Here is a 62,116-nt window from a genome sequence, read left to right on the forward strand (position 1 = left end):
AAGGAAATAGAAATGGTCAAAGCGGAACTAGCACCTCCTCGACAGCCGCCTTCATCTCTCCTCCCTCCCTCCCTCGCTCACTATCTCTCTCTCTCTCTCTCTCTCTCTCTCTCTCTTTCTGTATATGCAGACCGCCCACTGTATCTTTTCAAACGATTTTTGCAGTCTATTTTTATTAAACACTTTTTTTCCAGTGCACACAGATGCATTTAATGACCGACGACAGCAAAGGACACGAAGTCCATCCCAACGGAGTTGCAACAAATGCTCGAAATGGTCCAACGAAAGAGCCGTTTCAAATGCCCTACTAAAAAAATACTGATAGAACCAACTATAATTATTTATGGACTGCATTCTGCTGGGCTTAAAATGTCTAAGCCGTTGGCTTATTCAATTGTTATAGCGACTTAACAAGTACTTTATTAATGCACATTTTGTTATACATGCTTTGATACATTTGTCAACAGCTGCACAATCCAATATGTTTATGCATCATTTTTCATTTTTCTGTATCTGAAAATATTTATCACTATTTTTAAAGCTCTTTCCCTGATGAAACTCGTATCAAGAAAAAAAAAATTTTAATGAACAAAATAAAAATAAATAATATAAATTTAAGAAAATGTATATTAAAATAACAGCAAAAAAGAAAATATCAATATAATAATAGAATTTTATTTTAAGTGCTCCATTAGAAATAATAATAATTTAAATGAAAATTTCAAATAAAATATATAATTATCAATTTCTTATATTTTGTGCAGATATATAATATTTTACTGAGCTATATAAAAATAATATATAGTTAAAAAATATAATATAAAAATTGAAAAATAAACTGCTCGATGAAAGTAGAGCAACGAAATAAAAATAAATAAAATATTTTTAAATAAGACGCCTTTAAACCTCACAAACATCAAACATTAAAAAATATACAAATAATAAAATATAATAAATATAAAAAAATAAATAAAAAATAAAGTATTAAAAACAGAAAAGATTGCTATATTTCCTGTCTTTTATTTTTCAAGAGAAATAATTATTGAGATAACAACTTCATTTTGTTCTATAAATTTTCATGCAGATTAAAATCAAATTGATTCGCTTAAAAGAATTAATATACTTACATAAATATCGATATATACATATATACACTTATAGGGCATACACTCTTCGACATTGCAGCGTAACATTTTTAACTGTTAAATAATTAATTGCTGTTTATATATTTTTTTTCAGCCATGTTATTGTTGTTATATTTCGTGCTTTAAATATTTTTTTACGCGTTTTTAAATGAAGTTATTGTTGTTGTTGTCGTCGTTGTTTGGTCGCTATAAATCAGGGCATTTTAATGCAAATGCTGTTGCAATTTTATGGCTTAAATTAGCAATTGGCGGAGCGCGGCTATTGGCCATTAATATTTATTAACAGGCGGCGCATGATTAATGTGCCATAATAAAATTAGTCATAGAAAAAAAATGGAGGAAATAATGCATACGAAAATACAAATAAAAACAGAGACAGAAAGCGCGCCATTTGACTTTCACAATTAAATTATTTAAAGTTCGCAATGCAAAGTTTAATTAATGTCAAATGTCAGCAATTATTCTAAGCCAACGGAAACGCAAGGGAAAAATGGTAGATGTCAGTGGGCGGGGGGTGAAAAAAAGGGGGAGAAGTACTCCGTATAACTAGCAGTGTGTGGTATAGCCGCAACATTAAAATCAATTAAATTATGAATGTAATTAAAATAATTTAATGGCAATGCTCTTACGGCCACTCGATGACAGCTGTAATATTCAATTTGATTACGCAATTGCAGTTAATTAATAATTCAATAAATAACGCAAAAGCCACTTAAAATTAGCTGTAAACAATTGTCAACGTTCATCGTTCACACTCCAAATAGAATGAGAGATCACATAAATTATAGAACCTGACAGCGGGGAATTGGTGTCTGCACTCTATATGTAGGTGTGGGCAGACACAACTAATTGAAAGGTTGACGTAAATAAAAGAATAAGTAGTTCATAAAGTGATTGACCTTGAATGTCGTGGGTGAAAGTCAGCTTAGAAATTAGAAATTAGAATTAGAAGCAAGATCTTAAAATATCGATGAGCTGCATAAATGATAGATATGAACTCTACAGTAAAATATCAATAAGTGAAGTATACGACTCTACTGCAATGAAGTCCCTTGAAGCTTAAACCAGATTAGCTCTAACACATCATGCTCTAATTTTATTTTTATTATAAAAGCTGTCAGACTAAAAACATTTTAAATCCAGATTTGATACCAGAAAAGTCCTATTACATAACCCAGTAGCAGACTTTTGTCAAGTAAATAAATATTTAAAATATTCCAAAACTCTTAGCCCCAGTCTGAGATCAGAATTCCTATCATAATAATGAATGTAAATGTTTAAACTGAACACGAAAAATACGGTGCAGAAATAAGATATTTTGAAAATGAAAGCATAAATTAGTTCATAAATTTAATAAATTTATAAATGGATGACTTACGTTTTCTACATCCTTTTTATATGTTTATTGATATGCAATATAAATTAAATTAAAATAATCGCAATTTAAGCTGTATTTGAATAGGCATTGACAAAGTAAATTAGACGTTTATGCGTAAATATATTATATATACAATAGTGGTAAAATTACATATAATTAAATTTTTATTTATGTTTCAATAGTGAAATAATTTGATTACACTTTAAATATTACCTGAATAGATAATATTCGCATTAATATTATTCCATATCTAATGCTCAGCTATCGCCCTACAATAAACAAAAAGTAATATCCGTAAACTCTTCCCATAAAGTTGATTTTCCAACTATTTACAGTGCCATCAACATATCAACGACAGATAGATCTAGATAGATATCTATTTTATTTAGATTAGCTATCGTGTCTCTTCAATAGATTTAAGTACACCTCACCAATTGAAGCTCAATCAGAGCCCAACTTGCTGACTACTATAAATGCTTGAAGTACGAGTATTTTGCTGGCTGGCAACTAAAGTATGAGGTAAATCATCATTTGGTCTAAATGAATTCTCAAATGCGCCCATAAACTTCGTGTCGGTCCTCAAAAGTTCTAAACAAGATGCGTGGCTCGTTTTACGATTCGGAGTTTTATTTGCCACACGGTGCGCCATCCTTTTCTCAATCTCATTCTCATTCACATTCACATTGACATTCGCATTTTCATTCACATTCTTATTCGCATTTGCCCATTGACTATGGCAATTCACATCGCAGTTCGGGCTGACAACTCACATTGAGTGCGAGCGAGAGAGAGAGAGAGAGAGACTGCTTGAAAGATGCTCAAAAACTTTGATGGATTTGTATGCTTCATGCCGCTTCGCGCTGCTATACGGAGAGTACAGTGTTTTTTGGGTTGGGATTATGTTAATAGCCGAGTTGGAATTAGCCTGCAAAGGATTTCGCTGCGTGTGCTGCATTAAAATTTATCGACTGAGTGTCTATATATGACTGCGGAGTATGTAAATTGATTGTGGCTGCCGGGTAAGCCGCAAGGCTTCAGCTCTCTCTCCCTCTCTCTTTCTCTCTCTTTCTCTCTCTCTCTCTCTTTCACTCTCTTTCTTTCATGCACTCGTTAAGTTTCCGTCTTGGCACAATTATGACTTTTAGCAGGCAGCTGTGAGTGGCCTCATCTGGCCAGCGGGGCTTTTAGGGTTTTACGACAGCGACATAAACCCCACAAGTGGCCACAATGCAATCGTAAATTTTTGCGACTGCAAATCAAATTAGTGCAGCTTTCTCTCTCGGGCCATATATACAACACACTTACACACAAACATACAAACGTACATTTATGAAGCTAATACACACGAAATATATGCACAACATTTTCGTATTCGCATGTGACTGAATGCATTTGTTAGCCAAACCACAGTTGGGCAAGATTTGAGATAAGTAAAAATATAAAAGAATGAATAAAAAATATTTAACGAATTCATAAAACTATATATCTATAATTATTAGGAAAGTAAACTAGGTAAAAATGGATATGCTAATTAGTTGCTAAATAAGCTCATATGTAAATTCAATTATTAATTGTTTACTTACAACTTTATTTAATTTTCATCAACTTAGTTCACTTAGAAAGCAATGTATATTATTATTATAAATTTTATTTTTATTTTTGTTTATTATATGTAAAAAAAGTTGAGCACAGCAATAAAACAAATATCAGTGTCGATTTCATTAGGATAAATAAATAATTAAATAATTAAAATAAATAAATAATAATTATTAAAAAATATTATTAATAATTATTAAATAATAACAAAAATAATATTTTAAAAATGCGTATCATCAATATTATTTTAGGCACTCACAATGTAATTTTTATTTATTTATATTAATTTTATAAGCTTTTATACAAAAATCAATGTGTGCGATTTTATTATTTTAATGACCTTTATCACTTATAATAATTGAAATCTTTTGACTTTGCAGAATTGTTTAACCGCTTTATGCATTTGTCTGCTTAAATAATATTTAATAAATATCCAATTAGTTCGCATGCTATATAGCTAACCTATCCGCATATTTAGCTGCTAGACAGGCCAATAAAAACGCCTAATGAGGAAATATTTAGATCATTGATTAGGTGTTTTCTGGTCCAATCAAGTTATCTACTGCTCTTTGAAATTTTGTAATATTTTTAGTAAAATTCAATTGAAATACTGCCTTGAATTATATTGAAACAGTTTCGTTTTGTATTTGTTAGCTGAACTGCATTTGCATTTGCTGATATTTGCTTTCCTCCTGCCTCTCTCTCACCGTGTTTCTTTCTCTCTAACTCACCTATCTCCATATCTCTCTCTCTCTCTCTCTCTCTCTCTCTCTCTCTTTCCCTATCTGTGCTACCTATTAAAATGCCATTTCATGTGCACATTGAGATATTAATGCAATTAAGTGCCTGCGGTAGCAACGCCTGCGGCTTATTGTAGCATACTTTTCAGCTCCTGCAAATGGACTGCGTGGCTGTGTGTGAGTGTGTGTGTGTGTGTGTGTGTGAGTGTGTATGAGTTACGTTGAATTTTGCATATTTGATCGATAGACGGGAAAAACTTGACTTGGCATTGTGTTGGTGCTATGTTTTATAGAGTAGCTGCTGCTGCAGCTGTTGTTGTTGTTGTTGTTGCTGCTGCTGTTGCTGTTGATGCTGCATAGAAATGCGAGCGATGCGTATTGCCCAGGCCACGATGCCAGCGGCAGTCAATTTTCTTGTTTACAATGGCTGCCACACACACATACACACACACACACACACGAACGAGAACACACATACGTGCGCACATACACTATGACAAATAACAAACAATTACAACGGCGCGGCGCTTGTCTCTCAGTCGTTGTGGTTGTTGCTTTTCGCCGCAATAAATACAATTTGCATGACAAAATAGCAAACAACGGCAACTTTTGCATACGTGCATGTGCGTGTGTGTGTGTGAGTGAGTGTGTGTAAGCGTCTGCAGGTTCACTCAGCCAAACAAAACTACACACAAAAACAATCAACTGCCAGGCCGTCCAAACAGCAACAGCAACAGCAGCCACAGCAACAACAACAACTTCAGCTAGGCTTTATCCTTAGCTGCTGCTGCTGCTTCTGCTGCTACTGCTCCTGCCTGCTGTTGCCACACCTACCTTTTGCCTCCTCCCGCCTGCTGCTGTTGTGCGGAGCAACTTATGAATATTCAATTTTACATAAAAGATTTTTGTTGTTGTCGTAGTTGTTTGTTGTTTTGATTTCTTTTCAGCTTGCAACTCTATATCTCTTTCACTCTTTCTCTCTCTCTCTCTCTCTCTTTCTCTCTCTCTCCAGCAGCCTCACATTCTCCTTCTCGCCTTCTCTGCCTTGCTCAGCCACACACTTCACTGGGCCAAAAAGACTTCACTATGAAATGTGAAAAATATTGGATAGGCTAGAAGACCAACTGGCCAGTGAAACAACAGTAACAGCAGCAGCTCTATACACTGAGAATAATTTTAAGAATATTTTTGTAAATTAAAGTTAATATAATAATCTAGAGAGTGAAATATTGAAAGTGAAACTAAACATAAAACTAGGTTAGTGAGTGAGAAGCATCAATTAAACAGCGACAGAAATAAAATCTTAGCATATTTATTTAGAATGCATACAATTAATTAAAAATTTTAAAGTATATATGAAATATATTTGTGTTTGTCCTATAAGACTTATACCTAAAAAGTTCAAAGCATTCAAAAAAATTAATAATATTAATATGGATAAAACAAAAATTAATAATATGGATAAATAATATATTATTATATAAAAGACGAATAATTAGTGACAAAAAAATCAAATTAAATAAAAAAAAAAAATATACAAAATAAATGTTCATGTCTAAATACTATTGAAAATAGATCTATTAAACTCAATTTATGTCAAATAAATATTTTTTAATTATTTGTTACGTAAAATTATAATAGTTATTATAATCAACAGTTATTATATAATTAATATATAATTAAACTTAATAATTATTATAATTAATTCAAAGTCTCTACGTTTATATTTCATTATATTCACCTATACAGATGTATTGTATTTCTTTCAAGAAAAGACCCGCTGTTCCACGGAATATATAAAATGCGCTTAATATACAACTAATTTATTTTCTAATATTCATACAGCTAAGTTCACTTTTCAAGCACAATAATTTTGCCCAGCTTATTTATCAAACATTGTACAGACTCCTCAGGGAATACCTCAACGTAAAATTTCGCTCATCAAGTCAAATGATTTCTTAAAATAAGGATTACATTTCTTACCAAATTGTTGTCATAATTAAGCTGACTTCTATATACACATATATATACATCTATATATAAATATATACGTTTGTCCCCACAGCTATGCAGATATAGAAATATATATATATATATATATACAGTTATGCTAGTCCAGATCGATATTCTTCGCCAAATAGGTGCTGCCCGTTTGCAGCTTGGACATGTTCATGTTGACCAGGGATTTTAATAGATCGTCCATGCTAATGACCAGCTCGTTTTCGTCCACCGCACTCGCATCGATGACGCAGCTGCCCTCCTTGATCATCAGCTCCCGCATATATTGCCGCATGCGATAGATGCTGGCGTGGCGGCACAACTCCCGCAAATCCGAGCCCGAATAGCCGGGCGTCAGGTTGGCCAGACGCTTCAAGTCGACGTTGGGATGCAGCTGCTCCTGGTGCAATATCACCTGGAGTATGGCCAGGCGCTGACGCTCCAGCGGTGGCCCAATGTGAAATTGTGTGGCCATGCGTCGCAGAATCGCCTTATCCAGGTCCTGCGGCCGATTCGTCGCCCCGAGCACCAGGACCGAACAGTTAGAGCTGCTCAGCAGGCCGTCCCACAGCATCATAAACTGGGTCTTCATCATGGCCGTCGCCTCGTGATCGGCGGCGGCGCGCATGCGCAAAAATGATTCAATCTCATCGATGAATATAATGCAGGGCTGCAGCTTGTGGGCCAGCGTAAAGACGGCGGCAGCCAACTTCTGCGACTCACCATACCATTTGTCGGTGAGCAGCGCCACGTCCAGATTGATGAAACGCATGCCCGCCTCCTTGGCCATGGCCTTGGCAATCAAGGTCTTGCCACAACCGGGCGGTCCATAGAGCAAAACACCTTTGGGAGGTCGCCACAGCTGGGAGCGCTGGAACAGATCTCTGTGCCGCACGGGCAGCACCACGGATTCGCGCAGCTCCTGGATAACCGAGTCCAAGCCGGCTATATCCGACCAACTGACATCGATATCGGCGGGAGCAATCAGATGTGAAGCTATCATCAGTTCATAGCTATTGAAATCGCTCAGCTTCAGCTTGTTGCTCTGTCCGGTCATCTCGTTCAGTTTCTTCAGCTGGATCTGGGCCAGCCGCTTGGCCTTCTTTTTGGCCTTGCTGGTCGGATCCACCGAGCTGATTATCCACGTGGCGCAATAATAAGTGACGATGGCTACGATGCCGATGCGCACCAGCTGCGTTACTAGTTGATAGCCTGTTCTACTGGGTCCCTCCATTGTCAATTTACAACTATTATAAAAACACATATTCACAAGTAGCACTCGAAGACAGGAATGCGACGCAGCTTGACAGCTGCTACAACACAACAAATATTACCAAAATTTCCAAACTAAGATTTACAAAAAAAAAAAAATTATAAACAAACTTTTAAATTGAGAACTGACAAAACGTTTTTAATATTGACAAACAAGGAAAAGATATGTGTTGATGTGAAAAAAATAAAAGTGAAACACTTTCTTAGAATTAATTAAATATTGTTTAAGTAGCTATCTCTTATCTACAATAAATAAATAAATAATATTTAATTAATATTATATATTATCATTCTATGAAATGATATGTGAGTGTGAAAGAAATGTAAAACAGTTTCTTAAAATTCCTTAAATAATGCTACTCGTAACTACAATAAATAGATAAATAAATAATACTAAAAATATATTTAAAAAAAAAAATAAATGTAAAATAAAAATACAAAAATTAATACGAAAAATTTGGCACTGGCAATGATGGGAAGTCCTTTGTCTTTTCTTTCATTATTTTCCTCCCAATTGCGCTGATTTATGCTGCTTAATTGCATTTCTCTCAGTGTATATACGCTCTTTTCTTTTTCAGCAGCAGCGCTTTGGCTCGACTTCGCTTAATTTCTGTTTAACTTTTCCTGCTTGCTCTGGCCCTGACCAAGCAAAAAATGTTTTCTAGTTTAGCATCTTTTAGCGGAAGTCAATGTAACAAAAGATAAACTTGTCCAGCCAGCTGCTACTGTTACAGCTCCTGCTGCCGCAGCTCCTCCTGCTGCTGTTGCTGCTGCCACTGTTTCTGTTTCTTCTTCGACTTGTTTGTATTGAATTGTATCGGGTTGGGGCAAGCTGCAAACCGTTCAGCAGCACAAGTATTAACTAAACACTGCAGCAATTTATCTTGCTCGAACCACAGTCCAGGTCCAGGTCCAGGTCCAGGCGCTTCACTCTCGTGCCTCTAAGCCAAACTTCGCAGCTTTGTCCAGCTATGGGGCGCACGCGTAGGTCAGTTTTGTTTTAAAGTTTTCTTAAGTCGCAACTTACATGACTTCAGGGCCTTTAGTACCATTCCCCCGCCCTATCCCCATTCCCATCCCCATCACCATCCACAGCCCCTAGTGGCAGCTCCAGCCGCCTCAGCGGAAGTCGCATCGCGCTGTTGTTTTTTGCACTTCCTTCCGCATTACAAAAGAATTACTCAACACAAAATGTCTGGCCGAAGTTGGCCAAGATGAGATGCTGAATATTCGCGAGCGCCAGGTGCCAGACAGCCTTTATTAGCGTGCCACAACAAATAACACAAAAATACCGAGAACTAGACAAGCATAAATAAAACAAATCTCTAGTTGCTCGTTTATTACAAAAATATTTTCTAGATTGTTTTGCTTTTAAATTACGAAAGAGTAGGTCGTAGAAGTGGGGAATGTACCGAAGAATTTTTATTACTTTTGTAGTAAATTAAAAATTTTAAGGTCCGACCAATGTAACTTAATTTTAAATATTTTAATAATTGTAAATTATAAAATTTTTATAAATTGGATAATTGTAATTTTGTTGACAATAATATTTTCAAATATAATGCAAGTTAACTTCAAATTTATTAAATCATAGTAATTAAAATTAAGAAAATTTTAATGATTTTCCAGCTGATTTTTTACTGTAAATGTTCTGGGTTATACAAAATTCAAAAAAAAAAAAAAATCAAAATGAAAAATAAAATTTAATTAGCTCAAAAATAAAATTTAAAAGTTTAAAATCTAGCCTAACTTAGTTTTAGATGTATTATTAAGGTTTGCCAACTAAAGCATAAATAAAATCTTTTGATTACTCACCTAAAATTAATTCAAATAAAAATTTGTTAAATTAAATTAAATAAATACTAACAAAATTTTATATAAATGTAAATACTAATTTACAGTCCAAATAATGTAATTTAATAAATAAATAAAAATTTACAAACCAATTTATATTACAAATAATGTAATATAACAAATAAATATTAATATGTTATCATTGTATTAACAAATTCAAATATTAAATTACAGCACAATTATTAATTATGTTTAATAGTTTGAGAGAAAAAAATTAAATACATAAAAATAAAATACAACTTAAAATTTATAAAGTTGTATGTATTATTTAATAAAATAGAAATATTTATGTAAAAGTTGTAATACTATATTAATATATTTTTTATCAGTTCCTATGAATATTAAAACTATATTTTCAAATTGTACTCACAATGTTTGCTAATTTTGTTCCATTTAAATTTTATTTTAATAATACTATCAAAAAGGTTTCTCCATTTCCTCAATGTCTTTCTCGCCTAAGGATTAGGATCAGCTCAGTGTCCAAAGCCTTTGCTTTGCTCCTATGAGCAGCCACAGCAGCAGTCCAGTCTGATATCTTCCTGGTTTTGTGCGGACGTATTTGAGGCAATTTCTATGCGCTTTTGGGGCTCAGGCATCTTATGCTTAAGCTCGTTAGCGCTCGTCTCCTTATTCTTCTGCTAGTCTCGCAGCTACTCTTCAAGAGTTCATAAAAATCACTTCAACTGTGCAATATTTCATGATTTTGCGTCAATCTCTTCAGCGCCGCTCAACGGCATTCAAAATGTGGGCGTGAGCGTGGGTGTGGGCATGGTCTAGGTGCTGCTGCTGCTGCTGCTGCTTTTACTTGAACCTCTCTTTCGTTTCCTGTTCCAAACTCTTCTGCCTTTGTGAGCGTCAAGTTCGCTCGTTCGTTCTACTGAGCACACGAAAATTTAATTATGTAGCTTGTTGTAGTTGTTGTTGCTTTTTGTTGTTGTTGCTGCTCCTGCTGTTGTTCGCAGCAACTGCAGCCACTATCACTCTTTGGCTTTTGTCGCAGTTAGAATAGAATCTTGTAACAGAAAAAAGGCTAAAGAGTGAATTTTATAATATAATATATAATATATATATTAAATATAAAATTCGTTTTCGTTGAAATTGTGATTCACTTGAATTGTTGTGCTGCAGTTGCAGCTATTGAAAATTCTGTTGAAGTGAATTATATATTTAAAATATAGTGAAATTAATTTACAAATAAAAATTAAGCCGATGAGACTATGCTCTAATGCATAACTTGTTTCAAATATTCACAGCTTTTAGAATGGAATTTTATTTATTTTATTTTTTATTTATTTCACTTTTTATAATACATCAATTTATTGCAAATGGACTTATAATGTGTATAAGTAGTAATTTAAAATTAAAGGCTTTTGCGGCGAAAATAAAGAAGAAGAAAAATCTCTATGAAAAATAATAGTATTATCTAAAGTTATTTAAAATTCTAAGTGTAATAAAAATGATCAAAATCAATGATAAAAAAATCATCCATCAATTATCAAAATATGACTTATAAAATAAAATTGTAAATGCAATCAAAATTACCAGAATAATCATTCATTTATTATAATTTGCTTATTAACACTAGAGCATAATTATTAAACTTTTCCTTAAAAATGATTAATATAATTATTACAATTCTGCTTAATATGTAATTAACATTATTTAATGTCTAATTATTACCTCGATCAGGAGAATCACTGCACGACTGAACTCCAAACGATCCGAGCAACGACTGAAGCTGCCCTGCAGTCAACGGTCATTTATATAGGGTGCAACTCCCACTCAGACTCAGACTCATACTCAAACTCAAACTCAGCTCTCGGCGCCTTTCTCAGAGTTCCTTTACACACGATCATTGAACGAGAAGCAAGAGTGCTTTCCGGACCAAACACTATTGCTACACACAAATACACAGCTCTTCTACTGTATATTGTAATATTTATATTGAGACTAGACAAAGAGAAACACAAGTTCAGCTTTTCGTTCTCATCATATCTATAATATATATTATATGCATATAGTAAATACTAACTAATATATATTTACATTCATTCATTCAAACAATACATACAAATATGTATATACAATATAAAATTTAATTTTAATATAATTTAATTTTATATAAAATATATTCATAATTCATTCATTCGCAAGATCTGCCTTTTTCTCCTCTCATATCTACCTTTTTACATCGGCTGCAAATGAAAGAGCAACAATTTAAGAGAAAATCTTTTCTATTGCTTTGCCATTTATTATGCGGAATTCGAACGAAATTTGGAACGGAATCCGAAGAGTAAACAAGTAATTTCCCTAAAGTACAACTCGTTAGTCCATAAAGTCAACGCACATCAACTTCACCTCTCCCTCCCGCAATATCCTATCAGAGCTATCATTGTTTGCTCTTCACAAATCGTCTTTGAAATAGATGCTTGTTTCTTTTTGCGTAACTCTCGTCTCTAGCAATGATGTGGCTGAGCTCTCCGTTGAGGGTGCAACGTAGGTGTGTCTTCTGTCCTGAATGCGTGCCTGGATCTTGCTATAGAGGGCATCCACGTGCGGTGCCACGTAAATGTCCAATCGCACACGACTCTCGAGCTCATGCAGCAGCCGCTCGCAGTGATCGAACTGGTTGTTGAAGAACTTGGCCAATATGTCCCACATGATGGGCGACAGAGAAAAGAAGGGCTTGAATTTCTCGGAGTTGAGGCAGGCCAGCCGTAGCATCTCCGGCTCCAGGGTGGCCAGACCGCACAGACCCGCATAGAATGCCACATCCTGGGGCGCCACGATCTTATTGTAATCGTACTGATCGTAGGGCGTCAGCAGGAAGCAGTGCGCGGCCGTCTTGTAGATCTTGAGGCCCATGTTGGCCAGGCCAGCGGCACAGCTGAGCTGGGCGGGCACGGAGCGTGCTAGGTTGGGATAGCCCAGCGCGTACTGCTTGGCCTCGTCAATGTAGCTGAGCACATGCCACCAGTTGGCCATGAAAATGGAGACACGTATCAGATTGCGAAACATTTCGATCACATTGTCGCTGCTGGTGCAATAGGGCCGGGCCCGGGCGTAGAACTTCACGGCCATTTGCAGATTACCGCTCTTCACGTGGTAGTCGCCAATCTCCTCCAGAACGCGACGCACATAGGCGCTGCCCGAATTCGATTTCTTAAAGTTCAGCTCAGCATCGAGCTCCTGCAGCAGCAGCGTCGCCTCCATTGTGTTGTCCTCCACCCAGTAGGCGTCGTATTCGTGCGCCTCTCCGCTCTCCCTCTTGGCCTTGCCAGCTTGCCCGGAGGCAGAGCCCGAACTGGACGAGGCCTCGTCAACGGCTGCAGCTTCGGCCTCGGCCACGCTCATGCTGCGCTCCCGCTCAGTGCAGAGCGTGCGGTACAGCTCCTCGTACATCTTGACATTGTACGTCTTCTTGACGTGAATGATGGCCAGCTCCAGGGCTTCCATGCGCAGCTTGGGACACACCTGCGCTATAAACCGCAATCGTATCAGACGGGCAATATCCATATAGCGCTTCGCATAGCTAACCAACTCAATTTGCGGATCTTCAACTATGGGACACTGAGAGACTGTCGTTGCCCGCACCAAGCTCCTCTCGTTCTCGCTGCACATCAGCGATACCGACCCGGAAATCATACCTATGTAGGTACGACAAATGCTCTGTGGGAATATTTCAAACAATTTTTGTTGAGTATAGAGTATAAAAAAAATTACAGATGCTTAGGACGATGTTTACCAGATCGCTGTAAAGTTCTTTAAGCCGAAATCCGTAGATGGATGAATTGAGTAACGAAATGAGAAAATTAAGTTTTTAGGTTAGGGTAGAGTATTTTCTGTCGTTTGTTAATGTGGTAGCCATAACCTGATAGTTTACTTTAGAAAAGAAAAAATACATATCACAGTATGCAATCGAGATATAGTACAGTAGAATGCGATTATAACGACGCTCAAGGCACCGTAGTTATATCCGGAAGACGCTAAAACCATATTAGTTAGCTCATATAAGTTAAGCGGAGTCGTTATAGTCAGACTCTACTGTATTTCCACATTACTGAGTTACATCAAAATAAATCATATCTAACTTTTTCTGGAAATTTTCTATGCAGTCCTTAGAATGTCATCAAATTGGCTACACGCTCAGCTCCTTTTCTATTTCTCTCTTCTCTCAAACTATTCTCAATATATATATACATAATATATATGCTTTTTCATTTCAGATTCTCTTTTTGTGTTGAAGACGATGGCGTACAAGTGTTGCCAGCTACAAGAAATTTGTACGCTCGAATAATCTGCTATTTAACAGCAAATCAAACAGGCGTGCTAGCCAATCTGACCGCCAGGTGGCGTGACAAGCTGCACTTGTGCACGTGTGCGGCACACAGAGACACAAGATTTCAGAAACTTGAGCTGTGCTGCAAATGCTCATGTATCTCTGCAGATGGGCAGCCGCTAACAATTGTGCACAAGCAAATTCCATTACGAAGATACAAATCAAATTGGCAAATCGAATTCAATGCCGCAGGCGGGGCAGGTGTCGATGGGTCGCTGGGAGCTGGTTGCCTTTCCTAGCTAGTTGGCCAATAGGGGCTAACAACCAAAAAAAAGAAATGTATGCAAAAATCAAATTACCCGAGCTTGAAAAATCGCAGACATCAGAGACACATAAATCAGGGGAGCGCCAAAAACTTCAAAAGCCAAAAAAAAGGAAAGTGGAAAAGTAAAAAAGAAAAATCGAAACCAAAGAAATTGTTACCGCTATTTAACGGTTTATTGATGCGTCGCTTTAGCTGAATTTATTGGCCTGCTCGTTGGCCATTTACCAGCCTCCCTCCCGCACCCCCGCACTACCAACCTCCCGCACTACCAACCTCCCGCACCCCTTGTCCCTAACTCTTGACTGAAATGGAAATGCAAAATGTGAAACTTAAAAAACGTGCAAAATGCTTAAAATTGATTTGACTTTTTGGTACTCCTGGAAGCCCATTTCTCAGTTGCGGCCAGACCGGGGTGTTAATGCCGTTTCCAGTCAGAGACCCATAGAAAAAAAAAACATGCCAAAAGATAAAAGCAAACGAATCAAACAATATAGCTTTTGCATACCTGAATTTCCTTATTAACCTTTGCTTTGATTGTGCGACTGATAGAAAGGAAAGGGAGACTGTTGTTAATATTGTTGAGATAGAAAGAAGCATAAATATTGATTGAAGGAACTTGAACCGGACTAATATTTTAGTGAAATATTCGGTTTCTAGGCTGAAAATTTGTGATCTGCTGGCTTATGCCAAATGGTTAAAATTTGTTAGTTAAAAATTTTGCTTATATATATTTTTTTTAATTTTTTTTTTTTTATTTATTTCTTTTTGGGTTTTGTTTCCACAAGCAGTTTTAAAACCTCATTAATAAATCAAATTTTCAATGATGTTGTGAGTGTTATTAAAGTTATTTTTACAATAAATATTATATATGTATATATACTATATTTTGTCTAAATTATATATACTAGTAAAAAGAAATAAATTAATAATACGAAAAAGAACTGTAGATCAAATCAAGAAAATATATATATATATTTTTTTTTTATTTTTTTTTTTTTTTTAGAAAAATCAGTTGCTATCTTTTGCTAACTTTTTTGATGCTACTGAATGCTTATTATAAAAAATAAATATATTCTAATATTAACCAAAGTCATTGAGAATATAACAGGATTATTCAAGTAACTAAATTTTAACACAACTTAACCAACGGTCTCTGCCCTCTGATCTAGCACTAACAAAAAATTAAACTTAACCTTATTCAATATTTAATAAAACACAGAATGAGAGTGAGTTGACATGCCTAGACTTACAACTTTACTAACTGTTTTATTATCATTGCAAATATTTAGCATTGTATATAAGGGAAGTGACCCTCTTTTCAGCTTGTATAAAACAAAGTAAAATACCTATCAGGTCATGCCAAAAAAAGAAAGAGCCTGCTCTATTCACACTCCAGGAAGCCTTTTGACTCTTATATAGTCGAGCCTATCAATTATCTTCTGATAATTACATTTCAGTTCAAACGAACTTCACGCTAAACTGTAGCCGGACGGAACGTGGCAGGGGTAGGGGCGGGAAGAGTTTTTGATTAAGAGATTGCAGCCGCAGCGACGATGGGAGGCCGAAAGACAGCCGACAGCAATCAAAGTCGCAAAATGTTTGCAATTGGCATGTAATGTACGTGGCGGGGATGAGAGCGGGGAGCAGAGCCAGAGGTCAAACGGCAGACGGCTGACGGGAGACGGGAGACGGCAGAGGCGGCATCGCTTTCAGTTTGACGCTTTCGACGCGTGCAAATTTCTAATTTCATTAAAATTTGTTCGTTCCGCCGAACAGGAGTGAATGCGTGGCTGTAACGCTGCTCAGACGTTGACAGACACAAATTGACAATAGACGTCAACACATGAGCAGCGAGTGGGCGAGAGAGAGAGAGAGAGAGAGAGAGAGAGGGGTGATGGGCGTGTTCTCTTCTGGCTGGACGACAGCTTTGGCAATCAAAATGCGCCGATCAAAGTACAAAATCGATTTTAATTGCAATCTAGCGACGCTTAGCGCTCGATTGTCGGTCCAGTTCGGGGGCGTGCAGTGGGCGTGGCCTGTGCAGGCCACTGCAGTGGCATGCACGTGTGTGTGTGTGTGTGTGTGTGGCAATTGCTTTTTGCAACGGCGACGCGACAGCAGCCACGCAAAAACAAAAAAAAAAAAAGCCCAGCGAAATATTGAATCAAATTTTTGAATAGCCCAGCGAGATTCGCTTTTGCACGATGTCCACGTCAGACATTGTGCCCATGTTTTGACTAATGTGACGCCATTTGTAGTGCTGTCTACTCCACACCCACACGCACTCACACACACATGCACAGAGAGTATATTCAAAACCATTAAATACTGCAGCACTGCAGCGCATTGTGGTGCGTGGCCAACTCAATCTGTCTGTCAAATTTACAAGAGCCCAATTAGGCCACGCCTACCCTTACCAAAAAAAAGCCAAGCACAAATAATTTGTCTGCGCAAACGAGACATTAATTAACGACGCAAGAACAAGGACAATAAAAATGAAATGAGTAGACTCGATGCAGCCGGCACGAAAAGCACAGCATATCGATTTCGCCTACTTTAAAGAGCATTAAAGCACTCAAATGATAATAATAAAAAATATATAAAATTTAAATATATAAGTTAAGATATCGACATCTACTTAGGCTAGAGAATCCAGTCAGACATTCAAGGGTAGAGCCCAACTATTCGAGCTGATATAGCTCAGTTCATATTAAGACGAAAGAGAGTTTAGAGAGTTTATTAATAATATAAAGTATATTACCCACAGTTATTTATGTTCATGAGAACCTAACTCAGCGCTTAACTCATATATACATCATATATCTATATATAATATAATTATTGCAAAAGTTCTCTTTAATATTCAGTTTCATAATACATTTTTATTAAAATTTAACTCGCTTTCATTTTTAAATAGCTACCCTTTGCTGTTGAGCCCTGCAATTGTTTGCAGTGTAGCTGCAGAGCTATGCATTTATTTTTCAAGCACTTATTTCGCATTTTTGCATAGTCCTTTATTGTCCCTGCACTTGACTTGATGCACAAGGACAACGCGAAGCACTTTGCTTGTGCAGCACTTGAACCACATTGTGCCGTTGTGTTCGTCTGTCATTCATTCTCATAATTACGATCAACAAAATGCGCAACAGTTTGCTTGCCACACTTTTGCGGCTATGTGTGAAATTTAATTATATTTCAATTTCATTTGCCACTCACCACCCCACTCAGCACCCACCAAGCACCACCCACCGGGCCCCAACCACTGGCCTCATTTTTCGCACAGGAAATTAAGAGCAATAGACGAGCTGACGCCTCTGCGGTCTCTAGAGCTGCTCTAGCTGGACATGGGGACCTAGACTTAGTGCTTTCTGCTGTTGCTGCAATGCGTCACAGTGTCACGCCTCCAGCACAAACGCCCATTTGACCTGTGCCCTTTGTGCGTGCTGCTGTTGTTGTTGTGCTAATTAAGTTTGGTCTGTGCGTTTTATGTCTGTTGGCCTGAACATCATCTTCCCCGCCCAGCCGTCGAGGTGGGCGTGTGCGAGTTTCACATTTTCTATCATTTTCTTTATGCATTTCTTTTCCGCTTTGACAAGTTTTTCTCATAATGTTGGCATTAAAATAAAGTTTTTCTACAGATCTTTTCAGCCTCAAGTTACTGAGAGAGCTTGTCCAGTTAACTTCTGTCCTTTGTGAACAGCATGAAAGCGTTTTCCATTTTTTTTCTAATTTAAAATCATAATATTTTTTGTTTCTTCTGTTTTGTTAATTTATATTCATGTTTATGCACAGCCAATCTAAATGGAATTAAATTGCGTGGATAAAGCTAAAAGGGTTAACATAGAATAACATTATTTTTAATGACAACAGAATGCTTGGAGAAAGAATCGGAATGCGGAAAAAACTTATATAGGTATAAAATTATTATTATACATTTAGTTTAAATATAGAAAACTTAATATTCTAAAAATTGTAGTGCTATAAAATTATAAATATATATATAAATAAGAATTGGAGTGCGGGAAAATAAATATAAATACATTAAATTATTTTTATAACTTTAATTTAAATATAGAAAAAATAAATATCCTAAAAATATGAGCGATGTAAAACAATAAATATTAAATATGTACATGAAAAATATATATTTATAATAAATAAATTTATTCAAGCAAAACCAATCAAATAAATCAAGTAAATAAACAAATTGCTTTGGGCGATATCATGATTCTACTAACTGCAAATTATTATTATTCATAAAATTTTATTATTTGCATTTAGTTCATTATTTATAATTATTGTAATCTTAATGACTCTTTATGCAAGAAAAAAAAGAAAACATTAATAATTTCACTAGAGGTAATTTAAATAAAAGTTTACAAGCAATAAAATTAATGGAAATTTAAAAACAAACAAAAATGTGCAATTTTTAAAATAATATTTGCACATTTTTCTTGTATTAATATTTTCATTTAAATTTAATTTAATTGAAATAATGGGGAAAATATATAGAACTCAATATCTAGTTTTGATACATATTATTGTTAATAAATATTATTTAATATAATATAATTAATTAATCAAAACAAATTCAAAAAAGGGGTTTTTTAAAATTTACTTTAGAAAATAAAAGTTCGTTTTAAGGCCTAAAATAACGCAACTTTTAGGCTAAATTTGAAGAAATATAAATAAATATATCAAATGGCATAAATACATATAATATATAAATACATGCAAATAATTATGAAATGAAAGTGAGTAAATGCCTCGAGGGCAATTGCCCCAAAACAGAGAGCGAGGCAAGCGAAATGTCTAGATGGATAATTGTTTATTTTCAGCACAATTTATTGCTGAATACACCTGCGGCTTGGCCAGACAGACATTCAGGCTAAAGACAGTTCAGAAATATATATACATATATACCTACATATATACATTTATATATATATTGCCAATTGCCCCTGGGGTTTGTATTGGATCAAATTGCATGCACATTTCATGCCTTTGAAAATGCCATTGGCTTCGGTCCTGAAAATATGCCAACTGTGGGCGAGGTTGTTGCTTGTGGGCCATATGCGAGTGTAAACTGGCTATAATTTGTATGGCAAACAGAGCAACTGTGTGAGAGAGTGAGAGGAGGAGAGAGAGAGAGAGAGAGAGAGAATGCGAACTAGTGACGTTTCAGTTTGATTTTGGGCACCGATTCGGTTTGTTTTTGGAGCCGTTGTGTTGACCGTTTGGATCATGTAAATAAAACATTTAAACCGATTGGCAAATATTTGGCAACTGCAGCGCTTTAAGCCTGCCAGCGTCAATGCTCGCACTTTAAGGACGCTCGCCCGAAGCCCATGGAGCAGGCAATAGCCCAAAACTCGACTAACAACAAGAACTATGGGCAACCTCGAGCGGCAAAGTTCAAATTCAATTACCTTTCAAATATTTGCATTTTGCGACACAAAGTTCCATCATAATGTGCACAATGGCTGCCACTCGAATGCCACTTGAAAGCCAAGCGAATGGACGGCGGGTGAGTGGCTGGGCGGCTGGGCGGCTGAGTGGGTGTAGACGAACGGGTAGTCGACTATAAAGAACGAACCGACAACGGAAGGAGCACTCAAAACAGTTGCCGCTAATGTCGTTCTGCACGTCCAGGACGTCGTCCTTCTGCTGCGGCTGCAGCCTTGTCGGGATCGCAGTAGCAGCAGCAGCAGCAACAACAATAACAACAACAACAACAGCAGCAACCGTAGCAGCAGCAGCTACAACAATGACGTTAACTTTTGCCGCCTACTGCCGTCCCCTTTCAAAACAATTACAAAACAAAGGCCAACAACGCCAGCGCGGGGCATGTGGTTGTGTGTGTGTGAGTGTGCGTATGTGTGTGAGTCGGGCGCATAAAAATACCAAATAAGCCAATTTCGAAACAGAACTTGCTGCAACATTGCCAGGCACCCAGTGATTCCCCTCCCCAGCAAGGAAGGGCGCAGCAGCCAGAGGTTTGGCAGTTTTTTCAATGCCAGCTCAGAGCAGTCGAGTGAGATAGTACTTAAAAAGCCTATTAGCTATGAGAGTGAATTGGAAATGGAATAAGTCAAAGACAGTTGTTCTTTATTTAATATTTTGCCCTTCTAAATAAAAATAAAGTCTGCTAAAATAACAAGACAAGTTGGGATAGGGAAAGTGTGAGAGAGTGAAGCAAGATTTTGATATAATCAGAGAGATAGATTAATAGACAGAGCTAAGAGATATTCATTTAATATAGAAAGAGATAGACAGAGCCAAGCTTAGGATATAATTAAAGAGATAGGGAAATATTTAATGGGAATACAATAGAGGAAAAAATATATATTTTAAATAGAAATCAAAGATATAGAGAAATATTCATTCAATAAAAATTAATGAAAATATATATTTAAAATAGAAAGGCAAAGATGGAAGGCATATTGGAAAGATAGAGATATAACCAAAGGTATTGAAGGAATTGATATAAATGAAAGATAATATGAGAGAGAACAAAATTTCTACCAATCAAAGTGGATATTGAAACCATGAGAAGGAGAGCAAAATAGAGAACGAAAAGAGTAAAGAAAATAAGGGGTGGGAATAAGTAAGAAGGTGAATGGATGAGAGTTAATGAAAGACTGACTGAGAGTTTAAAATTGATAAAATTAAAGAAATTATTATTATTTCCTATTTCATTATGTTGGTCAAACGAAATGTAATTTATTTACCTTATTTTAATTTTGTAGAGTATGCGAGATGTCGACTACGTAAACCCAAAATCTTGATAGTTTTATTTTGTTTTACAGTGGTATATTTTATATTGTTTTTTATTTTAACTCCTTTTTTTTGTGTTTGGCATTTCTCGTGCTGGGGTGAGAGCCACGCAAAGTTGAACGTGGACTGGGTGGCTGTCGCACGTAACTTTTGCTGCCAACTATGTGAAACGTTGTTGGAGGACCAATTTTTGGTATTGCTTTCTCTAACGCTGGCCCTGCCGCCCTGCGCCCGCTTTCTCTGTCTCTGTCTCTGTTTGTCTCTCCGGCTGTAAGAGCAATGCGGGCGCATGTGTCTCGCTGCTGCTGCTGCTGCTGCTGTTGCAACAAAGTGCATTGAAAATTATTTCTTTTGTTTATTAAAATTGTTTTGCGAGCTTTATTGAAAATGAGACGGAAATGGCAACAGCTAACAGTTGGGTCCTTGGCTGCCATGAATCCCCAGGTCCTGCCCTTGGCCAGTTATGTGCTGTGTGTCTGAACGGCACGCACCTTGCCCTGGCGACTGACAAATTTTATGCTAGCTCCCTCTCTCTCTCTCTCTTTCTCTATCTGTGTGTGTGTGTGTGGGTCGAGCTGATACATGTGGCATGTTTTATGCATGTAGACCACGCCGTATCAAAAAGAAAGACAGTTCCTAGTTGCCAGCTTATATTTACATGCAGAATTTTTCCTTCTCATACTGCCACGCATCAAATGAACGCGTGCTGAGTGCGCATTCTGGATTAGGGAGCAGGGGCAGAGCAGAGTATCGGCGACGAGTGACGAGTGCTATGCGAGCAAACGAGGGGGCTGAGCATGTTCAAAGATGCCTCCGAATGCATTTGGCGTCCAATGCAAAGGCAGATCTGCATGCGAGCATAATAAATATATGCTCCACACACACACATACACATGTACATATCCACATCTATGCATACATGTATAGCGATACAGATATATGTGTGGCTGCATGGCCACTGGCAATGGCATTATATAAAATGCATAGAATTTTCGCTATATTCCATGCATTTAAAGGCGAAATTTATGTTATGCATGTTCCCGTCCAAAGCCAAATTGCAACAAAAGGGCAAACGCGAAAGGTAAGCAACAACTTGCAACGGTCCCTTTGAATGCAGCTACTTTTGATTGAAAATATTATGGCAAGCAACCTAACGGCTCAAAGATGGGTGAGGATGTGCCAAAGTTAATCAACTTTTTACAACAGATAAATCTATATATATAAAAGAAAGTTGTGTAAAAGTGAAGACCGCTTATAACTTGATTTGGGCTGAACCAATTTTCATGGTTTTTGATTTGTTAGATTTGTCTCCGCAACGAGTTTAGTATAGGGTCTTAAAAATACTGAAAAAATTTGCCGAATACTTGAAAAACGCGGTTTTTTCCCCAAATGTTCAAATTTTTTTTATACCCAGTAGGCTTGGTAACAGTGACAGTTTTGACAATAGTGTAGAAGTAAATAAACAAATGTAGTCAGTCAGTCTACGGTCTCCTGACCTCGAGCAGACCTGACTATTCAAAAAAAAAAAAAAAAAAACAAAAAATTTTTCAAATCAAAAGGAAAAATATTTCAAATCAAAAATCTGCAAAAAATCAAAAGATTAAAACCTGACTGTTCAAAAAATAAATAAAAAATTAAAAATTCGAAATTAAAAAAAAAAAAAGGTAATTATTAAAAAGTGTATTTTTGGCTTTTTATATTTTCGGACTTTTAAACTTTATAAATATTTCAAATCAAAAATCTGCAAAAATTAAAAAAAAAAATCAAAAGATTAAAACCTAACAATCAAAAATAAATAAAAAATTCAAAATTCAAAATTCGAAATTAAAAAAAAAAAGTTAATTATTAAAAATTGTATTTTTGGACTTTTACAAAAGCTAAATATCTCGAAAGTTCAGGTATTTGTTTGTCTCAAACATAAATTTGTGTAAATTATTTATATTTATATTTCTCGATTGTTTTATATGGTTTTGTGCGAGGGCAGTATTACTATTAATAAAAATGCCGCGTCCTAGAAGATCTAATCTTTCCCGGCGGACCCATAATGCAATTAGGCAACGGAATAGCGCGAGTCAATTATCTGACGAAGAGCGAGAAATCGCCCGAGAAAGGCTCCGCGTTAGTACCCAGGGAAGAAGGGCCTTAATTCGTGCTTCTCAAAGAGAGGCAGCCCGTGAAATGGCAATAAGAAATGGTTCAAGGATTGATTTGAATCGAGCAGCGTTTCGATATGATTGCACCATTGATTACAGCTTGAATCGTTTAGTTTGCATTGGTCCAATGGACGTTGTTTGCTAGCATTGTGGCGCATTGAAGTTTGCTGGTGAAACGCCCGGTTTGTGCTGCCTTAGTGGTAAAGTGACATTGCCATTAGCGGTCACCATAGCCATTGCGTTCCCTGCTTTATGGCGAAACACTAGAATCACGACATTTTCTAGCGAACACTCAAAAATACAATGCCTGTTTCCAAATGACATAATTTGGGGCGGAAAATATTGGAGACGGATATTTAAGGTAATTTACGTTAAAAATTTTATTTTCTATGACTGCCAAAAAAAAATTTTGAATAATGTAGTTTGTTAGATTTCTGTAAATAGTGTTTGTAAATATAACTATAACTATGGCTTTGAATTTAAAGATTCAAGGCCAGATTTGCCATCGCATTGGATCATTGCAACCTATTGAAGATGCACAGCAAAAATTCTTGCAAATATACTTCATGGGCAATATGGAAGAACAACTTGACCGGCGTCAAGAAATGAACACAGCTATGAAAAGAGCAATTCTCCATGATTTGCATGCTTAGAAATTTAAACCAACCAAAACTGTGCAATGGAACGCGTTTGGTGATAAGAAAACTGATGAGCAATGTGATTCACGCGTTGATACTCAAAGGAAAATTTAAAGATGAGGAAGTTCTTATTCCTAGGATTCCGATGAGCTCAACAGATATGCCCTTTGAATTTAAACGAATTCAATTCCCGCTTCGTCTTGCCTTCGCCATGACGATCAACAAGTCACAGGGCCAATCTTTGACTATTTGTGGCCTCAATCTAGAAAATGCGTGTTTTTCTCATGGTCAATTGTACGTGGCATGCTCACGTGTTGGCAAACGATCCGCATTATTTGTTCTTGCACCCGACCAAAAAACGAAGAATGTCGTTTACAACAAGGTGCTTGAATGAAAATCCGATTAATAAATTTATCAGTGTATCCCAGCCTGAACAACATAGCTTTCAACAATTTTTTACCTAGAAATAATATAGAGGGCAATGCAACGTTTGCCGGGCCAGCTAGTATTGAATAAATAACAAATGTACAAAATGAAACTCTAAAGCTTTGTACCCTCTGTATGTATTTCACTTTAAGGCAAAATCTTAAATACAGGGTATCTAAATGTTGATCGAATCCAATTTATCAAGTTAATTATCTAAATTGATTACTGTGACATTTTTAGCTATTTGGTTTACTGTATATGGTTGTTTTTTGTTTACAGGGTCTCTTTAGTCGAGCATATCCCAAAAATTTAGTCTGGAAGATATTTATAATTTTTTAAAAATATTTTATAAATTTTTAACTTTACTTCCCTTAGCTTAAAAATAGACTAGTGTAATACAAAATTTGCTTATTGTTGAATTTTATAAATAAATAAATATATTAACTATTTACTTTTAGGGTAGCAAGTTGTCCTGAATATATAAGAAATCACTCTTGGTAATGGTACTACAGTTATTTGATTGATTCTCGTGTTAATATATATAGTTTGTAGATTATTACAGGGTATCTAATATAATATAATAAATATGTTTTCACAAGAGAAACAAGAAATACAAAACAGAGTATGCTGAGCAAACTAACAAAGGTCAGCTATCTATAGAGCAAAGAAACTGTTTAAGTACATGCATACAATATAAATGTATACATACATAAAAAAGAGTTGAGATTAAAGTAAAATTTGTATTGGAGGGCAAGTGATAGTACTGTCGCTTATTTAAACGGAATATTTGAACTGAACTGAGCGAGCACAAATGAAATTGTTGCGCTCGGAAAATCCATTAATTTCAATATTTAATGCATTCATCTAAGTCCCCAAAAGCAAATCACGACACGACAAGAAAACAAATCGTTAAACATTAAAAACTCGACTCGCTGTCGCTGCTGCGAATTACGGATTCTGCGATGCGAAAGCGAATGCGGATGCGGATGCGGATACTGCGTATCCGAATGCGGATGCGCACTGCTGTGAATCGCAAATCCTTTACAAAGCTGTGCAACATTTTCTTACAATTTTAGTGGCAACGCTTTTAATTAGCTCGCTTCAGCTATCGCTGGCATAGTCGCAGCAATCCTCCGCCAACGCCGTCGCCCCCGCCCCCTCAGGCAACAGTCAGTGGCGAAACGCCTTAAAAGGATTTATGCAAACGCATCAGCTGTGGGGAAATTATTCCAAAAGCCACTCTCTGCGATTCCCTGCGACTGCTCTGGCGATTCATTATGCGTACTTACTATTTACCACTAGAATCGCAGTCCTGGATTCCGATAGTCAAAATCGTGCTATGCCATAAGCTCAGCCATCAATCTAAAAAGCTTAAGAGCAAGTGTCTTCGGTTACGCCAATAATTTAGTTCTGTTTACTACAAATGCTCCTTATATATATGTATATATGTGAAGCAGCTTGTATGTAGGCAAGAGAGAAAGAGATAGACATATTTGACTTCACACTCTATAATCTATTAGAAATAAATTTGTTCCGATGGGCATATTGAACTATGATGAAAATCATATTTGTTTTTATTTATTTATTTTTTTGTTTTTTTTTTTCATTTCTGTAATATCTGTGCCAATTGAAAAATATATCAAACGGACATATATGTATGTTACGGTATGTCTTTATATATAGAATTAATTAATTTTTTTTTTTATTATAATTTTCTGTAATATATGTGTATTTCTATACACTTAAAAAAAATGGTATACATATATATACGAGAACTTTTAAATTGATATTTTTGCACCTTCGCTAATCCCATTGAGTATAATCTATAAACTGCTCTCAGCTAAATATGTTTAAGTTTGTGGAACGTATGACTGAAAAAGGTTTTGACAACTCTGTCGCCTGCTCAATAATCGCAGCTGCTTTAAAGTATGCTATAAAATTATGTGTATGCCATTTAAGCACTTTAAATGTGACCTATAAAATATATTAAAATATATACTATATATTTATATATTTATATATATATACTTATGTTTATATTATATTACAATATATATTATATATTATTTATATATACTTTTGAATATTATATGTTTTAAGCATCTACGACAAAAATATAATAAGTGCTTTGGTTTCTCTACGTGCTCCACTATATTCCCAGCAACAAATCATTAAAAATAGGATTTCAGGATAGTTTTGTGAAAGCTAATGTAACAGTCAGAAGGAGGCGTGGCTATTAAATATAATGCATATGTATTGTTTACGAACTGAGTATATATACTTTTGTTTTCGTTTTACAAAGCAATATACAATTTTATTGGTTCTTATCAACAATTTAATTGTTTCCGAATTCCGTTGGGTCTTTCATTGCCAGCGTCACTTCCATTACTTCAAGGGGCGCTTGATAAGCTCAGACTTATGTATATTTATACATATGTATAACACATTTTATATACACTTTTATATATTCTGTATATACAAAATTAATTTGAAAAAATCATTTTTGGTGGTTTTCCCATTGTTTGTGTTTATTTTGCGATTGTTTCGACGCCAATCTCTCACGATTGTCGTGTATAAAAAGGCGCGTTGTTCAATGCTGTACAGTTAGAACATTTTTGGCGGTGCTGAAGTAAAATCGACAAACTTTTAAAATGAAATTATTCGTAAGTATTCAAGAGCACAAAATTTACTCAAAAACGAATGACTTATGTTTTTTACTTTCAAAGATCGTATTCTTTGCCCTGATCGTGGCTGTTTTGGCCGCTCCCCATGGCGGTGGACTTGGTCAACCTGGTTATGGACCAGGTGGATTCGGTCAACCAGGGTTCGGACCAGGTGGACTCGGTCAACCAGGATTCGGAGCAGGTCACCAAGGCTTCGGACCAGGAGGTCACGGTCAGCAGGGCTTCGGACCAGGAGCTCACGGTCACCAAGGCTTCGGACCAGGAGGTCACGGTCAGCAGGGCTTCGGACGCGGTGGACACGGCAGCTTACACAATCAACATGGTTTCGGCGGTGGACACAATCAACATGGCATCGGCGGTGGACACAATCCTCACGGTCGTTATTAAGCATTCAAATTCAATAAAGATATAAGCCATACGGCCTAAAACTTACTGAATGCTACAATAAATATTTCTTGTTACTGTTAGGGAGAAAAACCATTAAAGTATATTGATATAATCATTTTGCTTTTGCTAAAAACTGCTGACAGCTTTTAGCTGTCCTTGACGGTGTTGATCCCTAAGAAGCTATGTAAAATTCACATTTAAATGTGTTTTTGGCAATGAATAAGGAAAATGTCAGTGAAGCAGTTCAACATTACCGTAGGATGAGCATATGAATATATATCTCATTATTTATTTCGTCTTGAAGCGCCAGCCTTAAGCATGCTATGCTCTAATCAAATTAGATACTTCTCAATTCTTAATTCTTATCAATGGCTAGACTTTGTCAGTATTTCTGAAAAAAAATAAACATGATAGTTCTGAAATATATATTAATCATTCTTTTAGTAGAATGAGTTAAAATAATTTAAATTAAATTAATTTTTTTTCTCAGTCCTCACAAATTGAGTGAGGTGTGGTCCTAATTTTATGTATATAAATGTGTTGTTAAAGTACTATACCTGATTGTACCTTTTCTACACTAAATAAAACAAATTAAAAAATAAAAAAATTAAATAAAATAAAATTTTAATTATGGCAATAAGAATGACTTCGAAAACGAATTCACATTGAAATATATATAAATAAAATATGTAAAACTATATAAAATGATGTAATTAAAATATTAAATAAAGAAGCCACATTGATATAGCATCAAGTACAGTCGAGCCCCAATAATAATGTGTTTTTTCGATTTATACAGAAATTAAAAATTAATTGTCGAGAATGCATTTTTTCGACGGAATAGAATATTTCTCAATTTAACGCGATTTTTTATTTAGAAGGGAACAAATTATTGCGTCTCGATCGTATCATTTATATAGAATATGTTATATAAAGAAATAATTACATTTATAATACAAATATGATACAACTTGCAAATGTAAAAGTTTAAGAAGTTCTCCTCGATGCATTTATCTGTGTATTGATCTACTTTTTGCTTTTATATAATGCGGGGCATAAATACGGATTCCTTGTTTATTATATTTATTATATTGATTATGCTTTTTATTTACATTAGTTTTCTAATTTATTACTGTTTTCGGTTTCTTCGACCTTGCCTGAATTTTATATGCATGCTTATCAGTGCTCTATACCCTAAACATATTAGAGTGGGCATGTAAGGTATTATGGCTTTGCACCATCTCATGTCAGTCTAACCGAATTTATAGTCTTGCATATTAATTGATTAATTAACAGCTACTTTGCATATCATATCACTTACACTTTGAGTAGAAAAGTTTTGTATATTATGTCAAGTTCAGTTCGAATTGGGGGGCTTTTTCTTATATTTGCTGATTCATCTAATCAATTTGGTTGTTTTCGTCGCTTAGTTTTAAGAGACGCTCGTGATAAGCTCCAGACTGTATGTGTGTACATATTAGTAAAAAAAAAAAGCAATGTACATTAAATGTACATTAAATATATAGTATATATAGAAATAAATTTGTTTTTTCCGTTCTTTGTTTTTGTTCCGCAAATGTTTTGATGCCAATCTCTCCCGATTGCCGGGTATAAAAGCCCCTTCGCTTGATGCATTCCAAGTAGAACTTTTTTGGAAGCGCTGCATCAAATTCAACAAATTTTCAAAATGAAGTTATTCGTAAGTTCTCATAAAGATTCTTGGACTGTGTTCAAAAACTTATGAATTTTATTATTTCCTTTGGAAGATCATATTCTTAGCACTGATCGTGGCTGTTCTGGCCGTACCCCAGCGTGGTGGTCAACAGGGATTCGGCCAAGGTGGTCGCGGTCAACAGGGATTCGGACCAGGTGATCGCGGTCAACAAGGCTTCGGCCAAGGTGGTCGCGGTCAACAAGGATTTGGACCAGGTGATCGCGGTAAACAAGGATTCGGCCAAGGCGGACACGGTCAACAAGGATTCGGCCAAGGCGGACACGGTCAACAAGGATTTGGCCAAGGTGGTCGCGGTCAACAAGGATTCGGACCAGGTGATCGTGGTCAACAAGTATTCGGCCAAGGCGGACGCGGTCAACAAGGCGGACAACATGGACGCCCTGGCTATTAAGATCAACAAAGTTAATAAACCTTATTGACTAAAATTTACAAACATCGGAATATGTCTAACTTGTTGTAGGGAATCATACTCATACTGGGTAGCCAGATGTTACATCTCTCTTAGCGTTCTCAACAGCTTCACTGATATGCAATATGTTAGTCTGCTCGTTAATTACGGGTGGACTCCTAGACAACACTATCTCTGCATAGCTGATCCTGGAATGTGTCAATGCCAACTTAGATTAACATATGTGACACGCATGGCATTTAAATATTGAAGAATGGGAAAGGGCCAAGCTAATCCACTTTTATGGTGTGCAATCTTCAATTTTCCAAAAAGCCGAAATGGAAACACAGGTCAAAATACGCATAAGGGCATTCCAGCATATATGAGGGCATATGTTCAGTGTAGATAAGTCGACCCGCATAAATATAGATAAGTGCGTTTTCCTTTGGGTTACAGTTCAGTTGCTCAGGTATAAGTTATGTAGTATGTAAATGACTACAGTGGGTTCGGCAGTTGAGATTTTTGACTTAAAAGACGCAGACAGTGCGCTCTAGAGTTCATTGTTGGCAGAGTCGCCGTCATGAAACTGTTGGTCAGTATAATATTTTCGTGTAGTATATAGATTATATTGCTAACAAAAGTTATATTTCAATTATATTTGAATATAGATAATATTATTTTCGTTACTTGCTGTTTTCGCCACTTCACTGGCAGCGCCGCAATATGGTGGACGCCGTGGTGGTGGAGGCAATCGAGGTGGATACCACAAACCGCAACAAAACTACCATCACAACCCACATCACAGTCCATATCACCACAACTCACATCATAATCAGAAACATCATGCACATCATCGCCGCTTTTAATTGCCGCGTGGCTTCGCCTACATTGTGGACAATCTTCAATGCTCAATAAACGGTATTAATAAAAAACATTCAGTTCTGTTTTAATAAAAATCTGCCTGTTGTTCGTTCGTTGAGCAGCCGAAGCTAGTTTCATTGCTGACTGGCGGCTTTGCTTGCATGTACACTTATTTGTGCATATGTATATATATCTCACTCGATCGCCCTGGCATTTACATTTGCACATATCTATGTACATCTCACTCTATCACACTCGCATTTCATTTGTGTGTGTGTGTGTCTTAAGCGATATTCGGCTGCGTTCATATTTGCGCTGCTCGCACTCGCACAGAGAGTGTAACGTGTTGTTATTGTTGCGCTCTCGATTTTTGTTTTGCTTTGTCTTCCCATTTACTATGCTGCCTTAAATTATTTTTGGTTTCTTTGGCAACAATGTAAAGGAGTGCAGGTACAGTGGTCAGTGGAAGCAACAGTGAATAAGACAGGAGAGGAAGAAAGAGAAAGAGTGTGCGTTCCGCTGGGTAAATTCGTTTTATTTGAATTCTAACTGCACAAACGAGACTCATATTACGAGTATGTGCATGTGTTTGCTCTTGAGCACTTTGTTGGCATCTGCTGACCCTAAACGCAACTCTAAACTCAATGGTTTATTTCAATCCGCAGGCAATAAAACCTCGCGCTCTTTATGTGTGTTTTGCGATGGAAATAAAAAACCGTACTAATTACTGAAAGGTTCGCAGCCACATGAGCATTAAAGGATTACCAGAAAGAAACTTATTTGTATACTTTATGGAAGTTTAATTGTTTTTGCAAATGGTACGAGATGATTACAAGAAAGTAAACGACTCCCAACACATTTTGGCTCTTGGTGGGGAGTAGCGAGCAGTCGATTACAGTATATTTTCCCACATCAGCTTTATCCTTGGGCGCAGGGAGGTAGTGGCTCGTCGGGCCACGTCCAGCAAGGCGGATCTGCACGCGGTTTAGCGCTAGCGCCGACTAGCAGCAGTGATAACAGCAGCAACTGCGATAGAAGAAGAGAGAGAGAGTGAGTGATAGAACTTAAGAAAACGAATAAGATGGTGAGAGCACAAACGCATGAGCTTATATAAATATGTATGTATGTTCTCATATACTTACACAGTACTTGAAATTCATTCTCACTGATGCTGCAAGCTTCTCGGATGCTCTGCAAGTTATTTTCACCCAATGCTCAGCTCAATCTTGTCAACTAACAAATATTTAGATAATAAGCTTGAATCACAACACAAAATACATTATACAAAAAGAATGTGTACTATTTGTAAAGCTCAACTGAACTTTACAACATTTGTTGAGATTAAACATTCCAAAAGTGTGTCCTAATAATACAAAATCAACTGCGAGTGCGCAGCACATACAAATGAATACAAATATTTCGATTTACTTATGAGCTCAATAGAGTATTATAGATGCTTCAATAGCCGATCGCTTGACGTTCAAAAAGCGATTTGTTGGGCAAGGTAAATAAAATATTCTGATAGGATGTACTTTAGTGGGTCAAGTATGTCGTATTGTATGAAATCTCTGCTCTGGTCTCTCTCAGATTTCACGGTCGCAGACCCCAATTTTATTTCTTATATTAATTTATTATTTGTGTTTATTTATTTATTTATTTTTTTTTTCTATTTAATAATTTTATTTTATACATTTTTTTTATGTGTGTCTGTACTGCGCAATTTGTAAATGTCATTCTTATCTGACCCAATAATCCGACATGTTAATTGCAATTGCATTTGTAATATATATTTCCTGCACGATTCCTGTTACCGTTTGCTATCATTTGAATTCCATTGGCTAACTGAAAAAAAGTCTATGTGGAATGTGAATGTGGTAGCTGTGGAGTATTCCCCTAAGAATATAGCAACAATTCAGTTTCATTTTTATTGACAGTGAAGCGAAGTCTAATATTAATTAGATACGACATATGTGGTTCGTGCCCCTAGGAGAAACCCTTTTGTAACTAACTCGCGCTCTCAATTTTTGCTATGCAGCTTGACGAGCTGTTTGATGGAACAATAAATTCAAATTCGTATTTATTGAGCTTTCTATATTTCTTATCAGCTGTTTATTTTCGTTTTTATAAAACTAGAAATAATTATATATTATTTATAAATTTTTATATACGCAACTAAACAATTCGAGAATTTTCTATAATTGAAGACAGCTTTCCATCTTAACGTATATCAGAAAGAGATAAATAAATAACAATAAAAAAAAAAAAAGCAAACCGTTATCATTTATTATTTTTGCTGTGTTTGGTGCTCTGAAAGGCAAGGGAAACCGGAAATTTATTTGTGCGGCAGTTGCAAGTGGTAAATAAAAGAGCAGCAACTGCTTAAGTGCCAGTTACGGGCATATCCCCAATGGCTATTTTGCAACCTTTGCCCTTTGGCACTGGCTGGCTTGCATCGCCGTTGCCTTGGCTTAAAAACGCAGCCAAGTGCAAAGGCCACCTGGCAGCATCTCCAGTTGGCCAAATTGTTGTTGCTATTGTTCTTGCCGGCATATCTCTGGGCTTCCGGTTCGTCACGCGCACACACACACACACACACCCACACACCCACACACGTACACACTGACACGCCCACTTGCCACAAATTTCGGCTGTGGGCGGGCAGGCAATGTGCAGCCATTGAGCGCAAATGTGCCAAATAATGACTTGCAGGCGAGTGCAATTTATATGATAAGCAACAAAAATAAATTGCAGGCAATTCATTTTACTTAAATGCAGCAGCAACAGCAACAACAGCAGTCGACAATGAGCTGCTGCTGCGTTGGCAACTTTAACACACACGTACATACACACACACACACACTTCCACACATATACAGTTCAGGTAACTCGTTGTATATCATTTGAACATTTTGTGCTTGTCTGGCAGCTATGTTGATTTACTTGGGAGTTGCCTAATGAAGCCCGAGCGATATGACAAAATGCAAATGGCAAAAGATTTGAAAATTTATTGAGCCGATTTACGGGCGTTTTACGGCTTATTTCCCAAGTACTGCATACTTTTGCGCTGCACATTTTATTCTACGAAAATGCAAACATTTTGCTTTTGCCTTGCTTTTCAATTGAATTTCTAAATCGATTCGATGAATTGGCAAATATTAACTGTGTTTGCATTGATCTAATAATAATGATGATAACTGTGAAAAGGCTAATGATGACAATTATGAATTATAATGCTAATCATAAGGATATAACGATTGACATTATTCAAGATTCGATAATGATGAAGAAGTATTTTATGAATTAAATATAATTAATTCAATATATAATTTTTAATTTCGATGATATTAATTATGTTGCTGATAATAAAAAGATTCTATATATTTGATATGATATATAATAATATGAAGTAGACAAAAATTGAGCAATACCAATCACAAATAATAATCAATATGTTTTCTAATAATCACAATGATAATGATGAAGATTATGGTAATAGTCATGATACGCGTAATAACTAATGAATGATAAAATAGCTAGACAATGGTAATTATAACAGAGAAATAACCAAATACAAAATTACTTTCCTCCTATTGCCAATTATAGTGGGAAAGAATCGAGCAAACAATCTCTAAAAACTTCTGTATATAGTTCAGGCAATTCAATAGGCGAATCAAAGCCAAACGACAGTTTGACTCCTCTTTTTGGCCGTCGTTCGAGAAGGCAATGCAGTTGCATAGCTAACAGTTTATTGCTCTTATGTCCTCTCTGCATCTGCATGCGTTTGGGGCTGCTCGAATTGCGGGGCTGCTTTCCGTAGCAGGCTCGTGTTGCTAATGAGCCGACAGTGTTGGCCAATTGAGCATGTCCGGAGCTGCAAGCGAAATTAATGTGAAAATTGAGGCCCTAATGCGACGATTCTCGGACTTTTGCTTGGCAGAGCGACAAGCGTAGAAAGGTGTAAAAGAGGCATGACCTGACCCAACAGGGCGCGTTTGTCGAGACTACTCCAACAGCCACAACATTCTCATGCATAGCTCTAACAGCTACAGCATATCCAGTTGTCCATATTCCGTATTCATATGCAAAATTAATGCCATAACTCTGGCAGGTCTCTCGAGCGACAACTGCAGACTGCATCAAAACGAAGTCTCCAGCAGCATTCAGAGGGCAGCGAAAATAAAAAAGAAAGCCCTCCAGAGCTAAGTAGAAGCTGAGTTACACTTTTGCTTTGCAGAGCGAACTAAATATATTGAAATAGAAAGCAAATACTTTCCTCTGCAGCAGATCAATCATTGAATTTATATTAAAGGAATAGTAATACAGTAAATATCAATGTAATGTATTTAAAGAAATTAGCTTTATCTTCATTTATGTTCGGATTCCTAGATCTAGTAAAAAGCCCCAAGAGTACTAATATTATAGACCTCATTTTGACTGCATCGAATAAGTATGATCTGAGACATTTAGCTACTAGAAACAATTTCAGAACATTCCTGAAACATCAAGTGAAATTTCAATGTATCTCCTGTTATACTCCCGCTGTCAACTTGATTGTCAAGCTGTGCATACCCACTTCAGTGCCCTGACACAAAAGAGCAACAGCATCCGTTGACCCGACAGCTACAGGCCATAGCCATGCCCCTGCCTGGTGCCACTCCCATTGTCCCGGCACCTCCTGCGCATCGTCCAACTCCTTTGGAGTGTCCTTCATTGTTGAAAGCTGAACCTTGGGAGCAATCAGTGGATTATACGCTGCTTTACAAGAGACGTGGTGCTGGCATTTGGCCGTCACTGTACTTGATTTTTTCACTCTCTTCCCATCTCTCCCTCTCTCACTCTCTCGCTCACTCACTGGCTGTTACTCTTTCATGCATTTGTATGGCTCTGGTAAGAGAGGGAGAGAGAAAGAGAGAGAGAGAGAGAGAGAGACGGTTCGCGTTGTGTGCAACACTTTTATGCATTCATTGTTCGTTAAGGGATTTGCATGTGTGTGTGTGTTTTTGTTAAAACATAAATTTAACTGCAAGCGCTTGGAGCGTGTGACAAGGCCACAGGAATTCAAAACAAAAGTTGCAACAAATACCAAACACGCCATAAAGACAACAACAGCAACAAGAACGTGCTGCAGCCACCAACACATAGACATAAATTGCAAGCCGGTCATTTGCTCTCTCGCTCTTGCTGCGCCGCTCCCACTCACTCACTCCCCTCTTCCCGTTGCGTACCTCGTCGACCCTCTGTGGCGAAAAGAATGACAGGAAACCGGATGTGAGTGCATGCCTTTTGTGCATGCAACGAATTATTCAGTTGACATACAGGATGTGTGCTTTGTTGCTGTTGTTGTTGTTGTTGTTGTTGTTGTTGTTGTTGTTATTATTGTAGTTGCTGCTGGCTGCCTGGTCGCAGACCCACCTTTGCCGCCCCGCCTTCCCTCTGACCACTTCAAGGACAGCTTCGCCAGCTCCTAGTACTTTGTTAATTTCATAAAATGCATAGCCTACGCAAAACTAAAGAATTTTCTTTTTTACTCAAGTTTTTATTTAATTTAATGTATATACAAACATTTTTTGTATTATTATTATTGATTCGATAAGTTGGCCACTAACTGATTGACTATTTTTGTTTTCGATACATCTGTCATAATTCCAGCACAATCCAAACTCTTGAACGTGACACTAAGAATTTCCTACCAATGGATCTACTCTCACACTACTACTCTTCTCTCACTCGCACTCATTGTCATGCTTAGGCCCGATACATAGAAACAGAACGAGAATCGCTTTCGAATTCTGTTCAATTTTGTCGTGATTGCCTCCCACTGTTGCAATAGTATTAGTGAGAGAGCTGGTTTATTCGTGTGAGTTTGCGCTTTAGTTGCAGCGCTTTTAATTTCTTATGCCTGCCAGCACACAGTCCAAGAGCGAGAAAGAGATAAAGCTAGCTGCTAGCTAGTGAGAGCGAGAGGGAATGCTTATGATTTTAACGGACTTAACGAACTTACCTACGAATGGGCAGCACTAAGAAGCTAATAGTAAGCACTGAGTAAACGTATTATTAAATAAGACGCAATTGTTATATATTATAACATTAATATGCTCTAATAAATATTCTATCATAGAGCATTATAGAGTCGAGGCTACCTATTCTGCTGCTTAGATTGTTATTACCAATGCCTCATTCTATGGTGGTGTACTTTATGATTATTGTTATTACACTCATGTAGGTATTTCATACGAACAAACACACCCACGAATTTTAAAGGCAATTTTTCAATTTTATGTAGGCAACTCATAAATAAAAGCTGGTCGAGTTTTTCGAATGTAATCAAAAAGTGCGTGCTAACTAAATTGTTATTGCTTTCAAATGTCACGTATCATTATCATAATTTTTTCGCTTGACATTTTTAAGTAGCTGCCATAAATGTTTATAACTTTTACACATGCCCACACACCCGCATACAGGCACATATACTTTCTATTAACCCTGCATTGCCTACGGCCTTGTGCGGCCTCTTTGCGTTATTGGACCCCAGGGAGACACCGAAGGGAGGCGAACGAGGATCTCCCCAACAAACACACTCGCATACACGTAGACACCTTGCCTTTCATGTTCATAATTTATGGCTGCATTTGCCAACTGCCTTTTATTATTGTTGTTGACGAGTGCGATAACGCCAAAAAGAAACCTGCTCGTTGCGGGAAGATTGGGGTCGCTTTTTGCTTGATATGGAGAAGAAGTCCTAAACGATGTCAAAAATGCTTTTCGTTAACTTGCAATTATCATGGAAACATTTTAAATAACCATCTGCTGAAAGCCTACAAGGGCGTATAGTCAAAAAGAAAAATCGATACCCATAACAAAAATTGTGAGAAATTTAGCGTCAACATTTAATGAATTTCTAAGTACAAATTTTAAAATCTTTGAAGCATTTGGCATCAATAGGCACTTTAAGAGATATATAATATTCTGATATGATTTACCTACGTATTTTTAAGGATTTTTTTTTTTTTATTTAATATTATTGAATACTTAAAGAAGCCGATTGCTTACAGAAGCAAAATGGAATCACTCCAATTATCATAACTTAAACACACTTGCTATGCTTTCGCACTTACTTACGTCAATTACAATTAATAAGTATCAAAATCACGTATACGACACGTTAACACACTCGATATGCATTATACTTAAGACGAATCGCCCTTTTATACAGATGTTGCAAATAATATACAATTTGTTCCACTTCATACCGATAACTCAGTTTTATAACTCAAATTAACAATTAATGCCTCTAATTCGCTGTATTAAAGTGAAATCTCTGAAATGGATAAATTGTATTTAACACCATTGTTCCGGTATTAAAGGGAAATATCCATTTGAAGTGGAGCAAATTATCTGTATATCTGTATCTGTATCTGTATCTGTATCTGTATCTGTATCTGTATCTGTATCTGTATCTGTATCTGTATCTGTATCTGTATCTGTATCTGTATCTGTATCTGTATCTGTATCTGTATCTGTATCTGTATCTGTATCTGTATCTGTATCTGTATCTGTATCTGTATCTGTATCTGTATCTGTATCTGTATCTGTATCTGTATCTGTATCTGATCTGTATCTGTACTGTATCTGTATCGTATCGTATCTGTATCTGTATACTGTATCTGTATCTGTATCATGTTCTGTATCTGTTCTGTATCTGTATCTGTATCCGCATCTGTATCCTGTAAATTTCAAATAAAATCCTTATTAGCACTGAATTACTGATGGAAGCAACTACTGATGGAGCACAGTGAATAAGGCAGGAGAGGAAAAAAGAGAAAGACAGCGCGTTTCGCTAAGCAAATTCTTATTTGAATTCTAACTGCACAAACGAGACTCATATTACGAGTATGTGCATGTGTTTGCTCTTGAGCACTTTGTTGGCATCTGCTGACCCTAAACGCAACTCTAAACTCAATAGTTTATTTCAATCCGCAGGCAATGAAACCTCGCGCTCTTTATGTGTGTTTTGCGATGGAAATAAAAAACCGTACTAATTACTGAAAGGTTCTTAGCCACATGAGCATTACAGGATTAGGATTACCATTAAAAAACTTATTTGTATGCTTTATGGAAGTTTAATTGTTTTCGCAAATGGTACGAAATAATTACGAAAAATAAATGACTCTACTTATTTATGGAACCGGGTGGTGCGGGAACATTACCACACCACGGCGGGCTATAGCAAGGCGATTCTGTGAGCGGCTCTGAGGTCGGTCTAGTGCTAGCGCCGGCTAGCAGCACCGATAACAGCAGCAACTGCGATAGAAAGAGAGAGAGTGAGTGGTATAGAAACAAAGAGAACGAATAATGTAGTGAGAATAAAAACGCACGAGTTTATATAATTATGTATGTATATTCTCATATACTTACAGAGTACTTGAAATTCATTCCTACGGACAATGGAAGCTTCTTGGATTCTCTGGAAGTTAATAAAAAACTCAACATACTTATATTTTCAACCAATGTTCAGCTCAATCTTATATATAACAAATATTTAGACACAACAAGTAAGATTTAAAATCTTTGAAGCATTTTGCATCAATAGACATTTTTAGAAAAATATGATATTCTTATATGATTTATCTACGTATTTATAACAAATTTTTATTTTTTTATTTAATAATATTAAATACTTAAAGAAGCCAATTGCTTACAGAAGCAAAATGGAATAGCTCAAAGTATCATACGTGAAACACACTTGCTATGCTTTCGTACTTACTTATGTTACAATTAAAAGGATCAAAATCACGTATACGACACGTTAACACACTCGATATGCATTATACTTAAGACGAATCGCCCTTTTATACAGATGTTGCAAATAATATACAATTTGTTCCACTTCATACGGATAACTCATTTTTATACTTCAAATTAACAATTAATGCCTCTAATTCGCTGTATTAAAGTGAAATCTCTGAAATGGATAAATTGTATTTAACACCATTGTTCCGGTATTAAAGGGAAATATCCATTTGAAGTGGAGCAAATTGAATATTTGTATCTCTCGACTAGAGCACTCTTATTTATTATTCAATGACAAAGACTATTATAAATATTAGGCATTTGTATTATGCGAAAATCAAATTTGGAATAAATGAATTTACAAAATGTCGCAACAGAGCCAACTAGATAAACTTTGACAAAGGAGAAACCTCGACGGCAGCAGCAGCAGCACCAACAAATATGAGAAATGATTTCGCCAACATATTGTTGTAGTTGGTTTGGTGTTGTTGCTCGTAATATAATTTGCATAATTTTATTGCATACATTTTCGGTGGCATAATGAGTCTAGACATTTTGTTTCAATTTATGAAATTGTTATTTTATGCAATATGTTTGTGATTAGTTGACTTTTGCATAAATATGCATAAACAGACTACAGACTGTATGCAGATATATGCATATAGATGTGCGTTTCGAATGTTAAAGTTAAACTGGGAAACAAGTGAAATGCAAAGTTTATAAAAATTACAGGGCGACACGAAGCGAAAAACTTAAGAGCTTCGCCTCCCATAAACATTAAAAACTAATCAAACTTTTAAATACACTTCAACCGCAGTCTCAGTCTCAGTCGCAATCGCCGTTGCCGTTGCCGTTGCCGTTGCCGTTGCCGTTGCCGTTGCCGTTGCCGTTGCCGTTGCCAGTTGCCAGTTGCCAGCTGAAGGCGTTTAGTGGGCGTGTTCCGGCACAATTCGACAGGCGTCTTAAAAACGCGACGTCGACTTTGATTTGTCGCCTCCCACAGTCCGTCTCTATTGTGCAGCGGCTTTCGTTTCCTTTTGGCCTTAACTTTTGTAATGGTCGTAGCAGAGTTATTGTACCTAAATAATTGCAGTGCATATCATTCGCGACAAATGTGTCGCCTGCACTGCAATGACCGCTGAGCGGCCCAAAAGCGAGCCTCGAGAGCGAGCTTTTGAGAGAAACTCTCAAAGCTTTGGGACTCAGCGGGCGAATTGCACCTATCTTCGCGTCTCACTTTCCAAGAAGAGGAAGAGAGGAGACTGGAATGGGGGACTATAAAAAGAGCCACATGGGTCAAATAGTTCTTTTCCGGCATCACGAGATCATCAAGTCAGTTTGGTTGTGCTTAAAATTTAAAGTAAAAAAAATAATTAATTTAACTAAACCAAATAATAAAAAGAATTTTTGGCAAAATAAAAACTCCCGAAGTCAATAATTAAAAAAGTGAAAGCGATCGCGTTTGATTTTTTTTGGCATTGAATTGCATTGAATTTGCAGCGCGCAGCTGCCCGTCTCAAAATATATGTAAAACATATATACATTTATTTATATATATACATATATATAGAGATCAGTGGACTTTTGTCCATTTTTTTTCCTTTATTAGATACCCTAACTTCGCGCCAGCAAGGGTCACCTTGAAGCGGAAGTTAGGGTACAAAAAGCCGGCAGAGCAGCATAACGCCGAAGCGACGGGGGAGAGGAAGGGCTGCATCAGGAAAAAAAAAACGAAAAAAAACCAACAAAATAAAGAAACTTTAGTGCGTGAACAAAAAAACCATATGCATTTCTGAACACGTGAAAAAAAATAACTAATGAAATAGAAATTTGGAAATAAAGTCGTATTTGCATGTGAAAGAAAAAAAAAAACTGCGAAAGAAAAGAATTTGTGCAAGACATTTAAATTGCCGACGGCAAGTGCTAAGTAAAATTTTTTTTTGTCGAGAGAGATGTAAAGAAATCAGAAAAACTAGTGGTTTACAAGCTCAATCATAAAATCTATAATTACTATATATACAATTAGCACACAAAACGAAAGCAATAAATAAATATATATATCAATAAATAAATATATACCAATAAATATATGTATTTGAATAAATAAGTGAAAATGAATAACTAAGAAACATAAAGCAAAGTACAGCATCAAAAGAAATGAATCCACACACAGTTAATACCCTATAATAAAAACTTGAAGTAAGAAAAAAAAATTAAAAAAAAAAAAAATAACTAACAAAATAAAGCTAGAAAAAAAAAATCAATTATGTGTTAAACCAAAAAAAAAAAAAAAAAAAAAAAGATAAAAAAAGTTAAAGATCATGTTGTTCCTCCCTTCCCGCCAATATACCCCATTTCTACACTTAACAGCTGACCACGCAGAAAGGCCTTTCGTCGCGGGAGTAATAAAAAAAAACTGTAAGTGATTAACCCCAATGTGCCCTTGTCCCCAATAATTTGCAAAAAAAAAAAAAATGAATAAAGAAAAAGTTTAAATTTATTTAAATAAAAAGAAAAATATGGAAAAATTTGAATAAAAAAAAAAAAAAAAAAAAAAAAAAAAAAAAAAAAAATTAATACAACAATGAATAAAGATTTGGATTTCTTGCGTTTTTTTCTAATTTTTATATATTATTATATTATTTCTGTGAATTGATTTGTTTTTTTGATGCAGCAAATATAACCATGAATGAAAAGAAAAAAAATTTTAATTACACTGAAAAAAAAAATTTAAATAAAATTAAATTAAATAAATAAATAATAAGTAGTACTATAATCAATAAAATTAATAATGCTAGAAAGAAAAATTTATAATAATAAAATATAAAAATAAAAAATTATATATATATAAATAAATAAACTATTAAAAAAAAAATTTTTTTTAATGAAATTTAACCACAACAAAGTTTTATAAACAAATGTATATATAGAAATTTTTTTAAATCAAGAATAAAAATAGATCAATAGGTATTAGACAAAGAGAAAAGAAGATAAAAGAAATAATGTTTTAGAAAAATAAAACCAGCAGAAAATTAGTAATCGTATAGTTGTAAGAAAAGTAAAAATTTTTATTGAAATGGAAAAATAACTGTAGCAATGAAAATTTTATATATAAGTTTTGATTATTAGTTATAAGAACTTTGTTTTTTTTGAGTCTGCGTACTCAACAATAAATTTGGAAAAAAAATGATATCTACAAGTTACGTTAGTTATTGAGAAGGAATCATGCGATTCTAAAAGTCCAGTAAGTTTGGTTATATAATGGGGTAGGAAGTCGTCTGATTTTTTTTAATGGGGGTTTTTACAAATTTTTAAATTAAAAACCATGGTAGGGTTGGGTGGAGAAGCGGGTGCCAATCGTCACCTAAGGCCTCGCCTCTTCATATTTTTTTTCTGGTATAGGTACAACCTCTGTGTTCGTCTTCCCCCCTTCCCCTTCACTTCGGTCCTGTGGACCATCTTTAGGGATCTTAACAATTTAAAATTTGTGTTTGGGAGATTTGAGAGATAACAAAGAACCCCCCCACACTCCCGAATGAGCTAAGGGACCAGGAGATCCCGCCCGTTATCTCTGAATCTATGGCAAGCAGTGTAGTAGCAGAATATATAGCACGCGTCGGCCTCTATACATATATAGACCACCCGAATTCCATTACAAATTTTATGGCGCCCAACGTGGGGCACTGAGGAGCGTTGATCTTTAGCGATATTATGCGATCTTATGAGGTAGTGAGCGTAGTAGTCTTTAAAGATTATATGCTTTCAGTGTACCGACTCCAAAATGAGGCATACTAGACTCGAGTTTACTTTTAAATGAAGTTAGTAGCCGCATTTTATATTTGTGAATATCCGATACGCTAACGATAGTTAGTTAGATAGTTCGTTTATAGAGTGGTAAATTAAATGTAGTTGTATTGGAACTCTAGCATTTGTCTGAGAGCGGATGCATTGCCGACAACGCATTTTCTTTACAAGCCCACTCCTTTAAACACAAACAAAACAATCGGAATTAAGATCAGTTTTCACAATAGCTCGTTTGTTTTCGATAACCTTTTATATCTTTATTGAAGTACATGTGACTTCAAGAATATAGGTCCGCTTCTGGAATCTTGTGTATTTAGCTAAGATTGGATACCCTGCCGATGATGGATACCCTATAATTTTGAAGATAATATGACAATAAATTTATAATCGGGTTTTCATTCCCGATAATAAAAGTTGGTAGATGTAGTACATTAATGTTGTAATTAGTACATTACTTTATTGATGAATATTGCTTCGCCAATTTGACATCGGATGTTAGATGCAATAGCCCAGTCTGTATTCCCTATGTGCTCATACCAGAACTTAAAAAAATATGGAATTGACTTCCTCCCCATTTATATTAACCAAAACAATTCATTATTAGCTTTGTATTATCAAACTTTCTTTTGTTACAAAAAATTTAGGATTTCTGTTTGTAGAACCGTTTTAAGATAATAATTGAAGCCACTATGCCTCTTGCTCGTAGTCCGCAACGTAATTCCGCATCTTCGGATGATGCTACGAAGAATTGCGACATCTGTGGTCAGATTTTGACAAATACACAGTCTTGCTATATCACGAATTGTAAACATATTTATCATAGGCGTTGCCTGGAAGAGTGGTTGAATGATCGCAACACTTGTCCTAATTGTGCAGCGGTGATAAATATACAAGATTTGAAGGTAGTTATCGGAAATTGTTCGCCTCAATCGAAGCAAGCAGATCCGTCAGTCCCAGGTCCAAGTTCTCGGGCAGTGACTCGAAACTTGGCCAAAGCATTAAAAGAAGTAGATAACCAGAGAGTCACAGCAGATCAGCGTGCGTTGGAGGTGAGTGAAGAGCCGTTAGTTGAGTTAGACAATAGTATTGGCACCAACCAGAATGAACATCCTCCTTCACGTGGAATGAACACTAGAAGACGAGGTCGTCCTTATCGTACAGGTACCAATCGGCGCGAAGATCACGCCCCAGTTGATTATTCTACAATTCAAAATATGATCGAGCAAACCGTAACTCGATTAATGTCTTCTTTGAATTTAAGCAATCGGTCTCCGCCTAATGCTTTACCGCGTCCGTCTGTCCAAATGTCATCGTCAAGTCAGACATCAGTCCATCCGAGTAAAGTCGCCCAAATTATACAAAAATGGAACATTCAGTTTGATGGTACTGAGGAGGGCTTAGGTGTAGACGAATTTATGTACAGGGTAAAAGTATTAGCTGAGGACACGTTAGATGGGGATCTGGAGGCTTTGTGCAAGCATATGCATATACTTTTCGCCGGAAGGGCAAGAAACTGGTACTGGAGATACCATAAGAAGGTGGAACGTATCATTTGGGCAGATTTTTGTTTTGCGCTACGTCAGCAGTACACGGATTATCGATCCGAATTTGCAAGTAAAGAGCTAATACGCTCTCGAAAACAAAAAGTAGGTGAATCTTTCACAAATTTTTATGAGGGGATTGTGTCGCTTATCGACAAATCTTCAGTTCGAATCGACGAAGAAGAACTGATTGAAATCCTTAAAAACAATCTTCTTCCCGAAGCGCGTCACCAGCTGTTATATCAGCCGGTGCATTCCGTAGGTCAGCTTCGAAAATTGGTCCAGATGCACGAAAATTTAGTTGCTGAAACTAGTAGCCAAAGGGAAAGTAGTTCTCGTCTCAAGCAGCCCTTTCAGAGGCGACCAATTTATTCAGTTGCTGAGCTCGATGACGACAACGGGCAGATTGAGGGCATAGAAACTGAAATCGCTGCTGTCCAACAGTCAAATATACGCTGCTGGAACTGCGATACACCAGGACATGTGTGGGAAAATTGTTTAGCGGAGCGTCGCGTGTTTTGTTACGGGTGTGGTGCACTTAATGTGTATAAGCCACAATGTAAAACTTGTATCCAACGCTCGTCGGAAAACCGACAGAAGGGTGCGTCCAACAACAACAGGATGCCCCCTGTAAAGACCAATTGAGATCAGAAGAGGAGATCAACGCTGTCATCCCTGAAGCTCCTTCGCCCGAATCCAATTTAAAGTCTGTTCAAAATAAAAATATCAAGCCCCTGCACATGTTACCTTATCATGAACGCCTCAAAAACTATCTAGAAGTAAAACATAGGATATTTAATGAAAAAAGTCCTTTAAAAACTAGGAGTGCTTTGCGTTGCAAAGCTTACTATAAAAAGCTAAGAAAATATAGAAAGTTTCTAATTTCAGCAATAATTAATGATAAAAATGATTCGCGTTGTTATGCCAGCGTTAATTTTTTTCAGTTTACTGAGCTGGGTCTATTAGACACAGGCGCTAATGTTAGCTGTATTGGAGCCTCGCTAGCTTTAGAAAACTTCTCTAACTATTCGGAGTTTAAGTCACTTACATCCCAAGTGCAGACGGCAGATGGGAAAGCTCATAGCGTGGTTGGTGTACTGAACGCCCCAATTAATTACAAAGGAACTACGAAGACTCTTCGATTATATATTATTCCATCAATTAAGCAAAGATTAATTTTGGGTATAGATTTTTGGAAAGAATTCTCTCTAGCTCCTCACGTAATTAGCGCTATGCAGTCAACTTCGGAGGAGTTTGATAAAAATTCCACAGCTAGCACAGATTTAGTAGATAATTCATTCCCATTAACTGATTTAGAATTGCGACAATTAGAAGTCGTAAAATCTCTTTTCCCTAATTGTCAAGAAAAACTAGGCCGTACGCATTTGATTCAACATCATATTGATATTGGTGATGCACGACCAGTTAAACAGCGTTTTTATCCAGTCAGTCCGGCAGTTGAAACGCTATTGTATAAAGAAATCGACCGAATGTTAGCCCTTGATGTTATAGAACCATCGATTAGCGCCTGGAGTTCTCCCATGCGATTGGTAGTGAAACCGAATAAAATTCGGCTATGCTTAGATGCGCGTAAGCTAAATGAAGCAACCAAAAAGGATGCTTATCCTTTACCAGCGATAGAAGGTATATTTTCGCGTATGCCAAAAGCAAATTATATTACCAAGCTTGATCTAAAAGATGCTTTCTGGCAGATTGAATTGACCAAAGAGGCAAGGCCATTAACTGCATTTACCATACCTGGCCGACCTCTCTACCAATTCAAGGTAATGCCTTTTGGCTTGTGTAACGCTCCAGCAACCATGTGTCGTCTTATGGATGAATTAATACCCCCAGATCTACGCTATTGTGTATTCGGTTATTTAGATGATGTATGTGTAGTTTCAGAGAGTTTTTCAGCCCATTTAGCAGTGCTAGTACGCCTTGCCGAACAATTTCGCAAAGCAAATTTAACATTGAATATTGAGAAAAGTCAGTTTTGCGTTAAAAGCGTAAATTATTTAGGACATATCATAGGCAGTGGTGGTATCTGCACAGATCCTTCGAAGATTGATTGTATTAAAAATTGGCCATCACCAAAGAACCTTAAACAGGTTCGAGGATTCCTAGGTATTTGTGGGTGGTATCGAAGATTTATAAAAAATTACGCCGAACTCACATGCCCTATAACTGACACACTCTCAAAGAAAAAGAAGTTTTTATGGCCCGTAGAAGCACAAGAGGCTATGGACAGATTAAAGCTGATTCTTACTACAGCGCCAGTTTTACAGAATCCCGATTTTGAGAAAAAGTTCTTTCTGCACTGCGATGCCAGTAATTATGGAATTGGAGCCGTGCTAGTTCAATTATCCGCAGAAAATGACGAAATGCCGATTGCGTTTATGTCAAAGAAACTGAGCCGAGCACAGCGAAACTATAGTGTAACGGAACGAGAATGTTTAGCCGTAGTTTTAGCTATAGAGAAATTCAGGTGTTATTTAGAAATGCAGGAATTTGAGGTAGTTACAGACCACTCAAGTTTGATGTGGCTGATGCGTCAACAAAATGCATCCGGTAGACTTGCCCGATGGATTTTCCGCTTGCAGCCATATAAATTTACTATTTCTCATAGAAAAGGCAAAGATCACATAGTTCCGGATGTCCTTTCAAGGATGTGTGAAGAAGAAGTTGCAGCGTTAGAAATTGGCCCGATTGTCGACTTGGACTCAGATGCTTTCTTTGACTCTGAGTATCAAGAGCTCAAGAAGAAATTTACTCTTGAGAAATCCAAATTCCCAGACATTAAGATATCTAGCCAGTTTATTTACATTCGAACAGAACATTCTAAATGTGTAGAAGACCAGAATGAGAGTTTGTGGAAGTTATGGGTTCCCGAACGACTTAGAACAGATGTGCTTAAACAAGCTCATGACAGTGCGATTTCATCACACTGTGGGATGCAGAAAACAATAGAAAAACTACGGAGAAATTTGTTTTGGCCAGGATTAGCTAACGATGTGCGTGCTTACATACGTAGTTGCGACACCTGCAAGGAAACTAAATCTCCAAATCAAATTCTAAGACCACCAATGGGTTTACAGTCTCCCACATGCAGACCATTTCAAAGACTTTATGTTGATATTCTAGGACCATATCCCAGAACTAAAAGTGGTAATATAGGCTTGTTGATTGTTCTAGACCATTTTAGCAAATTTCATTGGCTGTGTCCTTTGAAGAAGTTTACTTCATCTGTCATTCAGGAATTTTTGCTGAAGAATATATTTCACTGTTATGGAGTTCCAGAAGTCTTAGTGAGTGATAATGGTAAACAATTTCGTGCTAATGATTTCAATGCATTTCTGACAGAATTGGGAGTGAGACATGTGTATACCGCTCTATACTCACCACAGAGTAATGCGGCTGAACGTGTCAACCGCTCAATTCTATCTGCAGTTAGAGCATATCTAAAAGAAGATCAGACAGAATGGGATAAAAACATAACAGCTATTTCATGCGCATTAAGGTCGTCACTTCATCAATCATTAGGTTGTTCGCCTTACAAAGCTCTCTTCGGATTAGAAATGATTACTCATGGAGCCGATTATCGTCTCTTGAAAAATTTGTCGCTTTTAGAAGAACCGCATCTGTCTGTTCAAAGAACTGACAAACTCGCTTTGTTGCGAAAAGATCTGCAAAAGAACATTCGTACTGCATATGAGCGCAATGCCGCACAGTACAATCTAAGGTCCAAACCAGTGTCCTTTAAGGAGGGTCAGGAGGTTTTCAGAAGAAACTTTAGTCTCAGTAAATTTTCACAAAATTTTAATGCGAAGTTAGCACCGCAATTTGTTAAATGCCGAATTAAAAAGAGGCTTGGCAATAGCTTCTATATTTTGGAAAATTTACAAGGCATAGAAGTGGGAACGTATCATGCGAAAGATATTCGTATCTGATTCCCGCTAATCTTCCAACTATCGTGTCAGATTATCGTGTATGTAATGGTCGTAGCAGAGTTATTGTACCTAAATAATTGCAGTGCATATCATTCGCGACAAATGTGTCGCCTGCACTGCAATGACCGCTGAGCGGCCCAAAAGCGAGCCTCGAGAGCGAGCTTTTGAGAGAAACTCTCAAAGCTTTGGGACTCAGCGGGCGAATTGCACCTATCTTCGCGTCTCACTTTCCAAGAAGAGGAAGAGAGGAGACTGGAATGGGGGACTATAAAAAGAGCCACATGGGTCAAATAGTTCTTTTCCGGCATCACGAGATCATCAAGTCAGTTTGGTTGTGCTTAAAATTTAAAGTAAAAAAAATAATTAATTTAACTAAACCAAATAATAAAAAGAATTTTTGGCAAAATAAAAACTCCCGAAGTCAATAATTAAAAAAGTGAAAGCGATCGCGTTTGATTTTTTTTGGCATTGAATTGCATTGAATTTGCAGCGCGCAGCTGCCCGTCTCAAAATATATGTAAAACATATATACATTTATTTATATATATACATATATATAGAGATCAGTGGACTTTTGTCCATTTTTTTTCCTTTATTAGATACCCTAACTTCGCGCCAGCAAGGGTCACCTTGAAGCGGAAGTTAGGGTACAAAAAGCCGGCAGAGCAGCATAACGCCGAAGCGACGGGGGAGAGGAAGGGCTGCATCAGGAAAAAAAAAACGAAAAAAAACCAACAAAATAAAGAAACTTTAGTGCGTGAACAAAAAAAACCATATGCATTTCTGAACACGTGAAAAAAAATAACTAATGAAATAGAAATTTGGAAATAAAGTCGTATTTGCATGTGAAAGAAAAAAAAAAACTGCGAAAGAAAAGAATTTGTGCAAGACATTTAAATTGCCGACGGCAAGTGCTAAGTAAAATTTTTTTTGTCGAGAGAGATGTAAAGAAATCAGAAAAACTAGTGGTTTACAAGCTCAATCATAAAATCTATAATTACTATATATACAATTAGCACACAAAACGAAAGCAATAAATAAATATATATATCAATAAATAAATATATACCAATAAATATATGTATTTGAATAAATAAGTGAAAATGAATAACTAAGAAACATAAAGCAAAGTACAGCATCAAAAGAAATGAATCCACACACAGTTAATACCCTATAATAAAAACTTGAAGTAAGAAAAAAAAATTAAAAAAAAAAAAAATAACTAACAAAAATAAAGCTAGAAAAAAAAAATCAATTATGTGTTAAACCAAAAAAAAAAAAAAAAAAAAAAAGATAAAAAAAGTTAAAGATCATGTTGTTCCTCCCTTCCCGCCAATATACCCCATTTCTACACTTAACAGCTGACCACGCAGAAAGGCCTTTCGTCGCGGGAGTAATAAAAAAAAACTGTAAGTGATTAACCCCAATGTGCCCTTGTCCCCAATAATTTGCAAAAAAAAAAAAAATGAATAAAGAAAAAGTTTAAATTTATTTAAATAAAAAGAAAAATATGGAAAAATTTGAATAAAAAAAAAAAAAAAAAAAAAAAAAAAAAAAAAAAAAATTAATACAACAATGAATAAAGATTTGGATTTCTTGCGTTTTTTTCTAATTTTTATATATTATTATATTATTTCTGTGAATTGATTTGTTTTTTTGATGCAGCAAATATAACCATGAATGAAAAGAAAAAAAATTTTAATTACACTGAAAAAAAAAATTTAAATAAAATTAAATTAAATAAATAAATAATAAGTAGTACTATAATCAATAAAATTAATAATGCTAGAAAGAAAAATTTATAATAATAAAATATAAAAATAAAAAATTATATATATATAAATAAATAAACTATTAAAAAAAAAATTTTTTTTAATGAAATTTAACCACAACAAAGTTTTATAAACAAATGTATATATAGAAATTTTTTTTAAATCAAGAATAAAAATAGATCAATAGGTATTAGACAAAGAGAAAAGAAGATAAAAGAAATAATGTTTTAGAAAAATAAAACCAGCAGAAAATTAGTAATCGTATAGTTGTAAGAAAAGTAAAAATTTTTATTGAAATGGAAAAATAACTGTAGCAATGAAAATTTTATATATAAGTTTTGATTATTAGTTATAAGAACTTTGTTTTTTTTGAGTCTGCGTACTCAACAATAAATTTGGAAAAAAAATGATATCTACAAGTTACGTTAGTTATTGAGAAGGAATCATGCGATTCTAAAAGTCCAGTAAGTTTGGTTATATAATGGGGTAGGAAGTCGTCTGATTTTTTTTAATGGGGGTTTTTACAAATTTTTAAATTAAAAACCATGGTAGGGTTGGGTGGAGAAGCGGGTGCCAATCGTCACCTAAGGCCTCGCCTCTTCATATTTTTTTTCTGGTATAGGTACAACCTCTGTGTTCGTCTTCCCCCCTTCCCCTTCACTTCGGTCCTGTGGACCATCTTTAGGGATCTTAACAATTTAAAATTTGTGTTTGGGAGATTTGAGAGATAACAAAGAACCCCCCCACACTCCCGAATGAGCTAAGGGACCAGGAGATCCCGCCCGTTATCTCTGAATCTATGGCAAGCAGTGTAGTAGCAGAATATATAGCACGCGTCGGCCTCTATACATATATAGACCACCCGAATTCCATTACACTTTGGCCGGACTTTTGCCTTGTTGTCAACGTCAACAGAAATTGATTGCTCACCAAGCGTCGCTCGCCATCCCCTCTATCCATCTCCCCTCTATACACTATACGCACACACATCCCTCGCTCACTCTCCCTCCCTCTCTCTCTCTCCCGCTCGTTCACTCTCTGAGGCTTTTGGTTTTGCCTCTGTGGCATTTTCATTTCATTCAGTTGAGTTTACTTTGCGCAAAACTTTTTGAGCTCGTCTCTCTAGCGGCTGCCACTGAATTATCCTTAGCCAGCGGACCAGTAAGCGGCTCCCATACCATATCGCCTCGCTTCCGCTCCTCCTCTCTCTTGACTCCACCCCAACTTTGACACAGTTTAGAAGCCAAAAGTTTAATGGAATTTGTCTATAGCGTCGCCTCGGCGGTCGACGGAAATATAAATAAAACAGCATTCAACTTGTTTTTGAAGCAATTAAAAATTCTTTAAGACGCTGCCGCCACAGATTGAGTCGTCCGCCGATCGACAACGAATGCCAAGCCCACGCCCACACACCATGCCGCCTCCCAGGCAGCATAGCCGCTACAAGTGTAAACACAAGTCAAAGTAATAACTAAAGTTTTTAATTTTAAAATGATTTATATTTGTGCACAATACTTTCGAGAGCTACAAAATCCGACACGAAGTACAGCCTTTAATGGGATTATAGAGAACATAGCCAAATATAGTCAGCTGCACGCTGAGCACTGTATTACCTCAGCAAATTTTATAAGATATTATAAAAGTATGAAAAGTAAATAAGTCCTTTCTCGATTAACCTAAATTTTTAATTTGTTCATACATATATTTCATGCATTCTTTTATTTAGTTTTAAATTTTATTACCAGTATGCTACTTTATAAATTAGTTAAATTGAGTAGATTTATTTAAATAAAAAAAAAAAAAAACATATATACTATTATTTATCTCAGAATGAAAGTGTAGATACATATATATGCTTTGTAAAGTGAATTTTGAAAATTACATTAAAAAACAACATAAAATATGAAATGAAATAAATTTTTTTATTTCATATAAATTCAAAACTCAAATATTTAAATGAATTGGTGACATGCATTTTCCTCTTTAAATTGTGATTTTTTATTTTGCATAATGAACCTAAATTCACCTGAAAAATAGTTTTATTATGTTGCCTTCATATGCCGCTGCTCATAAATCTGAGACACATCTTTTGAAAATTGGTCAATAAATACCTTGAATTCTTCAAGCGTTTGTTTGTCCTTAAATTTCGTTCGGTATGCGAAACATCTTACAAGTTCATTGGAATATTTTGCTGTTGTTTGTTGTCGCTTGAGGAATTCGCACGAAGTCTCTGGGATGCTTTGTTGTTTGTTTATTTGAGCATTTAAATCGACTGGCAAAACAATTGCAATCTAATTTAATTTGATGTCGCTTAGCCGAACGAACGCTTGCCCATGCATACACATGGCGTATGAGCAATGCGGCTTGTTTATTGCTCCACGCATCCCACAGAGAGTCGCACACATAAAATGCACAGTTCTCATTGTTAAGGCGCGCACACACGAGCACAGCGAGAATCATTATCAGCACTTATACACAAACAAGCACACACACACACACACACACACACTCATACACACATAGAGTGAGAAAAGAAGAAGAAAACGATGAAAGTCGTTGGAAAAACTGCTCTTAACTACTTTCTGCACGTCTGCAGATAAAATCGATAAATTCCTTTTCGCAAAACGAATTAGGAAACTAATTGACTTGGATTTCGCTTAAAGAATCTCACATAAATCGTGAGCTTAAGCGTGATTCTGGCAGTCACCGCACTTTCTATGCCACGCCCCCATTCCCGCCGACAGTTAGTTTCCTCCTCCGCAGGGGAGAACTTTTGCTGCGGCAAATGCCAAATGCCTTTGCGGTATGTAGAGCACTCGCTGATGTTTCCATTATTTCTCTTTATATATGTACATATAGTAGAGTATATACATATATTTATTTAGAATTTTAATTATGCTGCGCCGCCTGTTAAATGTCATTAAATGTTTCAACATCATGCCAAAGTTTCGTTCTCCCTCTCCTGCTGTCTCCCTCCTTTACACAGCCCTATCCATGGCTCCTCATCATCATTCAGAGCCAGCGAAGCGTTGACAAACTAACAAGGCGCAAATATTATGCTCGCATTTCCTGCAATGCTTTTCAATTTAATTTACCACACACATAACATTTTCAGCCTGCCAAACATTTATCCTGCAGGCAAGCAGGCAGCCAAGATCTGCTCAGCTGCCTCACTCGCTCCAGCCCCTACTCATTCTCTCTCTCTCTCTCTCTCTCTCTCTCTCTCGCTCTGCTTGCATTTTATGCTCAGCTTATTTGTGGCTCGAATCTGCGACCTGTAAGGGCGCCTGAACACTTGCAGCTCTTGAATCTGGCCTGAAAAATGCACAGGTGACAAGTGCTTTGAATTTAACACCTTGGCAAAAGGAGCTTGAAAGGTATTCAATGAAAGTTACACAAATATTTACAGTGCTAATTAAGCAATTATATACCTTAAAATATATTATAATAACAGTTTGATAAGAAAGTGAAATAAATGTTTCAATTACCTAAAATTTAATAATTAAGTATAATACATTAAATATTAAATTTTACATGTATTTATTAACAATATTGAATAAGAATAATTACTGAACTTATTTTGTAAAATCAATTTTAAAACCTATATGACAGCCATATAGTAGTGTACATATATGAGATGGATATGACCCTCAGCAAAGACTTATCTTGATCTGCTTAAACTCAACATTATTTAAATACACACTCCGATTAAAGAATCTCTGATTCAGTCAGCGGGAATTTCGCGCGCGGGCTTTCTTGGGTTAATGGTGCTCCAAGTGCCCTTTGCTTGAAGTGCTAAGACTCTTTGGAAATATAACTTGAAATAAATGCCAGCAGTGTCCGCGCTTTGTTAATGAAACGCAGAGGCAGGCATATCAAACGCCCCCCATTCCGCCTACCCCTCACACTTACCGCTCATCAAATCGAGCAAAACTTCAGCAAAAAGTTGCTAGTTGCTTGTTGCGAGTTGACAAAATTGCGTTTCGTATTTATAAATGCATATGCAATTGCAATTTTTGAAGTTGCAATTGCTGTTGCTGCTGTTGCTGCTGCTGCTGCTGCTGCTGTTGCTGTTGCAAGACTGCTGGCTTCGTGTCTCGCTCAAATTGCAACAAACATGCAAATATATAATTTTAATAAAGTCCTGAAGTCCTCCCACTCTCTCTCTCTCTCTCTCCCTCTCTATCTTTCGGTCACACTCACTCACACGGCAGTCAACTGTACAGCCAGGCAGGTGTAGTCCAGGGGGGCGGCTACGTGCTGCTGGCTCATCAAAAATGCCAACCAAGAACTGCCAAGGCAAGTCATTTGGCACAGCAACAGCAACAACAACAACAACAACTAGCTAACTCTCAATGCGCTTGCCTATGTTGTTGTTGGCGTTTGAGCGAGCTAAGGTAGGGTGTACAGGCACTTGACATGCCCCCCATTTCGAGCGGCTGCAAATTGTGAAATATGAATTTTATGTAGTAGCTATACAAAATATTTTCATGTAGATTCGCTGCCGTCAATGAGTGCAATTTATATGCAATTTGTTATTTAACAACAACAACAACAACAACAACACCAAGAAAAACTATATAATGAGCAGGCAAATGCGAATTGTTAGGGAAAACTATAAGAGATTGTTGGCAAAAGACAATAAATTAAACATATTACGAGGGAGCGCTATCACAGTTAAAGTTTGCGAAAAAAAATCAACTCAGGGCAATAACAACAATTAAAATTGAACAACATTGACTGTTTACAAGCTTTTTTCAGTTAATCTAGTTATATGGATCTTCAGTATGTATCAAGCGATAATAATAATCAGATATATACATATATATAATTTCACTTAACGCTACCATGCCCCATTTTCAATGAAAATAAATGTGTGATTTCATGGCCTAACAGATTTATAAATGCCATAAATGGAATTTATAATACGAGCAGCTTCGCTCGATTGACAACCAACACACATACACTCAAACACAGTCACATTTACATATATACGTACGCTTATACCCAACACACGCACACACTCTGTCCAGCAGCAGCATGCAGAAACTTTACAGACCAGTTTCAACTTTCAAGCTAATAATAAAAATCCGTAACTTTTGCACGCCTCAACACTTTTTCGCCCAGGTCAAAGCAATTCAAAGCTGGACACGGACACCAGCCCATGAGCAAATTTATTGTTTCAATGCAAACATGCAACATATGCTCAAGCGCAACTAAAGTAAAAAGGAAAATAAAATAAAAAAAAGAAAATACAGTAAAAGGAATTACAAAAAGAAAAAAAAAATAATAGAAATTGAATTTCTATTAAACTTTGCTCGCATGCAAACGACAAAGTTTTTGCCGGCCAACTTTAGCTGACGCTCACATATGAGCCTGAGTGAGAGGGAGATGGAGTGAGTGTGAGTGGAGGGGGGCTGATCGGTCTCTGTCCACCTATCGTGAGCAGCTGCTGCTGCTGAGCAGTCAAGTTGTCAAAGAGTTAAGTAGCCAATCACTGTGCTCTCTGCAGCGCTCTCTGCACCTTCTCTTTTTTGTTGTTGTTGCACTCATGGCCCCATAGAGGGCGCTGTCAACACGTCGACTTCCGTTGGACCTAGCCGTCGGCGTCGCGTCGCTGCTTTAGCTGCTGTCAGCAGAAATGTCACATCTTGCACATGCACTCGAATTGCCTCTGCAGCAGCAGCAGCAGCTGCGGCGGCAGCGACAGAGGCGACGCGTCGCCAACAGCTGCAGTAGCAGCGACGTGTGGCGCCCTCTGTCGTCTGGCCTCTTGGCCGGCGCATTATTTGCTTTTATTTTTGTTCTGCAAGTCAATAGCTTTGGCTTTTAAATTTATCGACTGACGTTTGATGCGCTTCATTTAACTTGGAAACATTTTTCAACTCTGCCCTCAACTGTCAGCCAACTCACATAACCCACCCCACCCCACGCCCGAAAACCAGCTGCATCCGCTTGGCACTTGCCGCCCCTGGATCCCGTTTTCCGCTGCAACAGTTTTAGAAAATACATGGAAAACTGTTCTACATGGTTAAGCCTGTGTGCGGGACAGACATGGGGTATCATTGAATTTTTGTCGCGCAACTGCTCTACAGTTACGATAGAGTCGAACATGGCTAAAAGTAGAAATTAAAAGTAAAATTATTAATCAAATTAATTTGGAATTATTAAAATGCAATTAACACAAAACTTTTGTATACCGTAAATTGCTTAAAAATAAAGTGCTCCATATAAATAAATAAATAAATAAATAAAATAAACTACTTTTTATTAATTTGAATCGTTTATGATTAACAGTTATTCTTATTGCTTTTTCTTTATTAATTTTTATTAACTAATTGTTAACTGTTTCCTTTGTAGTTACTCATCAAGTTAGTATGTATGTAATTAATTAATTACATTTCGTGCGCGCATCAGCTGTGCCGAGGCTCAACTGTAAGTGGCCCCGACTTTGCTACTCATTGCTAAAGTATTAATGCATCAAAGTAGGCAGGTTAGAGCTGCTAATTCCACTAGAAACGAGTGTTCCACGAGTGCCGATGTCCATGGCAAAAGTTTGCAGCGCAGACAACAAAAGAGACAGACAGACAACAGAAAGAGAGAGAGAGGGAGCGAGAGAGAGGAGAGGGAGAGAGTAATGGAGACTGTCGGAACTAAACTTGTGGACCTGGGTTGATAAAGCAAGTACATTTTGTATACAAAAAACTGAATGGGGCTACTTGAGCGCGAAACAAACGTGCCACAGGGGGCGCTGCCGAATGGGGGCGGGGCATTCGCTGTTGACCAGCATGCAGCATCCATTTGGTTATTTGCCAGACCCGGCTCGGCCTGGCCGCACTTCAAAACATTTTTACAAGCCATGCTCAAACACAGCAGCAGCAGCAGCAACAACAACAACAACAGCAACAATGCCAGTCTGATTCGTTTACAGGGGCATATGAAAGAAATGTTGCTACAATAACCAAAATGCACTGAACTGCAAAACATACAACTTCACGGTTATTTTCTCTTTAGTTAGCAACAGTATTTTCTTTTTTCAGCGCAGCTCCTGCTTAGTGGGCGTACCATGCTGGCGGGAGGGCGTGGCCAGCTGACCCAGGCATCCACTTAACAAATATCAACTGAAATGGCTTTATATGTTGAGATAATAAAAATCCAGCAGCTGCAGCTGCAGCTGCAACTGCAGCAACTGCAACTGCAACTACAACTACAACTGCATCTGCCCTGGACCACTGACAAGGATGCCCTTCAGACACCCCCTGCTCGCCGCTCGACATCCCTTCAGCTCTTTATGGCTCTACCTAAACCATGTCTATCCCTGTGTGGGTGTGTGTATGCTTTAGTTATGGGCCTGGCTGCACTTGAGGGACGGCGCTGGATTTGTCAACAACAGAATTGTCAGCTTAAAAAGCGCATTGAAATTTAAACACTACAATGAAATTCAATTCGTTATAACCGACCTCCATTTGCTGCATTGCAACAAACAAATCGAAAATGGAGAATGGAGAGCAACAACAACAAAATTGAATCCTTTTGAACGATTTTTTATGGTCGAATCGTTTTAATATCAGTAAAAAGTAAATAAAAACTCGCCTAGGTAAGTAAAAAATTAATGAAATGTGTCTAAGAGTAATTTTTTTTTTTTTCAGAAATGAAAATATGACAAAGTAATAAAATGTTCGGTAAAGCTGACATATATTTCAATCATTGGAAATGGGAAAAACTCTTATTATTATATATTGCATAAAAAGTATATATCAGTATAAACATATTTTTATTTTATTAAATTTCATTAACAGAGAGAATTCTCTATATAATTAATTAATAAATAATAATACAAATAACTGAAGATTTGGCGCATCTTCCACATTCGCATATTTTACAGGTGACTCTGTGTAAATCTTTCTCTCGATTAACGGCGCTTCATAGGAGCAGCGCCATTAAATTCATTCATTATGGCCTCATAGATTATCAGACCACGCGACGCTTTAACAATTTGGAGCACTTAAAAACTTCTTATGGGCCAAAAACAAGTCCAAATTGGCCAATTGAAATTCAAATCAAATTGCCAATTACCTGAACTGTGAGCGGGGCGAACTGGCCAGAGGTTTCCAGGCAGCAGCCAGCAGCCAGCAGCTAACAGCTAACAGCCAGCAGGTTATAAAAGTATTAATAAGCATAAAAGTTGCATAAACTCAAATTAAACAAAACGGACAGAGCGACAGCCGGACAGCCGGACAGAAGGACAGCCGGACAGCCGGACAGACGAGCAAACAGTGCAATGCGAATCCGAGTGCTTGTCCTTTGTGCTTGTGGGGCAAGCGACAGGCGGCAGGCGGGCAGACGGACAGGCGACATACGGAGAGCAGCTGGCATTTCCGGCCCGGCGCACAAAGTGAGCGTCCGCCAGGGGGCGCCACTGCGGGCGTCATCGTTTTGCTAATGAACTTATTTCGCATTTGGAATTCAAATGCAGACTCCACGATATTGGCTTATTACAATCAACTGCTATTAAACAATCGATGGCGCTAATTGTAAGTAAAACAAATTGGAATCAACTCACACAGACGGCACAACTAGCAGATACCCTGTAGCTCTGATCAGTCAACTGAAATGCATAGTAAGCATACTCCTCTCTGTGCACGATGTGCGGGGTATCTTCAGGGCGGGCTAGAGGCGTGGCACCCAGTCCACTACGCAATTGCAATCGCAATCGTCGATTGCCGACGAGCTCATTAATTCATTAAACTTTTTATACCCCAAATAGCATGCATGAAACCGGGAGAGAGAGAGGGAGAGAGGGAGAGAGAGGAAAAGAGAAAAAAGTCGCAACAATTAAATTGCACATCCAATGGCTTCAAGAACCTGCGAGGACATAGTTGTTAAAGTGGAAAACTTTTACCATATATGTATGCCATTTGCGTCTGTATTGGAATGCTCTATTTCAGCTCTGAATTGCTTTAAGAATTAAATTTGAGCTGGGGCGGACTTGAAAGCGAAAAGAGAAAACATTTTGGGTAAGCTAAAATATACAAATTGAGCTGTTGGCTTATTGAAATGAAGGGAACTATATGTGTATTTCAATTAACTGTGGACTATACAATTTTATAGATTAGACATAATGCATGATTATTGAATTGATCATGCGTTTCTTCATAATTAGAAAAAAAAACATGATTTATACTATTATTTATTTTTATTCTATTAATAATACTTTAATAAATAATAAATATATATTTATATATTTATATATTTATTTATATATTTATATTTTTTATATATTAGTAAACATAAAATTATTTATATTATTATTATTTATAATATTTCTTATTTTTTTCTTTTTCCTTTTTTTATTTTACTAATATTATTTTAATCAATAATAAAAATTTATATAGTTTACATATATAGCATAAATTTATTATATATTTATTTCACAGTAAAATCGTACAGTTAAGATGTATTCTAAGCTAACCAGACTCAAATGGGCTTACATGGCTATCGATCTTTACAAAGATTCTGGATAAATAGCTGCATATTATTGATAGAACTGCTTGATTGAAATAGGATAAATTAAAATAATATAAAATAATAAAAAATGCGCAATTCAACTAATATGTATATTAAAACAAGTATATTTAGAAATTCAAATAAGTAGTTGAGAAATCAGATAGCTACAAGTCCAGCTTAGTTTTAGAAATATTCCCAATGCACCTCAAAGTCACTTTCCTCTTTCATTCGGATGCGCCAACTCGTGCCTGCAGGCTTGAATGCAGAATTGGCATCTTGGCCTTTTTATCTGTGCTGAAACTTAAGTGCATAACGGCACTGTCGTCTGCACATGCATCTGACGATTCTAATCGTAGACTCAGGCTCAGCTTTCTTCGTAGCTCGCCCTGCAGTAATTGAGTTGACGAGGCAGTTGGCTCTTGCAGCTCATCAGCGTCGATCAAAGGGAGAGCTGATTATGCTAGCCACACAAAGGCCGTTGACAATAGATAAACCTTTGACTTGGCCGAGTTCTATCTGTTGGCCTGCATCTGGCCCGCCGATGCCACCCCGCTGCCCCTCTCCCTTGTTGCAGACTCAACTACAGCTGCGGCTAGACAATGGGCCAAATGCTTTCAGCTGGCCGGATGTAAGTGTGTGTCGCTCGGTGTATGTGTGTGTGTGTGTGTGTGTGTGTGTGTGAGCGGCTATTGGCGTCGCTAGTGGGCGTGCGTGGGCGTGGCTGGCTTGTAATAACTCACGCCTTTTGACACAGATTAAACCAGCATAAAGACAATGCCAGACAGTAGGCAGGCAGGCAGAAGAGAGGGAGGACAGAGGGAGAGAGAAAGAGAGAGAGAGAGAGATGGAGAGCAAAGAGTACGTTGACGATGACGAGAACAAAAGCAAACTTGGCCAAAGCATTTTATGACCCTTTTCGGCGAGAGTATGCGTGCGTATGTATGTGTGTGTGTGTGGGGGGTGTGGGTGTGGGTGTGCGTGTGTTTGTCTGCGTGGGCGGCTTGTGTAAATGTTATCCTTTATTGTTTGGCAGGCTTTGCTGCATGCAGCCAGCCCGACTGCCTCACTGCCTGCCTCACAGCCTCACTGCCTGCCTGCACATGTCACTTGGCGAGACTGCTTGCAATTTCCCCTCGAACCCCAAGCGAGGACCCCTTGTCGCCCCACATTCTTGGCAATTCCTTGCCGAATACCGCTTTATTGTAACTGACAGCAGCTATTGTCCTGCAAGCTGCAGCAGCAACTCCTGCCGAGTTTTAGCGGCTGCATTCCTGCACTTCTCTTCGCCTCTCTACTCCTTTATTTTATTTATTAATTTTGTTTTTTTTTTTTTTTCTTTTGTATGCCATTCTGAGCGTCATGTTGTGAACGCCCGCCGCACATTTATGTGAATATTAAGTATAATATTCCCCTCGTTGCACTGCAACTGCAACTGCCAGTCTGAAGCATGCCCAGGCACATGCCACATGCTCTGATTGTTTTTATAATAAATGCATATAGTTAATTTATGTAAAGCTTTAGCCCTATACATATGTATATGTATGTGTTTGTATTATATACATATGTATATTCATGCATGCCAGACATTTGGGCGTGGCATACTTACTTTCATTAAGCTACAAACTACAGTGCAGAAGGCAAAAACATATTCTCATTAATATTTTACATATATTTTACTTATTATTATTATTATTATTATTGTTTAAATTTTTCTTTCAATTTTTATGCATTCCTAATGCAAACTTCTTACAGTTTCTTTTAATTACATATGTATTTAATGAAGATCATTTATTTTTACGTTTACATTTATCTCTTACTTGAGTACAGTAAAGCTCTCTAAGCTGACAATTAGCTAAATTATTTAGCTAGGGTATTAGATCTTATGCCCTGTATGGAGCTGCATGATATTTTAGCATTTTTGGTTGTTTTGTGTGCCATGTGTGCAGTGTTTGTTATTAATTAAATAGATGAATGTGTGTTGGGTTTTATGCTTGCTTTTGCTCTTTGCTATTGTTATTGTTGTTGTTGTCGTTGTTGTAGTTGTAGTTGTAGTTGTTAGTGCTGTCTCAGCAAACAAACAACGCACAGCAGTTGCACAATAAATAAAATTGAGTTG

The 62,116-nt window shown here is 36.8% G+C and overlaps 4 protein-coding genes and 3 long non-coding RNA genes across 12 annotated transcripts; 4 read left to right on the plus strand and 3 right to left on the minus strand.

Moving 5' to 3' along the window:
* Nucleotides 1–6,661: 6,661 nt before the first annotated feature.
* LOC108609729 (outer mitochondrial transmembrane helix translocase) lies at nt 6,662–8,296 on the minus strand. Its single transcript, XM_018001450.2, has one exon. It carries the CDS (start codon nt 8,119–8,121, stop codon nt 6,970–6,972), a length of 1,152 nt encoding a protein of 383 aa, XP_017856939.1. The 5' UTR covers nt 8,122–8,296; the 3' UTR covers nt 6,662–6,969.
* A 3,903-nt stretch (nt 8,297–12,199) lies between these two features.
* On the minus strand, nt 12,200–13,876 carry CSN1a (COP9 signalosome subunit 1a). Its single transcript, XM_018001458.2, has 2 exons — nt 13,729–13,876; nt 12,200–13,652 (listed from the first exon to the last, which is right to left on the minus strand). The coding sequence occupies exon 2, from the start codon at nt 13,626–13,628 to the stop codon at nt 12,387–12,389; it is 1,242 nt and encodes a 413-aa protein (XP_017856947.1). The 5' UTR covers nt 13,629–13,652; nt 13,729–13,876; the 3' UTR covers nt 12,200–12,386.
* Nucleotides 13,877–22,573: 8,697 nt separating this feature from the next.
* LOC149269818 (uncharacterized) lies at nt 22,574–24,597 on the plus strand. 4 transcript variants are annotated; one of them, XR_016268990.1, is made up of 3 exons: nt 22,593–23,262; nt 23,349–23,878; nt 24,003–24,597. It is a non-coding gene; the product is annotated as an uncharacterized LOC149269818 (long non-coding RNA). The 4 variants fall into 4 exon arrangements; XR_016268988.1 differs by having other exon boundaries at nt 22,574–23,878; nt 23,940–24,597; XR_016268989.1 differs by having other exon boundaries at nt 22,574–23,878; nt 23,948–24,597.
* A 2,489-nt stretch (nt 24,598–27,086) lies between these two features.
* On the plus strand, nt 27,087–27,714 carry LOC149269819 (uncharacterized). The gene is made up of 2 exons (XM_089463780.1): nt 27,087–27,244; nt 27,308–27,714. Exons 1-2 carry the CDS (start codon nt 27,233–27,235, stop codon nt 27,650–27,652), a joined length of 357 nt encoding a protein of 118 aa, XP_089319906.1. The 5' UTR covers nt 27,087–27,232; the 3' UTR covers nt 27,653–27,714.
* LOC149269820 (uncharacterized) lies at nt 27,437–37,939 on the minus strand. Its single transcript, XR_016268991.1, has 3 exons — nt 37,756–37,939; nt 27,907–28,043; nt 27,437–27,726 (listed from the first exon to the last, which is right to left on the minus strand). It is a non-coding gene; the product is annotated as an uncharacterized LOC149269820 (long non-coding RNA).
* On the plus strand, nt 29,195–29,820 carry LOC108612066 (uncharacterized). The gene is made up of 2 exons (XM_018004958.2): nt 29,195–29,351; nt 29,419–29,820. The coding sequence occupies exons 1-2, from the start codon at nt 29,340–29,342 to the stop codon at nt 29,776–29,778; spliced, it is 372 nt and encodes a 123-aa protein (XP_017860447.1). The 5' UTR covers nt 29,195–29,339; the 3' UTR covers nt 29,779–29,820.
* Nucleotides 37,940–38,431: 492 nt separating the features above from the next.
* LOC149269821 (uncharacterized) lies at nt 38,432–58,338 on the plus strand. 3 transcript variants are annotated; one of them, XR_016269537.1, is made up of 3 exons: nt 38,512–38,526; nt 38,617–58,090; nt 58,143–58,338. It is a non-coding gene; the product is annotated as an uncharacterized LOC149269821 (long non-coding RNA). The 3 variants fall into 3 exon arrangements; XR_016269536.1 differs by having other exon boundaries at nt 38,432–58,090; XR_016269538.1 differs by having other exon boundaries at nt 38,432–58,070.
* The last annotated feature ends 3,778 nt before the right edge of the window (nt 58,339–62,116 follow it).

The sequence above is a fragment of the Drosophila arizonae genome, chromosome 3 (assembly GCF_054131065.1).
Source record: "Drosophila arizonae isolate 15081-1271.41 chromosome 3, UAZ_ARI_1.0, whole genome shotgun sequence".
Lineage (NCBI taxonomy): Eukaryota > Metazoa > Arthropoda > Insecta > Diptera > Drosophilidae > Drosophila > Drosophila arizonae.

Excerpts from the sequence above, each read along its gene's own strand:
- LOC108609729 (XM_018001450.2), bottom strand. The coding sequence starts at position 8,121 with ATGTGTTTTTATAATAGTTGTAAATTGACAATGGAGGGACCCAGTAGA.
- CSN1a (XM_018001458.2), bottom strand. The coding sequence starts at position 13,628 with ATGATTTCCGGGTCGGTATCGCTGATGTGCAGCGAGAACGAGAGGAGC.